The sequence below is a fragment of the Camelus bactrianus genome, chromosome 18, assembly GCF_048773025.1.
Source record: "Camelus bactrianus isolate YW-2024 breed Bactrian camel chromosome 18, ASM4877302v1, whole genome shotgun sequence".
NCBI lineage: Eukaryota > Metazoa > Chordata > Mammalia > Artiodactyla > Camelidae > Camelus > Camelus bactrianus.
Window position 1 is genome coordinate 969,663 of NC_133556.1, and position 59,332 is coordinate 1,028,994.

The following is a 59,332-nucleotide window of genomic DNA, read 5'->3' on the forward strand; positions in this document are numbered from 1 at the left end:
ATTTATTCATTTTTTTCCCATCAGTTTGGACTCATGGCTTCTTTCTTTATTCAGCAGAATATCTTCCTTTACTATTGTTATTTATGTGATGCTCAGATTTCCTAGATTTAATCAGTAGGGGCCCCATCAAGCTGGTTCCTGTCTTCTCTTGACATGACTCCATCATTCTTTAAACACTTCCTCGCTTCCCCTACATCTTACTTTTCAGAGTCACTAAATGTTGAGGTTTGTTACACAAGAATAAATAACTGCTACAGATGGCTGGGCAGGAGGGTGGAGAAGAAGAGTGAAGGATGGAGAAGGGTTGAGGGGGGAGGAGTGTCAGTGAGTGAAGAGTGGAACCCACCGCCTAAAAGGGGAAGACCAGCATGGGGAGGACAGATGGGTGGAGGGACACGGGGATGGGCAGACAGCCAGGGGGTGAGTTTGGGTGGAGGCATCAAGAAATGCCCCCTCTGCATCAGACTCCCGGCAGCCTCCCCAGCCTGCCCCATCAAGGCTTCCCCTGCTAGTGCTGGGCAGACCCTCTTTTCAGACCTTCCAGTGGGAGCTGGACTGCCAGCTGCCACAGACAGCAGGGTTCTAGGAAGCAGTGGGAAGGCAGCCATCAAACCAGGGCCAGATTCCAGCAAAGACTGCCCAGTGCCTGCCTTCCTCTGGGGTCCTCCAGCCGACTCTCATGCAGTGTGAATGCATGACCATTGTGGGGAATGGGGCACTTCTAGCAGGAGCCACCATTCTGTGAGCTGTGCCAACCTCTGACCCAGCCACTGCTCTAAGGATTTGACCCTAAGTGTGCAGAAATGCAGACCCCAGGTTGACCCTTTAGGAGGACCAGTGTCCAGCAACCTGCACTGGTCAGTGCAGCCATGAGGCATCCAGACAACACACTTCTCAGAAGCTGCTGTGAAAAGACCAACCAAAAGGACCCTTCTGTGGTGAAACTGCACAATCATGGCTCAGGGAAAGAAGCTGTCCGTGCACCAGGACGTAGGAAGTGACCACATCTCTCTAAAAGTAGAAAAAGTCTGGAAAGAAATACGCCCAGTGGTCTCCATGGTTACAGGGGAGGGCCGGCAGCGCAAGGCATCCTCTCTGTGTGGTTCATTTTTGTGATTATGTGAGTGTCCCAGAAAAAAAGTTTCCACCGGGGACTGAAGAAGAGTCTGCTTACCCAGGGCGGGGAGGCTGTCATGGGATCCTCCCACAGAGGCCACCTAGGTCCCAGTCTCCCTTTCTGTCCCAGGACGGGACAGGCACAGTCCAGCCTGGCATTTGCAGCGTTGGCCCTTCCTTGGAATGTGTTCTCCATTTTCTTTCTCACTGGACAACCTCTTCTTCCTTCAAAACCCAGCCTCCCAGCTTCATCCCTTCCTCCGTGAAGCCCTCCGGGGTTCCCCTTCCAGGGCAGGCCGTGTCCACTCTCCTGCCAGTGCCCTCCCCTGGGCCACCTGTGCACCAGTGTGGCTGTGCTCAAGGGGAGTGCCCCCCAGGGACCATGCAAGGCCCTTGCAGAACAAAGCTGGCCTGCCTGACCATTCTGGATGAGCCCCAGATGCTGGGGTCGGGGTCCTGGAGGCTGGAAGTTGAGGGGTAGGTGGACATATCTTTCCCTTGTGGGTCCCGGGGCACAGCAGCCCAGGGTCTCAGATGCTCAGATGCATGGGCCTCATTGGAGGACTGTCCCCCACAACGCTGCCCGTCCACCCAGCCAGTTGGCCACGCCTGGTCCAAGACAGAGGAGGAGGCTGCAGAGGGGTGAGGAGGGGCCGCTAAGGCAGCCCACCCAGAGCTCTGAGTCCATGGGCCCCAGCGCAGGCCCAGAAATATGCATCCCTCAGGCTCCCCAAAGACGCAGGTGTCTCCAGACCTCCCCAAGGCCCCCGGCATCAGCTTCCTGCGGAAACACCACAGGTCGGGCGGCTAAACCAGACACCACTCCCACGGTCCTGGAGGCTGGAAGTCCAAGGTCAGGCGTCAGGGGGCAGCACTCCCACAGAGGCCCTAAGGGAGGGTCCCTCCTGCCTCTTCCAGCTCCTAGCGGTCCCTGGCTCCTGGGCTGGCGGCCACGTCCTCTGTCTCTGCCGCCAGCTCCCCGGGCCTTCTCTCTCTGTGTGTCTCTTTTCTCCCGGTGGGTTTTGGGCCCACCCTAATCCAGGATAAGCTCACGTTGAGATCCTTACCTGAATTACATCCTCAAGGACTGTACTTCCCAAGGTCCATCCTGAGGGTCCGGGTGGACGTGTTTGGGGGCCTCCCTTTAGCCCACGGCAGCTGCATACCGAGGATCCCAGTCTGTATGACCTGCCGCTCCCCCTCCCACTCCGTCCCAGCACCTGCCTCTGGTCTCAGGGCCTCGGCTTGTGCTATTTCTGCGCCAGGAACCCCCACCCTTGCCCCCAGAACCACGGCCTTGCCCCCACTGGGTCTGCCTTGCCCTTGGACACCTCCTTAGGAACGCTCGCCCCACCCCCAGGTCCTGTCGCTTACCTGTTTGCTCCTCCCATCCGGCCTGCCTCCCCCTGCCTGACACGCGCCCCCGCAGCTCCCGGGCTGTGTGTCTCCTGCTGGCTCAGAGCCGCAGGCTCCGCTCAGTCAGCGTGGCGGGACGTGCGGACATGCAGTGTGTAAGGCCCTGGGGCCAAGGGATACGGCGGAGGAGAAGCGTAATGATCACGTTCAGCCTGGAGGGATGCGTCTGGGCAGGCAAGCCCAGGCCTCTGGGCTCCACAGTCCCAGGTCGCCTTTGCTGTGACCCAGGGCCTCCACAAGAACCCTGGCCTCGGCCCTGACCTGCTGACTGCGTGTGGGGGCCGCACCTCTGATGGGCCCCCAGGCTCTGCAGAGGGAAGCTGCGGATGCCAGGGGCTGAGTGGCCAGCAGGTGGGGGACAGAGGTGAGAGGGGCCTGCCCAGGCCCCGAGGGGGGAAGGGTGAGGTGGGCGGGCTGCCGCAGCGTGCGGTTTAACGGCCTCTGGGCCAGGAAGCAGCTGCTCCCGTCTGCAGGCCTGAGCTCCAGAGCTGGGCTCCAACCTGCGTCACGTCTCCTGGGTTTAGGCCTCCTCGGCTGGGTCAGGGTCCCTGGCCCAGCCAGGCCTGGCCCTTCCCAGCACTCCCAGTGTGGGGAGCATGAGATGAGGTACCCTGGGGAGCGACCACAGGGGGCTGGGGGCCAGTGGGTTCCCAACTACCTTGTCTGCTAAATTTAGAAGCCGCCTCATTCGCGCGGCAGCCCCACCAGCCCGGTGCCTGACTAGGCTTCAGCGCTGAGTCAGGGGCCGGGGGCACTCGGATGACCACGTCCCAGGCAGGGGCAGCTGGGAGCCCACTGACATGCAAGTGGAGGAATAACAAACAAACATTCCCAGACAGAGCGTTTGACGCTGGAAGCCACCCATGGGATGCCGCCGTGGTGAGGCCTGCGCAGGGCTGGGTGACGATGACTCCTCGCCCAGGGCCTGCAGCCATCTCCTGAGAGCGGACGTCCGAGACCCTGGCCAGCGAGCGGAACCACCAGGGAGGCTGCCTTTGGCCGGAGGTGGGGAAGCACTTTCCAACAATTGTCCGAAAATAGAACGGGCCAGCTCCCGAGGAAATGAGCCCCTGTCACAGGAAGGGAGCAAGTGGGAGCAGGGAGCCTGCTGAGCAGGGAGGGGCTCCAGGCCTCCCACCCCTAGAGGCTCCGAGCCCTCAGTTTCTCCCTCTCACACCCCGAAGGCTTGAGGGGTGGGGCAGAGAGGGCAGGCCCTGGCGCAGGCCTGGCCCCAGCGTGCTGCCTGGGGGAGGGGCTCACTTCCTCCCTGGACCCAAGTGTGCCAGCAGAGATCAGATGGGGTGGGAGCCGACGTGGTCCCATCTCGGCCCCAGGGCCCCTCTCCGTTCAGTTCGGGTCGAAGGCCGGTCACACTCCGCCGTCGCTGGGCTCAGCAGCCCCCACCCTGAGCACCTAGGCCCCCGGGACCAGGCTGGGGAGCCCAGAGCCCACCTCTGGTGGAAAAGCAGGAAGGCGGAAACACAGTCCTCCTTGTGACACGCTGTGGTTTCCACGCCTTCGAGAGGCTGCCGGGGGCAGGAGGCTCGTGTCAACCCCGGAGAGCCAGGCGGAGAGAAGCTGGGTGCCCCGGACCCCTCTGCCTGGCCCGCCTCTGTGGCATCCTGGGGTTCCAGGGAACATAGTTGGAGAACCAGGGCAAGGGGCCATGGACTAAGGCATAGGGAGCCCCAGGCCCAGCTCCACCTCCCCGCCACCCAGCACCTCGGCAGACTCCAAGGTCTCCCAGGAATGGCTGAGGCTGGGTTTCCTTGTTAAGGAGGCTAGTGGCAGCCCCAGGGGCACCAGGGACCAGTTGGCATGGTAGGGGGAGGAGGGCTGAGGTCAAGGGCTGGTGGGGCAGGGGTCACAGCCGACATCAGGGGGACTGTGATGGGGCCTGGGTGGGGAGGGTCTCTTCGCCAGGCACAGTGCTTCCTCTGGGGGCAACAGACCAAGACCCTCCATCTTTCTCCCCTCCTAGGGCTAAGTGGGGTGGGAAGGGGTGAGGACACCGAAATAGTGCCCCCTGCACCTCCCTGCCTGTCCTGGGCAGCCCTGATGCCACCTCTTCCGTCTCGCTGTCCCTACACACCATCAAAATCCCCCCACACTGTCGGGGGATCCACGAGGTTTTGTTTCATGTTTCAGCTGGTTCAAGTTCCCTGCAAAGACCACGTATTAGGTTTAAAATTAGAGACACACCCTCATGCACTTTTTTTCCTTCCTTTTCTTTTCTTCCTTAATGGAGGTACCAGGGATTGAACCGAGGACTTTGTGCATGCTAAGCACGTGCTCCACCTCTGAGCTCTACCCACCCTCACACACTTTTCTTAAAAGAAAATACGTGTAAATAAATGTCCCAGAGATTCTAACCCGCACCCTAGCCGCACTTTTTCCAGTCAATGCTTTTCTTCAGTTAGTACCCTCACGAATGCACAGTATGTCATGGGTTCGAAATTTTGGCTCAGAAATTAGGGTTGGGGCAGATTTTCCCAGGTTGGGATGGATGTTCCCAGGCTGAGGAAAGGCCGGGGGAGGGAGAGGAGGGCCCAGCCCCCAGGTACTCAGATCACTGATCATTCACAGCCTGGATTTATTCACAAGGAGGCTTGGTCGGGCGGACTGGGCTCAGCTGGGCGGTTCTTGGGGGCGAGGGTGGGGCAGGGAGGGCAGGTGCAGATGGAGCTGGGGGCTGGGCGGGGGGCATCTGCATGGCCCGCTGTGCTCAGTGCTGCGTGGGCTGGGCCCTCGGCAGGGACACCGGGACATGGCACGAGCTCCCTCACGGCATGGCCCCAGGTGCCCAGGTCAGGAGCCGCAGGGACAGAGCTGGGCTGGAGCCGCACTGCTGCTCCACACGACACGGTGAGAGGGATTCATGCACCGCTGTGCTGGACACCAGCAACTAACACAGCATAGTTAATCAACTACACATCAATTAAAACACTTACAAGTTTTTTAAATAAAAAAATAAAGCAGGGTTTGGTCCTCTGTGCTTGGCTCTCCGTGGCCGGCAGTCCGTCCGGGGTTCCTGGCACAGAGCTCCCAGAGCCCTTGGCGCTTTCTGACGGATAGCGGTGTCTTGTTATTCCTAAGAAGCCTCTTTATTATTATTTTTTTTACTTTGTTTTTTAACTGTTTTTTTAAAAGGAGGTACTGGGATCGAACCCAGGACCCCATGCGTGCTAAGCGCGGGCTCTTCCCCTGAGCAATACCCTCCCCCAACAACAAGCCCCTTTTGACCACACCTGAGTTTACGCTAACAGGTGACTCAGGGCAGCAGCTGGGGCCCAGACAGCTCCAGGCTGAGGGGCCGGGTCACCAGAGGAACCAACCATACGATGAGAGACTGCACCCCACCCACCCACTCAGGGCTCCGAGGGGGGGGCACCTGGAGACTGAGCCCAATCTTCAGTGGCCAGTGACTGAATCTCAAGTGCCTGCGTAGTGACTCTGATGAAAAGTCTCGAGGGACAGGTTCTGAGAGCTTCCGGGCTGGTGAGCACGTCCATGTGGGGAGAGGGCATGATGCTCTGCAGCCCCCTCCCCTCCTCTGCCGACACCTCACCCTCAGCCTCCCTTCCGTCAGGCGGTTCTGGAGCTGCGGCCTCTACGATGCAACCGTCCTCCGGGGGACGATGCCTTCCCGAGTTCTGCGCTTTGCTCTGTCATGGTGGCTTGTTGAACCTGCGGTAGGGGTCACGGGAACCCCCCAACTTGTAGTCAGCCAGTAGAAGTGTGGTTAGCCTGGGGACCTGGGACTTGGAGAGAGCCTGGGGGGCGACCTCGGGGGCCGAAGCCCTCACCTGTGCGCTGGCTCTGGGAGCTAGGGGCAGAACTGGTTGAATCGCAGGACACCCAGCTGGGGCCGGAGACCCGGAGGACTGGTTGGCATTTGGAAAAACCAAACAGTTCGTCTCGTGGCCTAACCCTGGCCGCACGGAATGTCTCTTCCTCTGCCCTCTGTTGGCCTAGGCTGTCACCAATGCCTGGCCAGGTTACACACCCTGCTTATTGGTGGAAGGCCTTGTCCCCGCCGTCTCTGGAAACACAGCGCACCACCATCGTGAAACCAGGCTATGGCAATTGGCCTGCTGCCAATCACAGCGTCCGGGAATCAGCTCTGCCTGCCAGTTGGCGGACACGTGGGTTGTCTCGGTTTGGGGAGATTACAAATAAGGCCAGAATGAATACCTCCGCACAGGCCTTTCACTTGAACCCAGTTTCACTGCATGCAGACACCCCAGCGCTGTCTTGGTGCTGGGTCCTCCTTAGCTTGGAGGTGACAGAGCTAACCTGCGGGTTCTTCAGAGGAGTGTAACGGGCACAGCTGAGGGCCTCACCTGGCATCTGGGGCAGAAAAAGACTCAAAACGTGCAGTGACTGATACCCCTGCTGCTGCGGGGGCGGGGGCGGACACGGCCGCCACACGGCGGCTTGAACTTCCCTGGGCCATGTCTGAGCCACAGCACCATTCGCGTTTCTTACGGGGTAATTCTTTGCTGCAGGGCCGTCCTGGGTGCTGGGGGGTCGTCCTGGGTGCTGCGGGGCATTTAGTGGCATCCTTGGCCTTCATCCTCCAGATGCCACTAGCAAGGCTGAGGGGAGGGACCATTCAAAGTTTATTCTTCAACAGACAGACAGCATCAGCGGGTTGAACCGCAGGGGTTTCTCGCAGATCACACACACACTCAAGAGGCGTCATCAGCTTAACAAGGGAGAAAGCCTCTGTGACAAAACCCACATCGCAGCGTAAACAGGTACCAGTACTGTGTTCACTACACTTCCAGAGGGAAAGACACAACTCGGGAAAAAAATTTTCTTCTTTTTGTTTGGATCTGAAAGTCAAGTGTAATTACCAAGAGACAGACTGCTGACAACGGTCCTAATCCCGCCCAAGCCGTGACAACCAAGAACGCAAAAGTGTCTCCAGTCTTCTTGCCGAGTGTCCCCGGGGTGAGAACCACTGCCGGCAGGGTCTCCAAGTCCCGCAGGCACAGATGGCGGGTTTATTTGCAGAATGAAGGCCTGTTTCCTGGGGTGGAGGGGGGTACGCAGCATGTGGCTATCCTGCCCCAGGGGCACGTGGCAAGGTGTCCAGGGTGCAAAGGACGTCTCAGAGCTGTGGTCACCGCTGGCCCTCTCCTTTGTCATTCACAGGTTTGGGTCACAGGCCGTCAGACACAGGGATGAGAGAGCTCAGTGAGACGCCGGTGGCCATGAGCAAGCGGGTTTGCCACTACCTGGGCCTCAAGTGCCCCCCGCCCCGGAACACGGGGCCCAGCTCTCCTGTTGTGTCTGTGTGCCCTGCGGGTGCAGTGCTGGGTTGGGGCAGTGGCTGCAGGCCTGGACGCAGCGAGGACAGCCCACGTGCCCTCCCCAGCTGGTCCGCCGGCAGCTGATGGGTTGCAAGTATCAGCAGGGACCTCCCCTGGGGGGCGCTGTGCAGAGGGCACGGCTGTTGCCCAGTGAACACGGAGAGGCAGTCGGGCTGGGGACTGGGGGTGAAGGAACCTTGACAGAATTGTTTTCAAGTTGTGAATGGAAACCGGCCTTGTTACTTAATAACACATGCATATATAAGCATCGTAATCATCATCACGGGAGTCTCTCACTTGGGGACACTGCATTTTACAGTGAGCTCCCTCAGTTGGGTCCTGAGTCAACCCTACGCCCAGTTTAGGGACATGGAGCCAGACTCAGGGATGGCCGCAAAGCCAGCGGATGGCAGGGGAGCATCTGGAAGCTGAACTCCTGCTTTCTACCTCTCCAGGGCCTCTCTGCCCCACCCCCCGCCCCCCCAGCCAGATGTGAGACACAAGGAGCCCTGTCCCCTGCGCTGGAGGAGGAAAGGACTGTTTCAAGACTGAGAGTTTCCAGACTTGCTTTTCCCCCAGCTGAGCTGACCGCCTCCTTCACCCCGGAAACCCTGTGGGGACAGAGGCTCCCAGCCACTCCCCATAGCCCCCTGCACGACCTTCACTGCTTCCTGGTGGAGGACCAGCCTGTATGGGTGGGGGCAGTGGCTGGGGGCCTCTGTCTGCTTGTCTCCCTCCAGCTCTGGGGTGGACCACGCACACTCCCAGGAGGGCCCTTGGCCCTGAGAAGCTTTCCTGAGGGACTGCTCCAGCCCAGCCGGGCCCTGAGAGCAGGTGCGCCAGCGACAGTCTCAGGGGCCGAGGCTTGGGCCTGGCCCTGCACAGCCAGGCATGCACCACCTTGGACAAGCGTCCCTCCTCCCCGACCCTTCACGTCCCTCATCTCAAAGGGCAGTCGTGGCCGACGCGGACGCGGGAAGGGCAGTGCTCAACTCTGCTGGCTGTGCTAAGATGCATGAGTCATTTGCTCTCAGGTCAGCAAACACCCACCCTGCAAAGGCTGCCCCCTTACAGGGCGTGGGTGCCAGTCCCAGCCCTTCAGCTCCCAGAGAGCCCCACTTGGCTGCCATGGTGGGGGGCGCACAGCAGGATGTCCTCATGGTCCAGCTCATCCCAGGTCCCACCCCTACTTCTGGGGTCAGGGGCCCTGGGGGCAGTTGTGAGGATGCGTAGGGGTAGTGACGGCTGGGGCCCCCTTCAGGGAGAACACTGCCCCTTCCCTGCAGAGTGACTGCTCTCAGGGGCATCAGTGTCCCTCCCTTTCCCTGGACCTTGGCCAGAGCCACCTGAGTCTGCCCTCTGGCATTCCTTTCCTCCGACTGGCAGGAAGGAGGGAGGGGCAGGGTGGACCCTCCAAGGGGGAGGGGGGACCCAGGCTCCTCCCCAAGAACCAGCCTTGCCCAGCTGGGCAATAGGGCAGGTCCTGTTCACCCCAGGCTGGCAGCCCCGATGGTCACAAGCCTCTTCCCAGGGCAAAGAGGAGCAGTTTATCTGGGGAACCAGCGCTGCCTCTGTCATAAAGCCGTCAAAAAAGGACCATTTATCAAGGCCAACCAGGAACCCGGCGCTGTGCGAAGGTCTTCGTGGCCATTTAGAGAGTGAACTGTCACGAGAGTCCTGTGAGGTCAGCAGAGTCTCCTCCACTTTATTTCATTTTTAATTTGATTTTATAGTCTTGAATAGCTAATACATTACAAGGGCTGACGGGTGAAACGGCATAAAGAGTTTGACGGGGAAATCTCGTGTCTGGTCCCGCCCCATCCACCCCTGACCACCAAAGGCACCCCTTTCTTTAGCTTCCTGTATCCTCTCCACCTTCCTCCTGCTGGTACAAACACAAACACAGCCGCCTGCCCTCTGCGGACACCAACATCTGAGGCTGCTCGAGTCCCTTACATAAAACAGCAGTGTTTGCATGTCACCTGTACAACGTACTTTAAATCATCGCTAGACTATTTATAATACATACTAACCTGTAATTGCCATGCAAATCATTGCTGATACGTTGCAAACTCAAGTTTTGCTTTTTTGGAATTTTCCGGAATTTTTTTCCCCAACTGTTTTCAACCTGAGGTTGGTTAAATCTGAGGACATGGAACCTAAAGATGCACACGGCTGCCTCTGTAACATATTTATCTCCCTCACTCCCTAACCCTGAGGTCGCACATCATACCCCAGGCTTGTATCTTGATTTTTCGTTTACAACAGACTCCGAAGTCTTCCAGATCAGGACACGGGGATCTTCCACACTCCCTTTTCATGGCTGTGTGGTACTCTGTCAAACAGGCGATCCACAGTTTATTTAGTTGTTCCCTTAATTATGACATCTTGGTGGTTCCCTTTCTTCTGTTGTTATAGCCGATGACACAAGAATGAGCTTGGCACCCCCAACTTCACACGTGGCCAGGCGCATCTGTGGCACAGATTTCTAGAAGCGGGATGGCTGGGTCTGAGGATAAGCAAAATCCAAGTTAAGTACAGAAGGAGCCTCCAGGTGCCCCTCCTGCACCCCCACCAGCCGTGCGCTCTACAGCCTGTCCTCCGAGTCTGGCCATCAGACTGAGTGGTGGTTTTGGATTTTGGCGTGTGAAGTGGTGTTGCAGCGCCATCTTAATGTGCGTTTTCTCCTGTGATGGAGGTGTTTTCCTGCGTTTGTCATTGAGTGTCTTTTTCTGCACTCTCTGCTACTTTCTAATTGGCTTTTCCTTTTCCATTTCTAGGAGCCCTCTGTATGTTAGAAAAATAGTCCTAATGTGTACTTCATGTTCTCTGCGTACAGTGATTTTTGCCTTAAATTGCTTTTATGTGTCTGGATTTTTAATCATGCCTAGAAAAACCTTTTCCCACTCCAAAGTTTTAAAGGACGTTACGCAAGTATTCTTCAACATTTAAATGTTTTCTAATATTATTTTTTTTTTATTGTGGGAATCTATACATAACATGATATTCACCATTTTAACCATTTTCAGTGTTTCAGTTCAGGGGCATTAAGTACATTCACGTTGTTGTGGGCCAAGGCCATCCCTTTCCAGATCTTCATCATCATTTCATGGTTTCTTTTTAAAAATGTTAAATCTTTGATCCATTTGATGTGTACAGTACTGGGGTGCCGTCCAGATAAACCGTGGGCCCAACATGGTCTTTTTTCTAAATGGTTCTCACGTTGTCTCAGTATCACTGATTAAAAAGCCCACTTTGAGGGAAGAGGATGCGGCCAGCGGCGCGCACGCAGCCCTCGGTTCAAGCCCCAGCGCCTCTGTCCAGATAGATAGATAGATAGATAGATAGATAGATAGATAGATAGATAAACAAACCGACCAACCTAATCACTTCCCCCCATGGAAGCCCATCTTCATCCTATTTTGTCAAGCTCATTTAAAAACTTTTATTTTTTATTTGGGGGGAGGTAATTAGATTCATTATTGTCATTTTAATGGAGGTCCTGGGGCTTGAACCCAGGACCTTGTGCGTGCTAATCATGCACTCTACCCCTACGCTGTAATCTCCCCTTCAAGCCCATTTTAAAGCTGAGGAAACTAAGGCTCAGAGAGGTGAAATGACATGAACCCTCGCAAGGTCCTGCTTTCATGGAGTTAATGAGGGTATTTAGACAACACTCTTAAAGGTAACTGGAGGTTAATCTGAAGAGCCTGCAGTCAAGCTGGGGACACGAGGACACTGAGGAGAAAGGAAGTTATCCTGACCACTGTGCTGTCCTGCTGAGAGGGCCACAGACTGGCAGCAGGACCTCTGCATTTGAGGACAGAGGGTGTTGGCTTAGAGAAAGGGGAAGCACCTTTCAAACCCCGGCCAGGAGCCCACTCTGAAAACATCCTGGAGAGAAGGGCCGCTGCTGCTGCTGCTCATTGTTTACTGGCAGCTGTTCCCGCTGCAGCGTCAGCAGGCAGCCCCGTCCCTGGTTGTCCCACAGGGCGAGGGCTCCCAAGAAGAGCAGGGTTGCTCAGGAGGAAGCCCACGTCCATTGGAGCCAGAAGCTACGCGGAGCCACGTTGGGGTGCCAGCTGCAAACAGAAGACCGGCAAACTCCTCTGTACTTTCTCCCATTTGGTTCCCAGGATACACCCCCCAGGGTGCCCGAGACCTGTGAACACCCCTGGGCAGGTGCAGCTGTGCCCATGGGAGGCCTGCGTCTCTCCCAGACCCTCCACGAGTTTCCCCTGCTGTATATTCAGACGTGCAGCCTCCTTGAGGCAGAGCATCATGTCTGAGAGGCATCCAGGCACCATCAAAGGGCTTGGCCTCCCATCCAAGTGCCAGGGAGCGTGGAGTGGGCCAGGCCGTGTGCCTGGACAGGTCACCTCTCCAGCTCTGTTCTCCATCTGTGCCCGGAGGAGGCTCTGCTCTCCTGGGCCAGCCCTGACCAGTGTCCTGGGCCTGCCTCTGCTGGGCCTGTTTCCCAAAGGCAGCCATCCGCTGGGCCTTAGGCTGGCCTTAGGTCCATTCCCCAGCAGGAGCCCCTCAACAGTCAGGCTGTGGGTTGAAGCCATTTGTCACTGTTTTAGATTGTTGCCTTTCTAGTAGAAGAGAAATGGTTCTCTTTACCCATTTCTTGGCCAAAAAGACCCGGGAAATCAAGAGACAGATAGGGGTGTCTGTCAGGAGGGGACGCCAGGCGCCCTTTCCTCATTTGTGGGGCGGGCCTACCCAGCAGACAGGGAAGTGTATGTGCCCCTGACACATCGCCTCTCGTGATACAACCACGCGGTCCTCCCCAGACGGGGGCTCCGGCTGGGACGGCGGGGTCTCCGAGGGCTCTGGTGAGTCTGAGAATACGAATACGGGGTCCAGGCAGGAGCCCGGAGAGGGCCGGCTCAAAGGGGAAGTGGGGGTGCTCCGTCTCGGTTCGACGTATGGGGACGACTGCCGCCACGCGGCGCCCATCACACCTGAGGTCCAGGGTGCAGCCTGCTAGCCCGGCACAGGTGGGCGCGGGGGCGGAGCCTCGGGGGCGGGGCGGGGCGGGGCCGGTGGTGGGCGGGGCGGTGCGCGGCGGCGGGTGGGCGGGGCGGTGCGCGCGGTGGGCGGGGCGGCGTGACGCGCGCCGACGCCGATCCCGGAAGCGGTGTCAGATGCTGGGGAGCCGGGCGGGCGCGCTGGCGGCGGGCGGCGGGGGGGACTTGTTGTTCTTCGCGAAGTCGGAGCCCGAGCGCGCGGCGGAGGCGGCGGCCGAAGGGGAGTGCGAGAGTGAGTGCGAGCGCGAGGAGAGCGCGTGCCCGTGAGGAGCCGCCGCGCGCCCGCGCCCCCCGCGCGACGCCAGGTGAGGAGCGGCCCGGCGGGGCGGGGCCGGGGGCCGGGGGCCGGGGGCCGGGGGGCCGGGCAGGGGCCGCCCGCCGCTGAGTCACGGCCGCCTCGGACCCGCGGCGAAGTTGGGCCGGCCCGCGGGACCCCGGCCCGGCCCGCGCACCTGCCGTCAGGTGTCCCTCCCCGAGCGCGCCGCGCGGGCTGGGGGCCTTCCTTCTGGAGCGGGGGAGCGCAGCCGCGACCCCCGCCCGGCGTCGGGAGGGCCGAGGGTCGGGTCGGGTGGGGAGTGCGGGCGTTCGGGCGGGCCCGGCGCCCCTGCCCGGCCCGCCCCACCTGTCCTGCCTTTAGGCTCCGGAGATGCGCTCCGGGGTGGAAGCCGGTGCGAAGCGGAGGGCCACGTGCAGGGGAGCGCGTGGCGGCGCAGGCCCACTCGGCCTCGCTCACCTGGGCGCTTCCCGGCTGGGCCGCGCGGTCCCACCCCGGCAGCCCTCAGGCCGGGCCCCACGCCGCCCGCGCCCAGGTCCCAGGCGCTCCGAGGGTGCGGAGGGCGAGGAGGAGAGGCCGCGCCGACCCGCTCACTTTCTGAGCAGCTGACCTGCCAGGGTTCCCCGGAGGGAGGCCTCGGTATGGAAGCTTGGGGTGGGGAGGGGACGGCGACCGCGTCACTTCCCGAACCCAGGGTCCGCGTCTCATCTTTCTGGTGTGTGAGTCGGGGGGGGTGGTCTCCATCCTTTCCAACCCCACTTGCGGGTTCTGCTGGGCTTCTGCCGAGTTGAGGAAACAGACGGTTTGTCAGTCTGCCTGCTTCCACACACCTCGGGAACCCGGGAGGGCATGGGACGTGTTGGGCTCTGGCCAGGGTCTGCCTTAGAAAAGCAGATCGCCTTGCCCTCCGCCTCCGCCTCCGCGTCCGTGTCCGTCTCCGTGTCCGTAGTAGTGTTCTCACTCAGCACGTGTGGTGGAGGCCTTCTCAGAGCAGCACTTGCCCCGTTCTGCCTGTGGGCCTGGAGCAGCTCGGTGTTGGGTAGCTGGAAGTTCCCTGCTCTGTCTGGTGTTAATGATTACGCTCTGTTTACCTCCCACACAGCCCTTGTAGCCAAGGCAGAAACGGGATCTTCCACCACCAATTCATTCAGCAATTGATCAGCACTCAGCCCCTCTTGCCACGCCCCTGGCCTGGGGGAGCTCTCAGCCCTTGGGTGCCCACAGCAGCATGTTGTGGCCTATCAGTGGGCGCCCTCAGCCTGGCTCGGCGGCCTGTCTGCCTCCCCTCCCCTTGGTCGGCAACGATGAGATCTGGCTGTCACAGCAGTGGCTGCACAGGTATCTTGGTGAAGGACAGCTGTGTTCTGGCTCTGGAGCCCAGTCTCCAAGTCTCATGTTTTCGGCGGGATGGCACTTCTTAAAAAGCAATGGTCTAAGCAGGTGGGAGGGTCTGGGCAGCGGAAAGTGGGCTGTGCAGTGGGTGGGGCGCACCTGCCACCTGTTGCACTGTGGATAGTTGACACCGTTCTGAGAACTTCCCTCCCTGGGGGCAGCAGGGATGTTTTAGTTAAGCTCCGTAGAGGGTGTCTGCTTTTATAACTTAAAGCTGGACCTCTGGTTACTCCAAAATAAATCATTTATTAACTCAGAAACACAAAGCGAGGCTCTTCCCTGGAGTGCTGGGGCAGAGCTGGACTTGAAGGGACAGGTTCCAAGTCCAGCGTCACTCCCTTTCGAGGTGGTTGCTAAAAATGGGAGCTGAATCGAGGCTACTTGGGGAAGTCAGCTCCGGGCTCGCGGCGTTCCAGCCCTTTCTCCAGCGCCCAGGCGGAGGCTGCCCCGAGTACGGTCCTTTTCCAGCCCTTCGTTGTCCGCGCGCGGCATGCTTTCACTCTCGGGCTCTGCCGCGGCCGGAGAGTTTGTTTACAGCCCGGGCAGCCTGGAGTTCCTGCCTGTGTCCGGGCTGTTCCCGAGTCTAAAGGTTTCTGGAGTGGACTTTCTGGATTTAGGGTCCAGTCCACATGGGAAATAGAGACCCGGCCAGTGGGGAGCGTCCTCTGGTAGCTGCGCCTCGGAGCAGTAAACAGTGACTCACCCTCCCCTCTGCTCCCCGCCCCCCTGTGCTCTGCTAATGGGAGCTGCATTGCTCCGGTGTTTACTTTTGCTTTTTATAAGTCATGGACTCGTCATGTTTCCTCTTTCTTACCGTTTCAGGAAATTGAAAGTGTCATCTTAAAATCCTAGGATTTTAGAGCAGGTAGAAATGAACCTCACAGTCTAGGCTCACGTGCACACACACCCCATTTTACAGGAGGAAACTGAGCCCTGAGCTCCTCACCTGCCTGTGGGGCGGGGTCCAGGTCCAGGCGCTGGCCCAGCGCCCCACCGGCTTTTCTGTGCTGTCTTGGGGCCTTAGGCTGGGGGGCCGAGAGGAGTTGGGAGACCTCTGCAGGCACAGTGCTGATACATCTGCGTATGCAGTCAGGAGTTGGGGGGAGCAGGCGTAGGTAAGAAAGGCCCCTGCTCCCCATCGAGTGAGGGAGACAGGAAGGCCAGGGCCACGTCTTGGGTTCTGCCCTTGTGTGCTCAGGAGGGCGCCCCCGGCCCGCCACAGGGCGGGCATATGGGGGGCTTTCCGGTGAAGCAAGGGGGGGAGAGGAGAGCAGGGGATAGCGGGAGAAGGGTGAGGGTGCCTGACCCAGGTGGGGGGACTTGCGGAAGCTTGGAGTAGAGGCCTGGCCTGGCAACAGGTGGCCAGGAGAGTGGGGGGCTCCCTCTGCTTGCTTGGCGGAGGGGGCTGCGTTTGAGGGACAGAGATGCGGGGGGCCTGGCCGAGGTGGTGCTGTGGGGCTGGGGCACCTGCAGGGGACTCAGGCTGAGGTGGCACGTGGGCGCGGAGGGAGAGGCCAGGCGGGAGGGCCGTCAGCCAAGCTAGGGGCACGGGAGGCGGGCAGGTGTGGGGAGGGCGCATCTCTGGGGCCCCTGCTGGACGTGGAGGTGGGGCTGGTTGGAGCCCCAGAATGCACAGAACCCTGAGGAGGACCCCCAGGGGCGGAGCGAGAGGAGCAGAGGGCCAGCCCGAAGCTGGGTGGTAGGACCCAAGGGTGGCCAGGGTGTGGCGGGGGTGGGGTGGGGTGGCGTTCAGCCTGCTGTCAGCTTGGCAGCTGCCTGAGTCACCTCTGGACGTAGCCAGGATGACACAGCTTCCTCAGACTGCAAGTGCAAGGTGACCAGACGTCCTCCCAGCCGGGCAGACAGTCATGCCTTGCCGGAGGGTGGCCAGCCAGGGCCGGCCTGCAGGCTGGGTGAGGGCTGGGCTGGCGGGGTGTCCCCCAGTGTAGGGGAGCTGGGGCGGGCTGTCAGTGCCTGGTCGGGAGGTGGGCGGGGCTGTGGGAGCACTCCTGGTTCTGGGACCTGCCTTCGGCTTGTCGACGTGTGCTTGTTTGTCGGACAGGCGCCTGCTGTGCGGCCAGCCAGAGGGGCACTTGCCTTTGGGTCCCTGGCCCTGGGTCCCTGGTGAGAGGCCCTAGAGCAGAGGCAGCTGCATCGTGGTGGCTCTGGCTTTGGGGTTTGCTGCTCTGCTGCAGCAGTGGGAACCTGCACCTCCAGGCTGGACCCCTGCCCTTCGTCCTCCCCCCCCCCAACCCCGATCTGATGTTCTCGAGGCCTGGGAATGGGAGGGACGCTCTGTTCACCTTCACTGGGCTGAGAGGGGCCGGCGGGGAGAAGCGGCTGCCCCACCCCACACCCGCCCCTCCAGGCATCGGAGGCAGCATCTCCTGCTCAGGCTCAGGGCTAGGCTAGCAGGCAAGAGCCTGAAGCTTGAAAGCCTTCTTTGCTCCTGGGTAACTTAAACCTGGCACTGTTTGGGTTGGATCATTACTCCGTCAGCCACCTGGTTCCTTGATGGAGAAAACGTCCCACGGGCCCTGAACCCTGGCCCAGCCCAGCGAGGGCCAGAGCATGCCGGGCCGGCCAGGGCAGTGAGCTGGCCCCGAGCTGGGTCGCAGCAGCCGCTGAGCACCAGGTGCTTGTGAGGGTGGGAAGGTGAAAAGTGAGCGGAGGGGTCCGTGGTCCCAGCTCCCCTGCCTGCTGGAGGGCAGTCCAGTCCTGTTGGGCCAGGGCTCCCTGCCCTGGCCCTTACGGGTGCGGCAGAGGGTGGGGGATGCCCTGGCTCCCAAACTCACACCAAACTCTGCGGTTGTGGGAGCTGCCTCTGTCTGGGCTGCCACGGTGTCCTTTTCTTAGAGAGGAAGTGATCTTCCGTGTTCACCTTGCTCAGCTGTACGTCAGAATGAAGTTCCTGGTTTGGGGTTGGAAACCAGCATCTCCAGTTGGGAAGACGGTCGTTCCAGATTGGAGGTGCTGGTGTCCAGCTCGCCGAGCAGCAGCTCCTTCCGGGCAGGGAGCGGGGCGAGCGGGAGGGCAGCCCTGCCACCCGGGCTGGCAGGCCACCAGGCCCCTTGGGTCACTTCACCCAGACAAACCTGTGGGCGCAGGCCCCCTGCACGTGGTGCTTCCAGGCTCTGATGGTCGACGGCCGGGACAGGATGCCCGGGTGTCCTCGCGTGAAGCTGCTGGGAAGGGGTGTGGGGCTGACCAGTCACTGGTGCAGCAGAGCCGGATCGGGGAGGGTGCACCCAGGTGGGAGGGGAAGCTGGCTGCCCGGGGCGCCCCAGCCTGGCCTGACCCTGACGGTGCCAGGCTGGCGTCTGACCCCAGCTGGGTTTCGGCCGAGCCTTAGAGAGCTGTCCTCCCGACGTGAGCGCTGCTGGCCTGGGATTGCCTAACGCCCTGTGGTTTACAGACTCTTTGGGGCAGTCGTTTCAAAATCGGTTGTTCTGCAGACTCTCCTTCACACCTAGAAACTATTCTCTCAACGTCTTTCCGAAATCAAATCGTCATTTGTCTGAAGTTTGGGGTGACTTGAGGTCAAGCCTGCGTGCATTCCGGGTATTTCGGGTGGAAGTAAGTAGCGGGGCCGCCCCGTCTGCATCCTGAGCTCACGGCAGCCGGGCTCTCCGCCCCGGCCCGCGGGCGACTTTCCAGTAGAGCAGGCCCCTGAGGGGGGCGGCTGCTGAGGTCTGATCGCCTGCAGCAGGGTGTCTGTAGATGAGCAGGGCCTGGGGACAGTGTCTGCTTCTGCCTGGGACCTGCCCACCTTCCCTCGGGCTCTCTGGTTCCGTGGAGAGAGTGCCGGGGTCCCAAGCCCTGGGGGTTGAGAGTGGAGCCCCCACCCGGGCCGGAGTCTCGCCTGGGGCCACCTTCTCTGCCCAGCCGAGGCCCTCTAGGGGCTGACAGCAGTGGCGCCCTTGTTCCCATTCCCTGTTTCTCAGGAGAGAAGAGAAGCCCCACACAGAGGGGGTCTGCCTGGTCATTCCCAGCCTGATCTCGAGACGCTACTGCCGCTCAGCCCGGCTCTGCGGTTACGGCACTCTAGCTTTCAGTGCTGGAACTACCCGCTGGGACGGAAGGTCTGAGATCTCAGGAGACGCTCCCTGAGGTCAGGCCCAGGTGGACCTGGTTGGGCTGCTCTTTCCTGTCTCCCCCAGACTCCTGGCCCGTGGTCCTGGGCCCCAGGAGCCCAGGTGGGGGACATGGCCAGAGGGTCTGCCCAGGCGACTTTGACCTGGTGGATGAGGACCCCTGATCCTCCTGGGGCCTGCGCTGAGGGCAGGGGCCCGGGCCTGCGGAGGGCTGAGGCCCAGTCCTGTGTGCAGCCTGGCGCCTGGGCGCCCCACCACGCCACGCCAGGGCGGGCTCATCCCCAGGGGAGGTGTCCCTGCCCTGAACGTGCCCCGGGCCCTGGCAGGCCGGCGCATCCATCACTGAGGGTCTGCTGGAGTCAGTGGAGGCCCCTCCTTTGCCCTCTGGTTCCCATCGGGTGGGGGCTGGTCCACTGGGTGGGCGGGGCCTCGGTCTGTGGGAATGTGAGCCCAGCTCTGTAAACAGCTGGTGACTCACCGCGCAGCTATGCCCTGGCTGCTGGGAGTGATAGCAGCCCCTCCTCGCTCGACGACGTGGAGAAGTTTCTCATGGCCCTCCCTCCCGGTGGCTTCTCCAGCCCAGCTTTGACCTCCACGTCGGGGTTGGGCCAGGCCTGGAGGGCACTCGTTTGGGCTCCCCCGATGCTAGGGGTCAAGCCATGGTGAGGAAGCATCTCTTACCTCCCTGTAGGGTGGCCCCTGGCTGCTGCGCGCCTGTTCCAGGCATATGTGTGACTACGCAAGGGGTGGGGAGGCCTGGGTCTCCTGGAGGCTGTCCAGCCCCACTGCCGCCCTGTGCTCCCACACCAGCGCCCGGGAGGGAGAGCGGCTGTGTTGCCAAGAGGGCTGGGGGTCCACAGGCCTGGGTGCTGGTACCCTCAGAATTTGCAGCCTTCGGTGGAGAAGGGTGGGCGGGCTGTGGGTGAGGGTCCTGGGGCTGCAGGTGAAGACCGCCCCCCACCCGGATCTCCAACACCCCTGAGTTGGAGGCTTTGCCATGGCTCCGTCTCTGGCCTGAGACCCTTCCTTGGGTATGTTTCTCTGCTCAGTTCACCCCGTCTGGCATTTGGAACGTGGTGAGCAGGCCTCGGTCTGTACGCCAGCCACACAATGCACCCGGGAGTCTGAGGCCCGTTCTCCTCTGTCCCTTCCTTGGCTGCGGGCACAGGGGCCTGCTCACTGCCCCACAGCCTGCTGTCTGCCCAGCCTGCCCGAAGCCATTGTTGCTGTGGGCTTCTCTGTTTCCATGACGACCATCAGGGGTTGGCTACTTCCCAAGGTCGCCATGGCAACTATCAGAGGGGAATCATGCTTGGGATGCTTTGGCTGGCTTTTTCGTGAATGATTAGAATGTGTGACACAATGCAGACGTGAAAATGAGAAGGGCGGGCGGCGGGGGCTGGCGGGTGGCGGGGACAGCTCCCGCCAGACTGGTCGGTGAGCTCCAGAGGCTGCGGCTCCCACCTCCCGTGTCCTGGGCGGGCTGGCTGGCTGGCGCAGGGATCCCCCGCCCACCCTCTGGGCCTCAGGTCATGGCTGTGGGGCAGCTGAGGAGGAGGCAGTGATGTCACAGCTGCAGTGCCCTTGGCCGAGGTAGGTCCGCTGGGGAGGGTGGGGCCTGGCCAGGGTGGGTGCTGGGCTCCCCCGCCTGTCATCGAGGTGAGCTCAGCAAGGCAGGGGCTCCCCAACGGGCACTTTCCTGTCTGGGAGCCAGGTGGGCCCAGAGTGATGGGGTCTGGCCAGGGCAGGTGCTGTCCCTGGGGCCAGCGGCACCCGGGGGCTAGGTGTGGCCACTCTCGGGAGGGGGCTGTGCCCTGGAACGTGGCATCCTGTCCCTCACAGGTGCACACGTCTGAGCTCAGGGTGAGAGTCAGAACAGGAAGCAACAGCTGCTCGTGCCCAGTGCCAGCCCAGGGCGCTGGTCCTTGGGGCCTGGCCTGGCGGGCGGAGGACAGCCGTGTGGCTGCTGGGCACCAGACCAGGGTGACCAGGCCGCTCCGCCGGCCGATGCTGGAGTCCAGGGTGTGGCCGGGCATCCCCTGGGCCCCCTTGGCAAAGACTCAGGCCCAGCCAGGTGCCCTAGCTTTCGGGGTGCTGGCTACACAACGTGGCACGGGGAGGTGAGCCTCCTCGGAGCATCTCTGCGGGGGGAACGTCCCTGTCTTGGGTCACTTGTGACAGCAGCTTGCCCTGTACCCAGCCAGGACCTAACCAGGCTTGTTTCTGTGCTTTGTAATTTCTAGTCACCATTTCCAAGCCGTTCTGTCCAGGTGACTGTGCCCAGGTTATGACGACTAATCCCAAAGCGAACAAGGCGTTGAAGGTAAGCGGGGTGGGGCGGGCACACCGCCCTGGAGGGACCCCTTCCGGCCCAGGCGCCCTTGCCCCGGAGCCGCCCTCAGAGTGTGAGGAAGGAAGCTTGTCACCAGGAGTGGGAAGGGGGCTGCTGGCTGGAGGAGGTGTCTCTAGGAGAAGTGGTGACAGAGCCAGGGGCTGTGGCCTCTGGAGATGCTCTGATGTCCAGAGGGTGGGGTGGGGGGACGCATGCCGGCCAGGCTGTGCTCATCACCCTGGCTCCCAGGTGTGGGCATTGTGGCCTCTGGTCCCGCAGAGCCCTGGTGGGGTGCACGTGGGCAGGGCGCTCCAGTTCCCGGGGCCTGGCTCTGTCAGTCCGCGGCACAGGCTGCCTCCCTGGGCCCTTAGCTCCTGGGGCTGGTGCGTGTCCTTGGACTGGCCATGTCACAGAGCAGAGCTGGGGCTGGCTGCAGTTGGGGCTCTCTCAGTGCATTTGTGGGCTCTGCACCTTTAAGCGCCTTCCAAGGCCCCTGGCTGGACCCTGACAGGTCCGAGGGGCATGGGGGCATGGGCTGCCGTCAGCCCCACGTCACGCACCGGGCTCTGGAGAGTTGCAGAGAGCAGGTTGAGCAACCAGGTCATGGCCAGGTGTAGCCAGTGGCCCCTTGGGGAACGCCGCGCTGCACCATGCGTGGTGGCGGTGGACCCCACAGCGACTGCCTGTCCCCTGGTGGCGGAGTGCAAGCCAGCCTGGACTGCAGGAGGCAGCCAGGCTCCTGACCCAGCGCTGTGGCCCCGCAGGTCAAGAAGGAGGCGGGCGAGAACGCCCCGGTGCTCAGCGACGATGAGCTGGTGTCCATGTCGGTGCGGGAGCTGAACCAGCACCTGCGGGGCCTCACCAAGGAGGAGGTGGTGCGCCTGAAGCAGCGCCGGCGCACACTCAAGAACCGCGGCTACGCCGCCAGCTGCCGCATCAAGCGCGTGACACAGAAGGAGGAGCTGGAGCGGCAGCGCGTGGAGCTGCAGCAGGAGGTGGAGAAGCTGGCGCGCGAGAACAGCAGCATGAGGCTGGAGCTGGACGCCCTGCGCTCCAAGTACGAGGCCCTGCAGACCTTCGCCCGCACAGTGGCCCGCGGCCCCGTCACACCCACCAAGGTGGCCACCACCAGCGTCATCACCATCGTCAAGTCTGCCGAGCTCTCCTCCACCTCCGCGCCCTTCTCCGCCGCCTCCTAGTGTCCGGGCGGGGGGCCGTGGGGAGCACAGCCGTGACGCCCACGTCGGGACGAGGACCCTTGTAGGGCGCCGGCTGTGGCCGGATGGAGGGTGGGTTCCCGAGAACCCGTGTGCTGTGCGCCTTCCGCCCACACCTGCGCACCCCCCCCCCGCCTTCCTCTGGGCCCTCAGTGCTCTCTCGACTGTCCTCAGGGCTCTGTCTTGTGCTGGGGGTGTCGGGATGTGTGGAGGGAGGGTCCTCCAAAGGTTCCTAGCCCGGACGGCAGGGTCTCTGTCCTCCACTCCTCCCAAGAGCAGCCTGTCAACACATCGGTGCGTCCGTCCACCCTGCACGGCCCCCTAGGCAGGGCAGGACCCCCTCACTGTCCTGACCGCACTCTGGTGTCCCGGAAGGAACCGTGCTGCCCAGATGCACCGTGACCCTGCTGCAGCCTCAGCCAGGGACCCATGCTTAGTGAGCGGGTGGAGGAGGGGCTGTGCACTGGCGAGCACATGCGTGCCTGTACACTCGTGTTCATGTGAGCGTGCATGCGCGCACGCCCACCGCCCGCCAGCACACCAACAGTAACGGGAGTCTTGGGGAGCAGCTAGTTACAGGCGGTTGGTTGGGCCGTGGGTACGTGTGCAGAGTTGGAGTTGCACAAGCCTTGGGTTTTCCCTCCATCAGGAGACCTGGGGAGGCTGAGCCCCGGGAGGGAGAGGCGGGAGGGGGGCATGTTCTGTGTGTGGGTGCGAAGTCGGCGGCAGCCTCAGCAGGCTGGGAGCCGGGCAGTGCCCGCCGCCCGTGGTTCCCGCTGCTGGAGGAGACGGGAGAGCTGGGGAGGCGTGGAGTCAGGACAAGGAAGGTTGATGGTGATGCAGGCAGTGGGCACTGGGCTGGGAAGGCGGCAGGGACCAGCCTCCGGGAGCACTTGGATGGTCTGTGGGCAGAGGACGCGGGCACTCTGCAACCCTGGTGCTTAATCATCGCCTGGAGCCTTCACCTGCTCTTTCTGGCGCTCAGAGCCACTGAGGACCTCGGAGGCCCTGCGGGGGGCCCCCTTCCAAGAGCTGCCCTCGGGCCTCCGTGTGGCCAGGCATAGGCCCCCTTCCCGCCCCTCCTGGGAAGGTGCTGGGTGCCAGCAGGGGTCCCGGCTCCCGGGTGGGCTGTGAGCCCCGATCCCCTCCACAGGCTCACAGCCTTGGGCTCCAGCTCCCGGTTTCCTCTCGACATGCCCCCCACCGTCCAGGAAGACCCCCAGCCGGCTGCAGAGTCCCTGGGCAGGGTGTCATCCGCCCGGTGTGCCAGAGGAGTGGGGAAGACACAGGGCCCCAAGGGCTGCAGAAAGTGTTTGCGGCCTTGCTGGCCACCCTCTGTGCCCTGAGGGCAGGCATGGGGTCTGGGCGCCAGTCCTTCCAGCCAAGGGTGAAAGTGTAGAAAAGCTGTTGATGCCAGAGCCACGGTAGGTAATCCACATTGGATATCAGTAAGGACCATGGGAATATTTAAAAGAGAGAAAAGTATATATATATATAAAATTATATACACATTTTGTCGTACAGATTTCGTACCTTCTCTTCCTGTTTGATACTGTGGGTCTCAAGCAGAGCAGAGCTGCCGTGGGGTGTGGCCGGGGCGGGGCCATCGCCCTGCGCCGCCGCCGGCTTCTCACCCAAGTCGGCCGCTCCCGCCCACCGCTTCCCTCGGGCCTCACCCCCTGCCGAGGGGCCTGCCGGGCGCCCCCCAGTTCTCTGTGCGCCCCATCCCACGGCCCCGCTGCCCCTTCCCCGGACCGGGCCAGGCCAGGGAGACCAGCGCAGTCCCTCCCCCTCCTCCCCCTTCCCTCCCCTCCCCCTCCTCCTCCCCCCAGAGCGTTGAAATGTCATTGTCACAGTTTTAATATATGGATTTCTTATTTAAGAAAACAGGCTGATTTCCCGTCCCCCGCCCTTCAGGCCCGCTGGCGCTTCCTGGCGGCAGGGCCCCGCGTGCAAGCTGAGCACCGGTTTTCCGCGCCTCTGGCCACCTCAGCAGTTTCATTTCAATATTTATTTTTGTGCAGCTTTTATCATGATATAAATTATTGAGAAGAGACCCTACGTCGTGGCCCCTGTTTGTGCGACGCGTGGCCCGCGCCTGCCCCCCCCCCCCGGCCACACCTAATTTATTGCATCTCTGCTGTGACGCTTTTGTGCCTTTGCAATAAAGAGTTTTCTGGTTTCAGATCCATCTCGCTGTGTGGTTGGTGCTTCAGGCCAAGACCTCCCCACCACCCAGGGGGCCATTGGGTGTGCTGGGCCCCACATGCCCCCCATGTCCCAGACTCCTCAGCCTCCCCTGGGGGCCAGGGGTGGCATCTGGTGCTGCTTGGGAGCGGGTCACGGGGTCGGACAGGTGCTGGGACGTCTGGAGCCTGCGTGTCAGGACGGCCCCGGCTGGGCGGGGGGCAGACAGGTGGAGGTAGGCCCGCTCCCTTCCTGGATGGGGGTGGGGTTCCCAAGGCCCCCACCTGCCCTGGTCAGAGCCCCCGTCAGCAGACACAGCCCCCTGTCCCTGGGTGGCTTTGCTGGCTGGGCTCTAAGGGGAGCTTGCAGAGGTTGGGAGAGACAGGCCCTGCCTGGGGCAGGGGGCAGAGCAACTGAGCAGACTGCCCCTGAAAGCCAGGCCTTGCCCAGCCTGGTCCTGCCGGGGTCAGTGGGGGGGGTGTGTGTGTGTGTGTGTGTGTCCTCGGGGTGCTGCCCGCTCCCTACCACGCTGATCCTCTGGGACAGACAGGTCGGCTGGTGCTTGGCCCTGGCCTCTGAAGGAGGGTCAGGTGAGTTCCTGACCACTGGCAGCCTGCGCCCCACCTCTGCCTGAGCCCACCGGAGCAGCCCCTCGTAGCCGGGGAGGTGCTGCTGTGCTGGCCCCCGTGCGGCCTTCGGCCGGCCCTTTCCCTCTCCAAGCCTCGAACTCCCCTCCAGGTGTGGGGACACGTGCACTCAGCATGTTGGACTCTGTAGCCCCGAGTTTCTCAGCGTCTTCCCCCAGCTGAGCCAGGCCCCGCAGCAGCTGTGGGGGCTCCCCAGCCCCAGCCTGGCACTCCTCGGGGGCCCCCAAGCAACAGCGCAGAGACCAGAGCCGGCCACAAGCAACTTGTGGGTCTGAGCTGGGAGGCACAGGCCCCGGCCTGGCGCTGGGCTCCTGGGACACGGTGAAGGGTCCCTGCCTGCTCTCTAGGCTGCCACCCTTTGGTGTGTATTTCTGGGGCCATTTCACAGATGAGAATACCGAGGCCAGGACAAGCCAGGCGACCTTCCTTGGCCACTCCTCGCCCCACACGGTGCAGCCTGGAATCTGTGTGCCTGATTGTCATCAGAGATGGTGAGATGTCCCTCCATCCCCCCAACCTCGCCCTCGGCAGGGCCAGGCCCGTGAGGCTAGCAGCCCCCTGACCTGCTCCAAGGCTCTGTCCCACCCGTGGGTGGCAGGAGCACCGGCCTTCTCTTACTTTGTTACATCAGAAAAGTCTGGCTGCAGGGAGTGAGGCTGGTGGGGCAGGGCTAGCTGGAGAGCTGGCCCCCTCTTGCTGGTTCTGTGACCTCGAGCACGTAGCTCTGCCTCCCTGGGCCGCAGCCACCTCCCCCGGGCTGCCGTGAGGATTGCATGTGCGATTCCTGGCCCAGCCCTTGGCACACGGTGGGTGCCCCTCAAAGTGCCAGGTGGCAGGACTGCCCCCAGCAGCCAGGAGCCCATGCTGTGTCTGCGTCTCCAGAAGGGGGCCCTGGTCCCCTTACCCTCTGGGAACACAGTTCTGGGCAACTCAGGCCCCAAATGGGGGGCCTCTCCAGACAAGGGCCTTCGGGGCAGCACTGCCCCCCTCACTCACAGTGTAGCCTGGCACCTTGCCTCTGCCCTGCAACCTCCAGAAAACCCTCCTTGGTTGGCCCGTCCCCGGGGAGCCTCACGGCCGCTCCCACATCAACTGAGACGTGGGGGGCCTGGCCATGGGAGCCTCGTGGGGACAGGCTGGGCGGACCTCTGCCAGCCACAGAGGGCACGATAAGGCAACCGGGGACTTTCCAGCGGGCAGCGGGGAGGAGGCTGGCCTATCTTATCAGGCAGCTGGCTGGGCCCTGGGAGAGGCTGCTGGCCTTGAGTCCCGTGTCCCCCGGCCCAGGGAGCAAGGGGGAGGGGGTGACCCGACTCTGGCCTGGATTGTCAGGCAGTTCCCACCCTGATGAGTCTCTCCGAGACCTTCGACACTTTTCTCTCTTTCCCTGGTGATGTGGGAGCTGGCGGCCTAGAGGCGCGGGAGGCTTGCGGCTCAGTGGTGCCCCAGGCCTTCCTGCCACAGTGCTGCCCACCCCCCCCACGCCTGCCTGCTGAGCCTCAGGCACCTGGGCCGCTGCCCACCACCCTGCACCTTCCCCTGGCTCCCACCCCACCCTACTGAGCACCCCAGACACACTGGACAGACCTGCAACCCGCAGCTGCCTCTTCACCCCTGCTGCCCCCTCCCCACGTGGTGGCCCCTGACATCCAGGGCCCGCCCTCACTCCCTGCTGCTGCTGTCCCCTCTCCTGCGTCCCAGACTCCCTCAGCTCTCTGGCACCGGGCGAGAGGTCTGGGGAGGCAGGCTCCAGGTACGAGCCCCACCTTGGCCTCGTCAATCCAGTGCGGGCAGGGCTGGCACGAGGCCCCTAACACTGAGGAAGCCGAGGGCCCGGCTCTGGTGGCCGTGCAGGGAGGGCTGTTCCGCCTCACGTCTCCCAGCTCGAGGTCTGCCTGCTCGGAGCTGCGGCCCCGGGGTGGGCGGGGACCCTGCCCCTACACCCAGGCTTAGCACAGTGGGCTCACCGCCTCCCTCATTCAGCGGAGCCGACCCTGCAGGGACATAGGCCCCAGGAGTCACTAGAAAAACCTAGACTCTTTATGTATAAATGAGCGTGATTCACTGGACGCCAGGCGCCCTCCAGGAGCGGCCCCAGCATCTCCCAGACCCACATCAGGCACAGCCCCCCAGTGGGGGCCGCTGACATGGCGGGCTGGCCTCGGCCCTCCCTCCGTGGGGCCACAGCGAGGCTCGTAGTCACCCCACCTACGCAGCCCGCGTGGTGCCCTCCTGCCTGCAAGGCCTGCAGCTCTAGGGCCTTCGGGGCTGGCCTGCCCCGCTCTCCCTGACCGTCCTCCCACAGCTGCCTGGCTGGGGATCTGTCCATCCAGGGAAGCCACGCTGGCTCCCTGCCCCATGGGGCCTGATGGTCAGCTGAGCCCAGCAGGTCCCAGGGCTTGTCAGACAGGCTCAGGTGCCCTCTTCCGGGGCCGTGGGCCCACCAGGTGATGGTGTGGCACCTGGGTGCCTGGCAGGGCCACCAAGCGACCCGCTGCACTGTCCAGAGGTAGGCTGGGATGTGGGCTCCGTGGGTCTGGCAGGATGTGCCCAGGAGAGGCCTGACCTTTGGCAAGATGGTTCGTGGGTGAGGGGCCCTGTCCTTTCCTGGGTTGGTGACCCCGAGGCACCCCCTACAGCTCCTCCTCGGGGATCAGCATCCTCTTCTCTATGTTGCGGCTCTTCCTGCCCCCGCTGCCGGAGCCACTGTCCACGCTGGGGTGGGTGCTGGGTGAGGGGTCCCTGCCCTGGCCGGGCCCCCGGGCCTCATGCGTGGCCTGCTGCGTGTACTGCTGGTAGGCGGGTGAGAAGTTGTGGATGGCGTCCTGCACGATGTCCTGCGGGCTCATGGTCTCCTTGAGGCCACTGGAGATGCTTTGCATGGGTGCCGTGGGGGCTGGGGGCAGGCAGCGTGTGGGCCAGGGCAGTGGTGCTCCTGGGGCCCCGCCGTCTCTCCACCGCACAGCCAGCCCCGGGGACCTGGCCTTGCTCCCCACCAACCTCAGGGCTGCCCAGGGCCGGGGCTCCTGCATCTCCAGGTCCTGGCCTCAGCCAGCAGAGGGTGAGTCCCAGGGACCCCGTCTCAGCCCAGCTTCTCCACCCCAGCCCAGCCCCCCTGCCAGGGTTTGCAGAGGAGAAGATGCCCTGGCTGGCTCCCATCTTCTCTCTGCCCTGGGGTGAACCCTTCACCAGCCACACCCGGCTCAGGCCAGCCCTCCCCAAACAGGCCATCCATGAGGGCCGCCAGCACGAGCCAGCATCTGGCCTCTCCCACCAGGGGCCTGGGCACTGGGGTGTGGTAGATGGGGTACCCCAGGCTCAGGTGGCACCAAGCCCCTATCACCAAGGGACCGTGGGGCCCAAACCCCGGTCTGGCCCATCTCACTCAGAGCTCAGACCACCTGCCCGCTGGCCCCTGCGGCCGGCCTGCCTGGTCTCTTTCCCTGGGCCACATGCAGGTGAGGCACCCGTCTGGAGCCGCGGTCCTCCTGTGGGGCTGTCTCCCTGCCATCAAGTTGATGTCTCCAGGGACTGTGTGCAGGATGGAGGACAGAGGACGGCGGGGCTGGACCTGCCCCACCTCAGGCCCACACCCGCACTGTCCCCGGGGCTGGCAGGGCCCAGCATACCTGGAAAGTTCTCTTTCTTCTCCGAGTACACCTGGCAGGTGAAGGCATAGCGCAGGGCGATGGAGGCAAAGAGCATCTCGATGCAGATGATGAAGTTCTGGTAGCCAGCAGCCAGCGTGCCGGCCCCCACCCTGGCCCCATCGATGACCTGGACCTCAGGGATGACCCCACACCTCTCCAGGATGGCCAGCAGCATCCCTGGGGGATGATGACAGCCACTCGGACACCCGCCCGGACGGGAGTCCGGACCAGAGCTGACCCCAGCCAAGAGTTCCCGCCGAGGCCAGCCTCATGGGCTTGGCGGGGGTCTGCAGGGCCTGGGGTTCAGAGGGGACGGGCGCCTTCAGGGCTGGGGCCCTGGCACAGCAGATACCCAAGAACTCCCCAAGTGCCTGTCTGGACCTCTCCCTGGCCCCACCCCGTCACTGTCCTCTGAAAAGTGGGGGCTGGGGCAGGGCTCCATCGCCCCGCTGCATGTTCTCTCCCCCGACGCCAGGCCAGACCTGCTGGCTGGGGAACCCGCCACTTCCCCTGCACCCAGCCTCCCGCGGAGCCGGCTGCTGTAGCCAGGGAACAGCGGGGCCCGAGGGCACCCAGAGAACCAGTGGTGGAGGTGGGGTGTGGGGTGTGGACCAGCCGTCTGGGCTCTAGCCCCCGCCTCAGCAGCCCCACCCACCCTGCCAGAAAGAGAGGAAGATGACGGCCTTGATGGTGAGGAACTTGAGGACAGGCTCGAAGGGCCGCAGGAGCTCCTTGGTGGCGAAGTAGAAAAGGAACAGGGCGTAGAGGGCCAGGCTGACGGAAGCGTTGTAGATGAGTGTGACGTACAGGTAGCCGCTGTGGACGCTGGGGGCCAGAGCAGGCGCCTGGGGTTAGGGCGGGCCCCGCACCCCCTTGTCCCCTCCCCGCCCATACCTGCTGGGCCATCGGCCTGTGCCCCCTTCCTGGGCACCAGCAGCTGTCACCCGAGGGGGACAGGGGCGGCTGAGGAGCTTGAGGGGCGCCAGCAGGGGGCCTCCAGGGATCCCGTGTTGAGTCAGTAAGGACACGAGGTTGTTTTCCCTGCAAAGCCTCCCCTGCCGGCCTCCTGTCTCCAGATTCAGCCCCTTTTCAGGCAGGAGCCCGGCTGCGCCCTCCTCCTGCCCACGGACCCATGTGGACCCACAGTCATGTGTGGGTGCCCGCATGCGCCTGTGACCGTATGAGTGCGCATGTGTGTGCACACACGTGCAGCCGTGAGCATGTGTGTGCACACGCACATGAGTGTGTTCCCGCTGAGAGCCCACGGTACACACAGGTGCATGTATGTGAGCATGCGTGTGGGGGGTGTGGACCCAGCACAGGGCACGTCCCAGGGCAGAGCTAGGCTCCCTTGGCCAGAGTGCCCTTACATCCAAACCCAGCCCTGCGGGCCGTGCAGCCCTGGGCCCTCAGGGCACACGTGTGACAAGGGGACCACCCTTCTGGGTCTGTTTGCCACGGCCTCACCCTAGCGTTTCCCGAAAAGATGGGGAAGGGAAGGAACTTGGCCCTGCTGAGTCCTGCCCACCTTCCATGAACCCCTAGGCCGGCCCGGCCACCCCCTCCCTGCCTGCACAGCAGCCCGGCCTTACTTGAAGTCCCCATCGTGGTATTTGCCAAACGCCTGCAGGATGATGGTGACCAAGGCCATGGCCGGCTTCACGACGCAGAACTGCAGCGTGGCCTGGGGTGGGGAGGGGCGTGAGGGGCAGGGGCGGAGCCGATGAGCCCGGGAACGGAGGCGGGGCCGCTGGGCGGGGAGGCTGCTCGCTCCGCGGGAGGCTGGGCGGGCGGGCCTCACCTGCTTGCAGAAGCGCAGAAACCCGATGGAGTAGGACACGCCCCGAAGGCAGCAGGTGCCGTAGACGAAGCTGGGCCTGGGGTGTGGAAGTCCCTGAGCCTGTCCCCAAGGACACGCCCCCAGGCTGGCCCGGCTGCCCCACCCTGGGCGTCGAGGGGCCGCTGGGGGCCGCTTACTGGATGGGCTGCCCCCGAAGCTCAGCCATGATGACGCTCTCACCCCCCAGGTACTGGAAACAGAGGCTCAGGAAGCTGTAAATGACAAAGGCTGCAGAGCAGAGGGGAGGGGGTGGCAGTGAGCCGGGGGTCCACGAGGGCGCCCGGCCTGCGTGACGCCCTCCCCCGCCCCCGACCACACAGACCTCCTTGGCGCCGATTTCCCGGAGGACAAGCTGGGTTTCAGGCCACATGCCGGGACCCTCTCCTCCCAAGGGCTCCCAGCTGGGGTCTGGGACCAGGTGCCATCCCCGGTGTGGGCGGGGCCTGCACCAGCCACGATGGTTCTGATCGCCCCCACCCCTTTGCTGGCCGGTTTTCCCCGCCCGGGGCTCTGGGCAAGCCCAGCAGCAGCCCCTACACCCTCCTTGGGAGCCCGGGGGTCTAGTATTCCATGCCTGCGAGCCCCTCCTTGGCAGGCAGCCCCTCCCCTCGGGGCATCACTGACCTAGACTCAGGCCAGGAGGATGGGGTGCCCTGGGGAGCCCCTCGCTCGGCCCAGCCTCGGGCCTCTCCAGGACCCACTCAGGACCTAGGTGCTCACCTTCGTAGCAGTCCCGCACGGAGTCAAAGTAGACGTAGTGCTGGTGGCCCCCCAGCAGCAGGAGGCTGAGCCAGGAGTCGAAGGCGTAGATGGGGACGATGAAGAGCAGGCGGACGATGTAGCGCTGCTCGTTGGGGACCGTGTAGGAGCGCAGGTGCAGGTAGATCTGGGCGCGGAACACGGCAGGCTTGGCGGGCAGACGGCAGCCCGCCCCGTGAGCCTCCCTGCACCCGGTCCAGCTGGTCCTCTGCTGCGGGAGCAGGCGCTCGCCCCCGCGCTCACTCACTCACTGTCCCCTCGCTCACTCGTCCCCTCATCTGCCTCGCTCACTGTCCCCTCGCTCACTCGTCCCCTTGTCCACCTCGCTCACTGTTCATTTGACGAGAATGTCCCAGCCATGACCCCGCCTGGGGGAAAGCAGTTTGTCACTCGGACGTGGGGGCGGTGAGAGGGCTGACACGGTCTGACCCCTTTGTCCCGTGGATGTGGATGGCTTCATTCACAAACAAAGATGGGATGTTCACCACAGGGACACCCCGGAGACCAGCAGTGGGCCGGGCGGTGACTGCGACACAGGCTGCCCCACCGCCAGTGACCGTGGCGTCCCAGACGCCAACGTGGGGAAGTGCTCCGATGGAATTCCTCACATCGGGATGACAAACGGGGTGGGACCCCCGGTGTGAAAAAGCAGGTCAAAATGGAGGCAAAGACATCCCTGACTCATCCCTGACTCATCCCTGGAAACAGGAAAAGATGGCTGCCCATCACCTTCATCTGTCAACCTTCCTGGACCTTCCCTACTTCCTACGAGGACATGAACGAACAGTGACAGGGTCTTTGAGAGGAAGAGGCCCAGGGAGCCAGGCAAACAGGCGGCTGTGGTCCCAAGCACCTCTGGAAGGCTTCCTGGAGGAGGTGCCATGAGCAGAGGTGGAGAAAGGGCAGGCTGTGTGCAGAGGCACAGCACAGGGAGTGGCGGAGCAGGCTGGGTCAGAAGCCTGCTCCTTATCAGCCCCTCCCTCCCCAGCTGGTGTGGCAGGAAGTGCACGGCCTAAGCAGTAACGGGGGGGGGGGGGGGGGGGGGGCGACTTCTGCTCCTGGTGCTGCACTGCCTGGCTAGGTGGCCTTGGCAAGCTGCTGTCCTATCTGGCCTCAGTTCCCTATCTTTAAGTGAGGGGCTGAGTCCCTCTCTGCTTGGGTTCTGAATGGGTGGAGAGTGTGGGACTCCTCAGGCCATGGAGATCCTGGCTGGGGGTGGGGTGGGGGGCAGGGTAGAAGCGAGGTAGGGCCTGGGACCTGCACCCACAGGGTCTCCGTCAGCCCTGACCGAGCTGTGGGGCCCTAGGACCCTGGGATACAGACACATGCACACAGCTGGTCCCCATAATTACAGACACTCAGGGCTGGACAGAAGGGAAGCCGAGGCCCAGACTGTGGCTAGGACTGGGACCTCCTGGAGCCAGGACTCCGGGTGCCTGTGCCCCTCGCTGCCTCTTGTCCTATAAATCACAGCCTCTGCCAGACCTAAGTCATTCTGCCACCAGGGAGCAAGGCATGGCCTCTGTGCAAATGCAGACACACCACCTACCTGTCCAGTCTACCTGTCCGCATGCTCCAGGACAGCTTGGTAAGACTTAGGGCAAATATTGCCTCCTCCAGGAAGTCCTCCTTGATGATCCCAACAGGAAGGGACTGCCTCCTCCCACTGCTCTAGCTGCACCTTATTCAGCCTGGGCCACCCTAATACACTTGTCTCCACCTTATATTCTGGATATCTGAGGCCACACCTGGACTCAGGCCACATGGTGGGCAGCTCTCACTGAGAGAGGCATCCGCCCCCACCGCCCAGCCTTGGATGCCTCTAGCCACCCACTTCCCCACCAGCCAGGCTCCTGACCGCCCCCGCCCCAGGCTCACCCCGCCAATCCACTCCCAACACCAGGGACTGCTGAGCTGTCCTGCAGGGCAGGCCTGCCCCCTGTTCCTCGACAACAGCCCCCCCTGGCTCCCTATCACTCTGGGCTGAACGCCAGACTCCTGCACAATGATCTAGGTCCCATTTATGGGTCCCGAGTGCCTCCAGTCCAGGTGGCCCTCCCTCCCAGCCTTGCTCATGCCTCTCCAGGTGCTCCCTGGGCCAGCCTGCTGTCTGAGAGTCTCAGGACCCTATGCCCAGCCCTGTGTTCAGGCACCACTTCTGGCTGCCTGCTCTGGGGCTCCCTGGTCATCTGGGGGGCTACTTGTCTCCTCTGCTTCCCCTGGGGCCCTGTCCACTCCAGCCAAGCTCTGACCTTATTCCTGGCTCCTGGCTACTGGCTGCTGGCTCACTCCCTACAGAGCCAGGTCCCAGCCCTCACCAGCTTCCCAGAAATCTGCACCTCTTGGAGGGAGGGACCTTTCCCCTCCCAGTTACGTGAGCCTGGAAAGTCCCCCGGCCTCTCCTAGCCTCAGTCTTCTTGTCTGTCAAACGGGACAATCTGCTGACCTCAGCGAACAGGCTGAGGGGCTGACAAAATGCCCCGCCTGTGCCCGACTAGAGCTCTTCCCTCTGCCTGGCAGAGACTGCCCACCTTCAGTCCCGGCCCCCACTCCCCTGCCCCTGCGCCTGGTGTGGTACAGCCTCTGCAAGCCCCTGGGCACTGTTCCTCCGGCCAACCTGGTCTCTGAGGTCTGCCCTGAGGCCATCACCTGCGGTCCCACCACCCGAGCTGGGCCAGCCGGGCCGGGCTGAGCTGTGGCTCCCAGAGAGCAGGGCCCCAGGGAGGTGCAGAGGGGAGGGTTTACCTGGTGGCAGGTGAGCAGCAAGGCGGTCCACACGAAGATGCCTGAGATGCCGCGGGCCAGCGGGGTGGTGAGGAAGAGCTGTGAGGCAGCCTGGGAGCCGTTCCCCATGTGGTCCATCTGCTGCCCGGGGGGTATGGCTCGGGGGAGGCTGAGCTGCGGCCAGGTTGCCAACACCAGCGGGGTTCCCGCGGGCCCTGAGGCATTAGTCATCTGCAGAAGCAGGGAAGACAGAGACAGGGAGGACTGAGGGCAAAGGTACACCCAGGCGCTGGAAGCAGCCCCAGTGCCAGCAACGGGGAGGGAGCTAGGGGGAGGGGGCTGAGCTGAGCCGGCCGTGCTGGGTTTCGGTCACCGTCCCTTCTGTGGGAGTCCCGGTCTGGCCCTCCAGCCCACTCTCCCTGACTCTGGGCAGCCCTCCAGGTGCAAGAACCCAACTGTGAGGCCCGGGCCCGGGGCTCGGTCACCTGGGCAAGGACACCGGCTGCCTGACTGTGACCTAGGCTGGTCCCTATCTCTGGCATCTTGGGCTGTTGGGGAGCCCTCATGTAGGGACCAAAGACATCTGAGAAAGTCGGGGAGCCCACGCTGCCCTGCCTGCTCGGGGTGGAGTCTGGGAAGCCAGCCAGGCTGGCAAGGTCCACAGCAGCGGGGGAGGTGGGGGAGGGCAGCCCGGCACACACCGGACCTGTCTGACCGACCGTCGGGGCGCCCAGCTCGGCCGGGCCCTGGGCCACCCCAGCCCGCTCGCTCGCCCTGGGTGCCTGGTCTTCAGCTGCGTGCCAACCTGCTGGGGCACTGGGCACCTCCCTCCTCCCACACTCAAGGCCTCCACCACTCCCTGCAGACTTGGTCACAGGGCCCAGCACCTACCTCTCAGGCAGGAAGCTCCCGGGTAGGCCCTGGGAGGCCCGGCCTCCAGAGAAGCCTAGCTGGTCATTGGCGTGGCCACGTGGGCCCCACTGTTGGCCCCAGTGGGGGGTGGGGCCAGGCTACTTTCTGTGCCAGGCCTGGGGAGGGATGGCCACCATCTCTCCTCCCCTGTGGCCCACCTGAGTGCTTGGCCGCAGGGAGGGGCGGAGGCCGAGGGGGAGGAGCGGAGGGCTGCCCCTCCCCCGTCGACACTGGATCCCTCCCCTGGCTGTGTGCTTGGCAGCAGCTGGCTCCCAGGAACCTGCTGGCCACTGGGTGCCCTCACCGGCCTGCACCAGAAGGCCAGGCAGCAGCGGCCTGGCCCCGAGGCAGGTGGGAGGGGTCTGCAGTGGGCCAGAGTGGGCTGTGCCTCCATAGGGGGCACAGGTTCCATTTAGGGTGCTGGAAAGTTCTGGAAGGAGACAGAGGTGGCAGTTGCACAACATTGTGTGGGTATTAAATGACACTTACAAATGAATACCTCCACTAGGAGAGTGTCACCACCATTTAAAAAGCCCCAGTCCCCAAGAGCTGCACTGGAAACATTTCTGTCTTTTTGCCGGGGGTGTGGGTGAGTGACAGGCCACTGGTCCTGCTTCGGGGCTCAGCTCACCTGCCCCATGGTCAGCCCTCTGCCAATTTTTTCTTCTTCAAATTAAATGCATTTAATTACAATGCTAGCCCACATTCACACTATGGACAATCTCTCCGCAGTCCCAGATGCAACTGCTTCCCTACCTTGCAGTGGTGACCCTCGGCCTGCGGCCACCGCAGAGGTCAGCTCAGGTGGCCAAGGCCCTGGGAAGGGGCTCGCCCGCCAGGGCTCCTGGAGGGGGCGGGGGAGTGGGGGCCTCGGCCGGCTCTTGGCTCCACTCCCTACACAAACGGGCATGTGCTGCTGTGGCCACCAGGACGCAGTGCCTGCCCTGCACCCGTCAGGGGCCCACACATACCCTGTCCTTCCTGACGCCCAACTCTCCCCGTGGCCCTAAGTCACAGGGTCAAGACCCCTTTTAGGGGTGGGAGTTGGGAGCTCAGAGGGGCTCATCCATGTTTCCAGGGTCCCCCAGGGGTCCAGGGGGAGGCTGTCTATGGGGACACCCACCCTGATCCCCCTCCTCTCCGTCCACAGCTGGGGAGTCCCTCAGACATGCCCTGAAGTCGTGATCCTGACTCACATAAAGCCCCGGGGCCCTGTCCCCAACTTCCTGCTGCCCTGTACGGCCTCCTCCAAGCTCTGCCAGGAGCCCTCTGTGCCGACTCTCCCCCTTGTCCCGCCCTCTCGGATGTCACCTCCCCTCTCCCATCACTGCTTCAAATCCCCCAGGACCATCGGGAACCTGGTGCCTTGCCCATCCCAGCCCCGGGGCGAAGGGAGCGAGCGTGCACGTGGGCGTCCACTCGGCCCGGCAGGTGCGGCCAATGTGCTCTAAACTGTCTCCAGCCAACGCGAGTTCCTACGAGCCCTGTGCTCCCCCCAAGCCCCACCTGCCCACAGCACCAGAGCCCAGCCGGTGCCGAGACCTGCAGGTGTGGGCCCAGATCCTCCTGGCCCCCTCTCCTCTCTGGCTTCCTGACCGGGTCGCTCCAGAGGCAGCCTCGGTACTCAGCTGTCCATCCGGCCCATGGTCTCAGCCACCCTGGCAGGCCCCCTCCCCTCTCTGGGCCCCTGCTTTCGCGTCTGTAAAGGTGAGTTTGGGGCCTCCAGCCCTCCCCAGGGTATGGCATGCAGGGCCCTGCCGTCCCCAGGGGTCTGGGACAACCCGCACTTGCCTTGTCTGGAGCTCAGGGGAAGGCTCCCGGCCGCAGGGCCCTCCCAGGGCCCAGACCCCGCAGCAGGCCACATATCAGGCGTGGCCCGTGAGCAAGCAGGGCGCCGTGGGTGGGCAAGGTGCTGCTTCTCCAGGGCAGAGGGAGGGGGCTGGGCCGTGCCGAACCCGTGCCCAATGGACAAAGGGTCCTGGGTCTGGGGACACAAGGGCCCCAGCACTCCAGTCCTGGGAAGGGCCAGGGAGACACTGACCCCTTGGCCACCCATGGGACTCTCTGGCCCAGTGAGGCCCCACCCCTGGTGGCTGCTGTCACACTCAGGAGAGGCGGCCAGGCTGACCAGGCCTGATTTCCCTTCCTGGGGCTGGACGCTGACCAAGCCTGTCACAGGACAGACCTGCCCACCTGGATGCAGGCAGCTGAGGCCTTTGACCACTGTTTTCTGGCCAGGTGTCAGGGCTCCTGGCAGCTCCTGGTCAGACTGTGGGGTGGCCAAGAATCCACAGGCCAGTCCCAGACCTCAACGCCCCCATCCCAACACTTCCCTTTCACCCCAGTGACCTAATGCCCGGGGCTCTTGGCCTCGGGGCGGCATGATCCTCCTTGAAGGCTCCCCTGCTGTGCCAGGCCTGCCACCTGGGGACACGGGGCTGCTCTCCCACAGGGGACAGACTCTCCCTTTCCTCCTTCCCCTCCCCAGGCCCTTTCAGCAGCTGAGAGCTGCCCACTTTGGGCTGGCAGAGACAGGGCTGGGGGACAGGGTGGTAGGTGTGTCCTGACACCTCAGTGCCCCAGGCCGGCCCACCAGCATCCTTTGGCTCTACCCCTGGGGCCCTCACCTGCTGGTGCCCAGGGAGTGGGGGACAGGATCTGCCCCTGGGTGGCTGCGGTGGCCCATACGATGGCCACTAACTCAACTCTACCCACTGCGGCCTGAGCTGGGATGACTAGACAGGCCCCCTCCCACCCTACCCTTCAGGCTGTGGATGGTGACTCCCGGCCTGGAACCCACCAGCCTGGGGACCCTGAGCTGCCCCTTCCCTTCCTCTGGGCCTCGGGGGGCAGGCGATGGCAGTACCCTTCCACTCTGGTTTGGAGAGTCCTTGCACGGGGGCAGGAGGGAACGTTCTGCCTCCTGGAGGCCGAGGTGCCGGCTCCCCACTAGGCCAGGACCCTGGGCCCCAAAGCCGGGAGGAGCAGGGCCCTGGGTCAGACACGTGGGTTGGGCCCCTGGCCTGGCCCCTCACCGAGTCTGTGACTTTGGACAAACCGTGGGCCTGAGTCTCAGTTTCCACCGGGGACTGAGCAGCCGTGGGCAACAGGTCCACGCTGGTCGGAGTGGGGACTCGGTGGGCAAGGGGGGTGCCCGTTCTTCTCAAAGGTGGCTGCGGGCTGCTGCAGCCGGGCCGCTCGGCCGGGGGCCCCGCCAGCCGGGGCACGTGGTGGGCCTCCTCAGCTTCGGGGCTGCAGGGCTGCCCAGCCCGGTCCTGCCGCCCGGCAGAACCACACGGGGCTCGGGGACTTGGCTCCTTTCCTCCCGTCCTCTGCCCTCCTCATGCCAGGCCGAGTCCCTCCCCCAGGCCTGCCGCCTCAGTCCCCACGGAGGGCGTGTCTGAACCTGCCCGTAGCCCCAGAGCGAGCTGCCAGCCCCGCGTGCGTGCCCTGCGGGGCCCCCTTCCGTGCGGAGCTGGGGCAGGGGTGCTGACCGGGGCCTGGCCCGGCCAGGCTGGCCTGAGACCCTTTTTGGTCAGCAGGTGGCATCCTGGGGCCTGGGAGGGGATATAGACTGGGGTAGAGGTGGTGGGGGCGGGGGCGGGCAAAGCGGCTGCGAGTCCCAGAGTTTCAAGGTGTGGGCGCTTTTCTCCAGGAGTGCGGGGGCCGCAGGCTGGACACCGCGCCTCTCCTGTGGGCGCTCACACATGTACACGCATGTACACTCGCACGTGCACACGTAGCTCACCTCCCTGGCAGCTCCCTCAGCCGTCTTGCCAGGCCCCTCGGGCAGGTCTGAGAGCGGTGGCCAGGGGTGTCCGGCCCCGCGGCGGGGCCTTCAGCCCTCTGCGGTCCCTCCTGACAGTGGCCAGGGCCGGCCCCAGGTACGATTGCTCCTGGGGAGACGCTGGCCTCTGCCGAGACCCAGGAGACTCCTCCCTGCCGCCCGCCCCACCCGCCCTGCCAGGCCAGCCCAACCTGCATGGTAGCCCAGCCACACCCTCCCCGTGCCCTGTCCAGATTAGGGGACCAGCCATCCCTCCATGTGCCACCCAGCTGGTGGCGAGTCTCCAACATCTGCGTGTGGCCCAGGTGTGGCTCTGGGTGGCTCCTCCCTGGCCACCTGTGTGGGTGGGAGGCTGAGGCACTTTGTACGTGCAGTGAGATCAAACAGGGTGTTATGGGGTCTGCCACCTGTCCCCCTCTGTTCACGCTGCTCTGTTTCCCTGTGGCCCCTTCTTCCCTTGACTGTCCTGCATCGGGGAGCCCCACCCTGTGCCGTTAACGGGGCTACCACGTGCACAGGGCCTTCCCTGGGCCGAGGAGCACAGCCCTCGGGTGGTGGGACAGGGAGGAGCTCTGGTCACTAGGAGGCTGAAGGGTGTGGGCCCCTAGCCAGGAGGTGGGGGTGCGGTGGCCTGAGTCCCGGCTTGTTCCACCTGCACGGCCTTGAGCCTCAGTCTTCCTGTCTGTGAAGGGGGCTCAAGGATCTGTGTGCCCTGGGTAGTGTAGCGCTGGTGGCTGCATGGAGAGGGCATGTCCTGCGTGCCGGCCAGGGGCCTGTGACAACCTGCTTGAGGGCTGGTGTCTCTGGGTTTCCTTTGCTTGGAAACCTCCCCTCCCTGACTGTTTCCTCCAGCCTCTCTCTCCACTCCTTCCCCTCCCCCACTTCCAGCAGCCACAGTTCTCCCAGTGCCCCCCACACCCACTCCGTCCCGCAGGGACACTGGACCCTCTGCGCCTTCTCCAGGCCCAGACATGGGTGGTGGCCATTATCAGCCATCTTGTCAGTGAGCAATTCTCCGCCCACTAGACCCTCCCCTCTTTGCCACGCGATGGGAGTCGTGGTTCTGCACAGCCCTCCTTGGGGGGCTCTAGAGAGGTTTGCTGAAGAGACACAGAGTCCGTGAGAGAAACTGGCAGCCTCTGCCTGCCGTGCGCTCCTGCCTCTGCCCTGGGCCTTCCAGGGGCCCACCCGAGAGCACGTCCTCCTGAAAGCAGCCTCGCCTCCCCAGGGCTCCGGAGCCTCCCACCTTCTCACAATCCTTCTGGAATTCACGAGTCCTCCGCCCCACCCTTCGTGCCACACAAGACGGGCTGGTCCTCTGTGTTCAGCCGTGGGCAGGACACCTGAACGATACGGGCCTCCCTGCGATCACTTTCCACATCGCCCATCTGGCCCTCATTCTCGTCGCTTACCCGGTGCCCCTCCTGATTTCCAGCTCTACTCCAGTTCGCTCAGCTGGGCCCTCCTGCACGCCACTGTCCTGTCCCACGGGCTCCTCGCCATCACTGATCCGGGGCTCTGTCCGTCCCTGGACTGGCTCCTCAGACTGAAATCCAAGAGCAGCCGCCCTCCTGGCCTCTCCTGACCTCCAAGGGGACCCGCTCACCCGAGTCTGAGCCTGAGCCGCAGGCCCATGTCCCCTCAGGAAGAGAGAGTGAGAGGGAGGGGCACCTGGGGTCCTCTGCTGGTGGCCCAGCAGTGTCGGGCAACTACATGGCGCTGGCGCAAGGGCACGGCCTTGCAGAAGGGCGCCTCCTCTCCCAGCCCGTGCGTTCACTGTTTACATTCTGCTGTAAGTTGCTGCAAGTTGTAATTACAGTTTGATCGCCGGGTAAGCACCACATGCAGCCTTTCCATCTAAAGGAATAACAATTTCCACAAGGGTGACAGCCCTGCCCGCGGGAGCTGCGGCTTGCAGACCTCTCTGTCGGAGCGAGCAGCTCTCCTCCTGAATTACAGCGGCTGGGAGCCCAGCGCCCCTTTGCACACAGGTCGTGTGTCTTGATTTACACAGCAGAGCAGAGTGTGTGGCACTAGATGAAATGATGGAAGCCTTATTCTCAGTCTGTATTTTTAATAGCTACCAGGCAGCTTCTGGAAGCTGTAAACATGGACTCGGGAAGGCGCTGGGGACCTTGGTGTCAATTATACATCAGTTGCTCCACCCCGCCCAGGCGGGCAGCCTTGGGACAGTGCAAATAACAGGGGCACAGCTGCGTTTACGTCCGAGGGCTGCCACTGGTCACCGGGGGCTGAGGGACTTGCCTTGCCCTCCTGAGCCTCAATTTTCTCCACTGCCTGCCCGCCTCTTAAGAGAGGCCACAAGGACCCCATCAGGTGGCTCACAGGAGGCCCCAGCCCCGAGGCTGGATCAGAGCCAGACAGAAGCACAGAGGTCAGTCTGCCCTCAGTGTCCACAAGGAAGACGCCAGGTTCTCAGCGCAGAGGCCCAGGCCAGGAGACGGGTGAGGGGTGAACCTCACGGCCCCCAGGCCCTCTGCCTCAGTGGTAGCTGTGACCTGGTGCCTGTCTCATCACCTGACATGTAGGCGACCAGGGCAGTGGCCTCACGGGTGGACGTGAGGATGAACAGTACCACGAGCGGGTGAAGGGCTGAGCGCAAAGCCAGCACATGAGCAGGCGGCGGGAGCCAGTCCTGTTGTCACACGTCTAGAGCCCAAATCAGAAAACCAAATCTGCACATCTGAGCTGGTCTCCCGTCCCGGCTCTGGGTAACCTGCTGGTCACGTTTCCGCAGACCACACACCTGACCTTTAGATGACAAGAGTGCTGGTTACAGGCTGGTGGTGAGCAACGGGACTTCTGCCTGCCTGTGCCCTCCAGTGTGCTCTGACGGGGTGCACAGCGCTCCAGAACTGGCTCCTCCCTGACCACCACCTCACACCCCCCCATCTCCTTTAACTGGCAGTGCCTGGGTCCCCACACCTGCCACAGCACACGTCACCTCTGGGGTCCTCACGTGTGGGACAGACCTTCTCCCTCTTCTCTGCTCAGTCAGCTCCTTTCTGGCCTTTAAAATGTGTGTCTGTGGCTGCAGAGCCATTGGACTGTGGTACAAATCTGTCTGAGGGGCAGGGAGGGGTGGACAAAGCTGCCTGGAGTCCTTGAGCTGGACTTGACTGCAAAGGAGACCTGTGTCTCCCAGGATGGGCCTGCCTCAGTTTCCCCAGTGGGAGCTGGGGATTCTTGGTCACTCGGACTCCTCGCTTGGCATCAGCACCCACTCCGGGAAGTCTGGCAGACCCCACGTGTGACTCCCCAGCCCTCCTGACGCTGAGGCCACCGGCCACCCTGCGGCTGGTCCTCGCCCGTGGGTTTACCCGACCGACCGTCTCTGGACCAGACGTGTGCTGACAGTGACCCCCACCCCCACCCCAGGGAGGAGCCAGGCCGTCTGCAGAGGGGACGAGCCCCTGAAGACAGCTTTCCCCTGCCCCAGCTTCTGCAAACTCACCCTCTAAATTCTTCATAGATTGGACCAGCAGCCTGGTCTTTCCCACTGACCTGTCCTCGACAGCGGTTTCTAAATTCAGACAGGATTTCAGAGGCTACTGGTTCTCAGAGAAACCAACACAACGACCCATACCTGATCCCATACACACGCAGGCCCACCCGGCTTCTCTCTGTGAGAACCTGGACAAGGCGCCCGAGATTCCCCAGGGCCGTCTTGGGACCACCCGTCTCAGGGGTCCTGGCTGGCCTCTGCTCCCAGACCCCCGTCCTGGGTCCACCTGTCTCGGGGTCCTGGCTGGCCTCTGCTCCCAAACCCCGGGTCCTGCCTGGACTGTCCTGTCGTCCCTATTTCCTCACGAGACTAAGAGTCAGATGGCACAAGGGCTGACCCTTCGGTCTCTGGTATGACCAGCAACACGGGCGGGTCACTGCATCTGGAGGGATAGGGGAGCCCCTGTCACAGGCCTGGGCGCCTGGAGGCTGACCTCTGTGGTGCCCATGATGTCCTGAAGCCAAGCCATGCCCCGTGCCTCTGCCCACCCTTGGGAGCATTTCCAAAAGGCAACCCCAGCCTGACTTGAAACCCTTCACCAGCTCCACGCCAAGCTCAGATCAAGTCCCAAGGTCTCAACTCAGCAGTGACCTCGCCATGTCCCCCATCCCCGGGCTTCACATCCAACCAGCCCCCAACACCCTGGGGGCTGACCTTCGCAGCCCTGGCCCCCACCATGCTTCTCCTGGCTTTGCTGAAACACCCTGTTCCCCGTTAGGACTCCCCTCCTCCCGAGCCTTCCCTGGGCAGTGAGGCGCCACCGACTCTGCCCCACCGAGCCCTCTCCTGGCTGACCCACCTGTGGGGTGATGCGTGGCTGCCCCCAGCTTTTAGGGATGGGGGTCTGAAGGCTAGGGTGTGTGCCCTGCTTCATCGCACAGCACAACAGCAGGCAAAGCTCGTGGAGAGGAAGCGCGCAGCCGCCCGGCCCCGAGCACACCGAGCCGCCGCGGGAAGAGGAGCCGCGAGAGGGCATGCACACAGCCAGCTCCTGGGAGCGCCTCACCGTGTGAGCTTCAGACTGAGTTTTCGCCAGACAGGCTTTCCGCCCACCCACGGGGCACTAAGGTGAGCTTGCACTGCGTGACCTTCCCAGCATTAAGACGGGCTGTGAAGGATTTGGGGATATGCACTTGTTCTTAATAAAAAATTATTTTTCTCCAACAACTGATTTGCACATGGAAGGCCATGACTCATGATCAATTCTCAAATACGGGCAACTGTTTGGACCCGCGGAGAACCGTTCACAACCTCCCCTGGACGTGTCCACGGCCTCCTCCCTCCGAGGATGACACGAGCAACCAAAGTCTGCATATTTCTTCCAGCTTCCAGGGGTAAAGCCCAAGAAGGTGCCTCCTTCTGACTGAAGGAGGGTCCTCACATCCTCGAGAGGGGCGCTTCCTCTTGGCCCGGCCGGGCAGCAGCCGTGGCCACTCCAGGTCACCACACCTGGCACGTCTGTATCACCTCCTGCAAGGCCCTCACCCCCTCCACGCTCTTGTCCTTCACCGCCATGGCAAGGAGGACTGCTCTGTTTCCAGCTGCTTGAGACACGAACGCCACCAGGTTCTTGGCAAAGACGTGGATGAGAGGCTGGTGAAGGGAAGGGGAGAAGACCGTTTTAACTGCGGGAAATCTGTTCTCTTCTCAATGCCTTCGCTAAGGACCCCTCAGGAACCCAGACTGGCTTCCCACACCACCACTAAATTTCAGGGCCAGAGTGATTCAGGGTTAACGTGACTCTCCTAACACGCCAGTCATAAACACACTGCTAGGAGCATCATTAAATTTGTTTCCTTTGTGCTTGCTGGGTACTCTCTCTACTCTGGAAGGACCCACGAATGAGTCTGTGGAGGGAAGCTCTGTCAAACAGCACAGATGATCTTTCTAGAACGGAGCACAGACAACCACTCATTACCATAATGTATTGTGACAGGGTCAAACTGAGGGGAAGGTCTACATTACAAAATCAATACCTCCGCTTGTCTGCTGACAAAACGTTGATGGGGTGTGAGAACCATCCACCAAGGGCAGGCGGATGCCCTCAGATGCAGAGGCCTCAGAAAACCCTGTTGCAGGCTGGGGGTGGGGGGGCTGCCTGCCTGCCTGCCTGCCAGATGCTCTACGGCCATACTGACAAATTATAGTCACAGAAGTGCGTTTTCCGCCACCACAGGGAGCCCTACACTTTACCTCGTCCGGCCCGAGGAGGACTTTAGTGGTGAGCACAGGCTTGCTGATGTCACTGGTCACGTTGCTGGGTTCCAGGGAGACCAGGGTCCCCATTTTCCCGAACTGGGTCACCACCACCAGGATGTGGCTGCTGAAGGCCGTGCAGACCACCTGGGTTGGTACCCCACACACCACTTCAGTCTTCTGTTTTGATACCACCAATGGTTTGCCTTCCATGGCTGGGTCTGTTCAATGGTAACTTTAGTTTATGTTTAAAAGAAGGGGGGGGGGGAGTAAATCATCAATTTCAGATAGGCCTTGGAGCTCCAGAATATGTACCACTTGGGATTAAAACAGAGTAAGAGGTGGGGGGCGGACCGCTCAGTGGTAGAGCGCATGCTTAGCATGCATGAGGTCCTGGGTTCAATCCCCAGCACCTCCACTTTAAAAAAAACTGTAGGCGCATTTAAAAGCCTGTCTCTGTTCATCCATACAGGTTTCACTCGCCTGGAACTTTCTGGATTCGTTGACTAGACACACACGTATACACAGACAGGCCGGGCAGAGGCGGGATGTCAAACACGCTTTTGTCTCTAGAGGTAGGTTGGGACTCTCCTCTCCCACGCGCTCGGGGCCCTCGCCGTCTGCACCGCGGTGACCCCACAGCCTCCTGAGGGCTCCCAGCGGAGCCGCGGGTGGGGAAGGAGGCGCCGCAGGTGCAGGGACCCGGGCCGGTGGCCGCGCCCCCGCCGCCCCTCCGGTCCACCCACTGAGGTTTCATTTTCCTTGTCTGGGGAAACCACCGGTCCCGCAGGAGAAGCAGCACCCCCACCACGGCGCGGGGCAGAGGGCGGCTGGCGCTGGACGGGGCCCACGGGGACGCCCACCCTCCCGGCCCGGCTCCGACCACGCCGCCCACCTACCCACCTACCCACCTACCCACCCACCTACCCACCTACCCACCTACCCACCATACCTCCCGCGCTCACCGCCCCGCGCCGCGCCGCGCCCGGAAGTGACGCACCTGGGAGGCCGGCGCGGGCCCGCCCCCGACAGGCCCCGCCCCACCCTCGAAGGCCAGGCCTCTCACTCGCTCCGCTGCTTCCGCCGGAAGTGCGGCCCTCAGGGCTTCCGGTCCCGCCGGGGGCTTCCGGGCGCTGAGCCGCGGCTTTCCGAGTTCCGGGGCAGCGCTGGCCGGGCGCTGTGTCTCGGGGAAGGGGCGGCAGCCCTGACGCGCGGGCCTCGGCCCCTCGGCCCCAGACCTTCGGTAGAGGCCTCTGGCTTCCGCGGAAGGGGGCCCTCGGGCTCTCCTCGTGGGGACCCTCAGAAGTGGGGTCTCGCCCCCGGGCCGTGGGTTCCAGGACCCTCGGAAAGGGGAGCTGAGAGAGGAAAGCGGGCTGCACGGCAGTTAAAGCGCTGAAGACGGATGAGGCCGTCGGGGTGGAAGGGCTCGCCCCGAGCGCCGCGCCGGCCGTGGGGACTGCAGCCTCGGAGCGGCGGGGGGCCGGGGGCGGGGCGGCCCTAAGAGGAGGCGTCCGGGGCGGGCGTTCCTGCCGAGCCCACCCGGCAGCAGTCGCGCTGAGCGCCGGCGGGGTGGCCCCGGGTTAGACAGCCAGGTTGCCCCGCACGGAGGATGGGGCTCCTTGCCAACATGAACATGCGGACGCCGCACAGCCGTGCAGCGGCGGGGGGTCTAGGACGGAGTCCCGGCGGGCGCCCGCCGCCTGGCCGTGACAGGCCTTGGGGCCCTCTGGGTGGGCCCGGGGGCCTCTGCCCTCGGAAGTCCGCCTGGGGTATCCTCCCGCGTCCGAGGGAATAAGCAGAGCTAACATTGTTGGCACTGGGTGTGTGCCAGGCGCTGGTCTAAGTGCTTTATATATAGTAACTCGTTTACTCTCAACAACCCCATTAAGTAGAGGCATTATTGTCCCCGTTTTACAGTCGGGATGTTCAGGTTCAGAGAACCCACCCCAGGTCACGAAGCTGGCAAGGGCTGGATCTGGGCTTCAGACCTTTGCCCTCAGTTACTGGTCCTGTGACCCGCATGCCCAGGTCAAGGGAAGGAGGAGGGACCAGTGCTGTCTGGTTCCTCCCAGGGATTCTGTGAGCCCCCCACTGCGTGTCTTCCCGTTGTCCAAGCTGGAGGTTGTGTCGGCAGGCTGGGGGAGGCTGGTGCTGATCCTGCCGTTAACTGAGCCTTGAGACGCTTCCTTAGGGAATTAACGCTCCTTCAAAGCCGCAGTCAGAAGCCTTTCTGTCCAGTTTCCGGACAGGCCTGTCAAGGCACGTTCCCCCCCTCGCCTGGTCTGGCCCCATCACTTACCCCCCAGGAAGCTTAGGCATCTCTCATATCTTTGCTGCCTCTGCTCACAGTTCTAATGACTCTTTGTAACCCAAGTCAAGTCAAACGAAGCGTGCTCCCTCCAAAATGATTTCTGGGGGCCTAAAAGAAGAGGCATGTATACAAAACACGATCAAAACTGCCGTAAAAATCACGGGGAAACTTGTTTTTGAGCTTTCTTGCAGCCAGTTCACGGAGGGAAGGATCATGAGTTTCACGGCTCTCATACTCAAAAGGGGGAAACATACCAATTTCTCAGGAGAGTCTAAGGTTTTGTTGGTTCTAAATTTAAACACACACCTACCCACCCACACCCCAAAAGCAAATTGACAATGTATTACCACATGAAACCTTTACAAGTTTCATTTACTTGTATTCACCTTTCGTGCACTCTCTCTGTAGGCAAATAGACACAAGAAATCTGACCCCCCCCCCCAAAATCCCCTAACCCTGAAATATACTTGTCACCTTTATACAAGAGTAAAAGAGATGTTGGAGGACAAACTGGATGGTGTTTTGATGACACTGTGGCTGTCTTTTGATCTGGATTTTTGGTGAAGACTGAGCACAGGAAACAGGAGGTGGGAGGGTGAGGTGGCGGCAGTCCTGGGAGGGAGCTTCCTGGTGGCCCAGGGGTGTGTGGGCGGGAGTTACACACTTAGAACAGCGGAGAGAGAGCTCACTGCCTGCCACTGACTGTTCTCCAGGGCAAGGCAGTACCTGAACTGGAAAGGAAGATCCCCTAAGTGAATTCACTAACAGTGGGAATCAAATAGGAATAATATCAATAGTGGCGCAGAGGAGTTTGAGAATTTATCCTGAAAAAAAAGGGGGGAGGGGGATATTTGCATTCGTCTTGTCCTCAAGGAAATTTAGGTTATGAATGCAATTATAATTAATTTGTCGAACCAACAAAAGAGTAACCAAGTGTTGCTTCGGCGGGGTCATAGTTTTCCCAACAGATTGTACAATACCTCTACCCGTTGTCCACGTCGTGTGTGATTTCCTCAGCTCTGACAGGGAGGATCAGCTGCACGAAGGCCTGTGCAAGGACACTGTCCCTCTCCCCAAGAATGTCTCTCTGTCCTTTGATATTCAAATCACCTCTTGTCGAAGTACCGCCCTGCCTGTCGTTAGCCTCCTCAGCTTCCTGTCCCCAGTCGCCTGCGGTTCTGGTACATCGGGAGGGACGTTAGAGTGAAGCCCAGCTGTATGAATAGTCACTTCGTTAGTGAAACTCTTTGTGTTATGGCAGTGTCTGTTTAGCTCTGCAGGCTCCCAGGTAATCGGCATGCCACCCATCAGGACCTCCCAGGCATCACGGTCTGGGAGTGGGTAGGGCTTGGGGCCTCAGAATCAACCGCGGCCATCCTCACTAACTTTGTGCCTTTGGGCAATTCACCCTGTGGCCTCAGTTTCTCAGCCTGAAAATGGGGGTGACAGCTGGGCTGCCTTGTAGGGCTGAGCGAGGTGGTCTGTGTGCAGCAATTCACCGGAACTTTCTGAATTTAGCCATTGAACTTCATTATTAACCCACAGTTCTGTCATCCTTCAGTAAATGAAATCCGCTGGTAGACACTGAATGCGAACCAGCCGTCGGGACTCACGTTGGCGGTTCTGGTTGTCTTTGCCCTTGGCCTGTGTGGCCTGACGGCCCTGGGCCTTGCGGGAGGCTCTCTCCAAGTTGTCAGGAGGAGACTCCCAGGGTCTGCCTGAGTCCTGTAGTCTCAACGTCCCTCTGAGTTTTTGTGAGACGTGCTAATGTGTGGAACCTTTTTTTTTTTTTTTTTTTTTTTTGCATGAACGGTAAACACTCACTTTTCTTGGTGGGTCTTTTAAGAAGAGCTGGTAGGAGACAGTTGGAGATTCCATTTGTGATGCAGGCCTGAGACAGCTGTCAGATACAGGTATTTTATTACATTTAGATTATAGATATTTTGGAGTGAGTGAGGGAAGCTGTTTCGTTAGGATGTTTTCCAGTGTAGGTGACAGACAGCCACGTGAAACCATCTTATGACCCCAAAGGGGAACGGACGGGCAGATCTGAAAGGATGCGGAGATGCACACAATTTCTTTCTGCACCTCCAAGCTCTGCAGTCGCCTTAGCTCAGCCTCGGAGGGGCTCTCCCCGCGCTAAAATCACCAGCCTCTGCGCCTCCGCCCCTCTCCGTTCCCCACGTCCCCAGTGAAAGTCCCAGGGCTGAATCGCCTGGGATCAGCCTGGCTCACATGCCTGCCCCCGAACCAATTGCTGTTTGAAAGACACGTTAATGTAAACGCGACTTCCCGTGCATCTGAGAGCTTAAAAACCTCTAAATAGCGTCTGTCCCCGAAGAAATCATAAGTGGAAATGACAAGCCATTTAGAACTGCCCTCCCCCGGAGACCACTCACCTACTTTCTGTTTCTGTGGCTTTGCTGTTCTGGACATTTCCTGGGAAGGGCCTCTGCCTCTGTGGCCCTGTGTCTGTCTTCCCTCAGCGGTCGAGGTCCTCTGTCCCAGCCTGTGTCAGGGCTCCTCCGCTTCCTCGATTCTTCCTTCCTTGATAACCCAGAGGATTAAATGACATCACGTTTGCAAAAGGGCCTCGTTTAGGGCCTGACACACACAGGGCGTTTAGGAAAGTTCCCTTCCCTTCCTGAGTCGTCGGATTCCACCGGCGATGCCACGTGCACGGGTATCAGCGGCTCCCACCTCTCCGCGCGCCAGGCTGCTTCTGCGAGGACGGAGAGACGAGGCTGGGTGATGTAACCCCACCCCTCACTCCCCATGATGGGCCCTGGGTCCAGTAAGGGTCCAAGCAGCCTCTGATGGACGTGGAGGCTGGGCGGTCCTGATGCCGCCGTCCCGTCTCTGGGGAAGGGCTGCGGGGGCGCAGGCCGGCTCTCCTGTCACAGGATGTAAAGGCACAAGTGGAGGCAGCGGGGCCCAGCTCAGCGCCCGGACCAGCTTCCCAGCTGTCTGCAGCCCTGTAGCTCTGCGGGCCCTGGTTTCTACGCCAGCCTCGTCCCTGCCCTTCTTTGCCCCCGGCACCGGGTGACTTTCTCCTGCAGCGTGGCTGCGGGCCGTGCCTCTGCCTGTGTGGCGAGGCGTCCTGGCTCAGCGGTCTCCAAGACGCTTGAACAAAGAGCAACACAGAAATACAGACAGTTCGAGCCGGGGGCTCCATGACACACAGGTGGCCTCTCGTAGCACCAAGTTATCTAAGATGGTGAATGGTTCTTTTTTTTTCTTCCTTTTTTCCCCCTTTTTTTTTTTTTTTTTACAAACTAGGATTCTCCAAGTTGAGGGAGGGAACAGAACATAAAGAGTAAAGGCAACCCCGTGAACATCGCGTATATTTCACGACGAAAGCAGCACCCTGGGACTGTGAAATTGAGGTTTTTCCTGACGGAAATTAATGGATACTGTTAAAACTGAGTCCAGCCTGTAAGGATCCAGGGAGCAGCCCAGCCGGAAAGGAATAACTCCTCTTCCCAGGGAGCATTTAGAGGTCAATCCTGAGACGCCCGCGGCACAGGGGCAGAGGCATAGACCCCGTTCTCCCGCGCGGGCCGGCGAGGGCTGTGGTCCCGGGCCGCCCGAGCTTCGGCGTGCTGTGTCAACGGGTAGTTTTATTTAGCGTCTCACAGTAAACAGAAAGGAAATCCTGTGTTTTCAGAGCTAATTCCATCAGGGCACAGAATTGAGAGTTTAGCTGGTCACTTTGTTTTCTGCCGAACTTAGTCAAGCTCAGATATTCCAAAGTGTAACAGAGCGAGGCTTTCTGTCCTCATTAGAAATATTGAAAGCTGCCTCGGACTCACGTCGTGCACTGTTTGTTCAGTTCTTTAATAAGTGAAACCTTAATCCACATACAATTTCGGAGAGCCGTTCTCTCAATATTTTAACAAGTTATTTCCCCTGGTAAGAAGCCGTCTGGTCCCCGGGTGGAGCCGGACGACACCGCCTTCCAGTCTCTGCCGAGGCTGGGTGTTGCCTGTGTTCTTGTCCCTTGCGGGGAGAGGACAGGGGACCAGCGTGCTGTGCTGCGGGTCCCGGGGCCTCGGGGGACGTTTGTTGAATTGGGTCACATTCAAGCCCGCGTGTAAAGCGGTGGGTCCAGGGTGTGGGAGGGGTGGGGACGGGGCAGGATGAAGCGGAAGGAAGCGCAAGCCCTGCCCTGGGGCCCTGGCGCCAGCTCGCTGATGACCTCAGACAGTTCCCCTCTCTGGTCCTCTGTTTCCTTGTCTGTGAAATGGGCAAATTGGCCAGGTGGCCTCCAGGTGCCTCTGATCCCTGGGATGGGGGCAGGGCCGCAGAGAGAGAGGTGGCCAGGGGACACCCGGGGTCGGAGCTGGGCTGGTCTGAGCAGGGAGGGGGTGGAGTGGCTGGGATGCTGATCACAGGGCCGCACACCTGTCTGCGCTCTCAGAGCTGTGCCGTGAGCGAACCCTGAGCTACGTACCCCGAAGAGGGGAAGTAAGTAACTCAAGCAAACAAGAACGGACAGAAATGGTAGAGAGACTCCCCCCCAGCCTAAACAAACCAGGCTCTCGGTTTAAATGAAGGCCCATCACACCTCTTAGGGTGGCTAATATGTACACGTGTGTATGTGTCCAGGTCTGTGCACACACACCCCAAACAGGAAGTGTTGGCTGGATGTGGAGCACCTGGAACCCTTGTGCACTGTTCACGGGAATGTAAAATTGTGCAGCTGCTGTACAAAACAGTGCGGCGGGTCCTCAAAAAATGAAACATAGAATTACTATCCTGCCCAGGTCCCGTCACCTCAACACCTCAGTGCACACGGGTCTGTTTCCACTGCCTGGGCCTGCGCTGTGTCGGTGGGGGCTTTCCCTGTGGAAGTTCTAAAGTCACTCATCCATCCATTTGTGTGTGCATCCATCCGTTCCTCCACCCACCCATCCATCTGCATGTCCATCCGTCCATCCATCCATCCAACCATCCATCCATCCATCCTTCTTCTCCCATCCACGTGTCCATCTGTCCATCCACCCATCCACCCACCCACGTGTCCATCTGTCCATCCATCCATCCTTCCCGCCTTCCTTCCTTCCATCCATCCATCCATCCATCCACCCATCCACCCACCCATCCATCCACATGTCCATCCGTCCGTCCATCCATCCATCCATCCTTCTGCTCATCCATTCTCCATCCACGTGCCCATCCACATATCCATCCATCTATCCTTCCATTCTTACACCCATCACTCAATGAACCTTTGCTGCTAGGAGCTAGTCTGAGTGGCCTCCCAGATGCCCACCGGTTTACTGCTGAGATGAGACCGATGATGAGTATGTAACTGCAGGTCCAGCAGAGCCAGGTAAAAACAGGAACCCCCCCCCCCCCCCAGCAAGTGGAGCAGGCAAGACCTTCGGAGGAGGTTGGAGGGAAGGAGGAGGTACTCCTCTAGGAAAACAGCTTCTAAAAATGAAGACAGTGGTTCATAAGCAACGAGGTCCTGGTTACACAGGACCTCCTGCCTGGCGAAAAAGGCTGGTCACGACCCTGCGTCACAGAGGTGGCCCTGAAGGGGTGGTGGGGCTGAAGAATTAGGTGGGACGCTCAGTTTCCACGCTCATGCGTTTGTGCACTGTGTGCGTTTTCAGCACACTTCAGAGAAGAAAAGGGGGAGTGGGCCGGGTACTCACGGCCGTCGTAGCCGGGGTCTTGCACCTCGCAGAGGCAGCCACAGCCGCCAGGAGAATCCAGCAGGGGAATCTGAGTGGGCGGGCTGGCAGGGCTGAGCTGCTCAGCGGCCCCAGGGAGAGCTGGGCGGGGAGTGCCTGTGTTACCAGGGAACACCTCTGGGGGGCAGCAGAGGCCACAGAACGGTCTCAGCACGCGGAACAGGGACAGGGCTGAATCCAGTGTGCGCCGCCGAGGAACCGAGGAGCCCTGTCTTCCTCCTCCTCCTCCTCCTCCTCGTCCCCGCTGGGAAGAGGGCCTCCTCCTTCCCTCCAGCCCTTCCCACCCCCATCCGCCCTTGGGCAGGGCTGGCCTCCAGCTGCCATGCAGAGACCCTGCATCTTCCCTGGAGCCCAGGAGCCAGTTCTTTCCTCTTCCTCTCTGTCTCCTCCCCCCTCCCTCCCCCCACCCCGCCCCTCCCCCTTTCTCCCTCCCGCCTCTCGTCTCCCCACCTCTCCCCCCCCACGCCCCACCCCACCCTGCCCCTCCCCCCGCCCCACCCCTCCCCCTCTCTCTCCCCACCCCGTCACACTTTCTTATCTGGGTGTCTCCCTCTCTCCATCCAGTCATCTAATGAAGAGTTCTTTGTCCTTCAAAGGTGTCAACATCTGTAATTTATGTCCCAGGCACTAGGGAAACTTGAGGGCCATAGCAAGAAGTCCAGGTCCAACCTGCAGTCCCCTGCGGAGACCGTCAGGCACTCACAGGTAACAGGATTATAAATCAGACTGCAACGTGAGCTTTCAAAGTCAGGACTAGGAAATATAAGTTGGACTAGACTGTCGGCCATAATAAAACACAAAGTGAGTACATGCTGGTCTCTCTGTCCTCCATAGTCACTATTATTGGGCCTCAGGGTTAGCTTTGAGCTTCCTGGTAGCCACAGATAAAAGGGAAACAAGATCAGGCACCCAGGTACCTACCTCATTGTCCATGGTCAGAAGCACAAGGCTGTCCAGACTCCTGCAGGGATGGCCGTTCCCTCCTGGGGCTTTCTTCAGGGGCCTGCTGGGTGTCAGGGCGATGCCTGGGCACTCTCACTGCCCCTCGCTGGGCTGTAGCCCCAGGGTCACTCAGACAGGACTGGAGGATTTGGGTCACGGGGAGCAGGGACCCAGTCCCACTCAGGGCTAAGCCTTGAGGAGCTGAGGGCCTCGACAGTCTCTGGGGAAACTGCAGGGCTCTTGCCAGGCTCGGTTTTAGTTTTTGTAACTTGAAAAAGTAGAGGCATGATTTGCATATGGCTGATGCACTGGGTGCGCGGTTCTGGGATTTGACCAACGTGTGTGATCGTGTAACCATGACCGCAGTGCCACCATCCCCTGGTTCCCTCCGGTTGGCCCAGAGCCTGTGACCCCTGGGCTGTGCCCTGTCCCTGTGGTTTTGCCTTTTGCAGGATGTCATCTGAATGGAACCCCACGGGAGGGGCTGGCAGGGCTGTGGGGAGGGTGAGCTGTGTGTGCGTGCGTGCGTGCGTGTGTGTGTAAGTGTGCGTGCGTGTCTGTGCGGGCACACGGATGTCTGTGTGTGGGGTGTGCCTGCGTGGAGGCCGTGGGCCCAAGGGCTTGATGCTTCCCTGCGCGGGGCTCTCCCGTGTCGGGCCCCTCCTCGTGTGCTGGTGGGCACTGCCTCTGCTGCCTGACTTCGCGCTGCCGCCAGGGATGATCTCCCTTATGGGTTTTTTGAGGGGGCAGGTAATTAGGTTAACTTATCAATTAATTAACTACTGGGGGGCCCGGGGATTGAACCCAGGACCCGGGGCAGGCTAAGCGCACGCTCCACCCCTGAGCTCGCCCCGCCCACCATGAGCTCCCTTGGGAGTTAACAGCCGAAGCTCCTCTGCTGACAATTAGCCCTTCCCGCCTTGTTTCCGGGTGGTTTGTCACCCCCGCCCCCCTGGGGTCACGGCCCCCTCACCCCTGGGCACTGCTGAGAGTGCCACCTGGGAGCGAGGCTCGGAGCGGGGACCCGGCGGGCGGCGCACCTGGAGGTTCTGCTGCCCCTGGAGTGCGGACCCCCGGGCCGGACGCGGGCGGGTGGGCCGGGCCCCCAGTCCTCCGTCCCGGCTCCGGGCACAAGGCCGTCGGCTGTCCTGGCGACGCACAGAAATCAGGCCTGCCTGGGGGGGCGGGTGCAGTGGGGGCTTTTTAATTCACTGCGGTTACGGTTCTGCGTGGCTGTCCTGCGCAGGCAGTCAGCCGCCCCTGGCAGCCCCTGATGTCCCAGCCACGGACTCTGCGGAACATTCCAGCACCTCTGCCAGCTGGGGGAGCCCAGGCCCGAGGCTGTCTCTGCTCTGAAGCAGCAGAGACAGCTCCCCCACAATGTGCTGTGGAGGTGGCCGTGTGGCGACAGTGAGGGGGACACAGGCCTCGCAGAGCGCAGCTGGGGCCACGGGCTGGCCGGCGGCCTCTCCGCTGATTATTACAGTTGTCAAAACGCTGGGCCTTTGAGGGGCTTCTCTGTCCACCCCTTGTCTGGTGGTGGGGGGGGGACTCTGGCACCCTGGGACAGGTCTAGGGGCAGGGAACTCACTCCAGGACCAGGCCTGGCAGAGCAGGCCCCTCCCCGGTCACCTGGGCCCGGGTCCAGGTGTGCGGGCGGTGGTGCCTCGGGGTGCAGTGGTGGGGGGTCTGCTGGTCTCCTTGGAGATCAGTCTTGGCTCCATCACCAGGAGGCAGCTGTCCACAGCCTCCCGCATCTTCTCTCCTGCACACGGAGGGCGTCCCTGAGCCCCTGCCTGTCCCCGGCTGTGCCCCTCCCGCCGTGCGTCTGGCTTCCCTCTGCAGCACCCCGGGGCCGTGGCCCCTGAGAGCCTGCACTCCGGGAGCAGAGCGGCCTGAAACCAGGGAAAAGAACACTGGGGGATTTGGCTTAAACTCATTAAACCCCACGAGCCCTCCTGCCGCGTGATCGCAGCCCGCACCCGGCCTTCTAATCTCGTTCGGGCCTCGGGGTAATTTGTTTAGCTGTGCTGATCAGTTGAAGGTTGATTCAATTGGACTTGGGTTATTTATTTGTGCCCGGATTTGCTAAGTGTCATTGGAGGTACGTGAGGTCTTCATTATGGCAGCGAGATGGCTTCATTAGGGTGGTGGCCACTCCTGCCCCACCCTCCCCCTCCGCCCTTCTCCAGGCCCCTGGGTCCCCTCCCTCCTAGGGAGGGCATGGTTGCCAGGGGAGCAGGGGTATGGCTCAATCGCCCCGTTCCCCAGTGCAGCTGGCTTGGGGGTGGACACTACGCCAAGGGGCTGAAGATCTGACGGCCTGCAAAATCTGCTCATCAAATTACCAGTCCCTGGTGAGCGTGGGTGACCTGCTGTCCTGTGCTCACCCCCCGGGGAGGACCCCAAAGGCCTCCACCTCCCTAAGCCTTGGTTTTCTCATCCGCAAACTGGGAACACTGGTCTTCCCTCCTGCCGCCTCCCGGGGGTGGGCTCATGGGGTGAGCCCTCCCGCCCCCACGACTTGTGCATGTGGACACTGAGGTCGCAGGGAGGGCAGATGGGGTCAGCGCTGGGCCCTCTCTTTGGGCAGCTGGGAGTGAATGATGGATGGCCCTGCGGTGCCGCCCAGGATAAGCGGACCTGGCAGTTTGCCGCTTCCTGCCCTGAGGTCGGACGCCTGGCTGGTTCCGCTTCAGAGTCCTGGGTCATCCTCGCCTGTCCCACGGCCTCGACCCTCCAGGTGGGAGGCCCCATCCCTGCCACGTGTGACGAGGTCACCCTCAGGGCTGCTCTCTGGTCCGTGCCTTCCAGCCGGCAGGCTCTCTGGCACCGAGCAGGCGAGCTGGAGGGACGGGAGAGTACTGCATGGAGCTGGAGGGTCCAGGCTAGGCATCAAGAGAGACAAGTGAGGGGTGGGGTGCCCCCCAAGGGGTCTGGGCTCTGGAGGTGGCCCAGAGGGCTGGAGTGCTGAGAGCCGGGGCAGAAGAAAGTTTGGTAACCATTCACCAGCTGTGACATAGGCACCCAGGGCAGGGCGGAGAGAGGGGGACCGGCAGGGGGCAGAAGGTCCAGCGGCAAAGACCCCGCCCATGTTCCCTGCCCGGGAGCACCCCAGAACTGGCGGGCTTCCCCTTCCACCCCGTCCAGGAGAGGAGCCAGAGCCAGAGCCCGGTCGGCCCCCTCAGCGGGTACCCTCTGCTCTCAGAGCCCAATGGGCCTCTGTGGCTCCAGCTGATCCCTTAGCTGAACCAGGAAGGATCTGATTCCCGTAGAGGGGAAGCGATGTGTCTGAGGTCACTCAGTGCATGGGGCAGTGCAGGGACCAAGGTCCAGGGCCACGAGAGGAAGACACTGGGAATGACCCAGGAGCCAAGCTCCCCACTCCCCAGACTCCAACCCGTTAACGCCTCAGAGCAACCCAATCACCCCTTCTCACGTGGGAGGCCGTGGAGGCTCAGAGAGTTTAAGTGACTTGTCCGAGGCCTCACAGCTGCTCCATTGCAGAACTGACTGCAGATCCATCTGCTTCTGCCCCCAGCCCTGTCCTTCCCTGTGCAAGACAGGAGTCAGGGCCATTCCGGGGAAGGCTCAGGGGTCCCCCTAAGCTGACCCCGGGAGGAGGAATGCTGTCACTGGGAGGAGCTCTTGGGAACTCCAGTGGTGGGGCCAGGGGAGGAGCAGTCACCAGGGGCGTCTTTGCGCCTGTCACCCTGTGGATGGCGGCAGCTCCCTGCACTGGGTGGCCCTGGGAGCCACTGTGGTGCATCCTCAGAGCCACCCCCCAAGGTATTGGGGGTGTTTCTACACCAACTCCATCAGGCACTGCTGAACATCTTGTCCTGGACCGTCTCCTCCCATCCCTGGGATGTCTTGTGGTCCTTACGCCACAGGTGGAGAAACTGAGGCTCAGAGAGTCTTGATGGGGTCAGTGCCCAAGTGCCCACACCAGGAAGCCTTCCGTGCTGGGTCCAGCCCCTCATAGGGTTCCTGAGTTGCCCTGGGTTCCCACTGTCATTGCCTCGATGACCTGACGTGTCCCTCCAGGCTGAGAGCCCCCAGGGCAGGATGCACTGAATGCCCCCAGCTCCCAGCAAGCCCTGGGCAGCGGGAGAGGGTGTGTCAGGCCGCATAACAAGCCACACACTGACCGTTTCATTACAGTTCCTGGTTTGTGGGTCGAGAATCTGGGCTGGGCTCAGCTGGATGGTTCTTCTGCCCCACGAGGTGTTGACAAGAGGTTGCGTGGGGCACTCAGCTGGGGGATGGGCTGGTCTGGAGGGTCCCAGACAGCTTTACTCACCTACCTGGTGCCTCAGCAGGGACGGCTAGAAGGCTGGGCTCAGCCAGGACTGTCACTGGGGTTCCCACCTGTGGCCTCTCCAGGGTAGTGGACTGCATACATGACAGGCCAGGGCTCCCAGACCCAGTGTCCCAAAAGGCAGGAGGTGGAGGCGGGCCCGGAAGCCAGCACCACAGTGCCCACCCCCTGCTCTCTCTATCTGTTAATTCATGTGCATGCTAATAAAATGCACATCGCACAATAGTTACATTCGACCATTTGCGTCAATCCAGCGTCACTGAATTCACTTACAACGTTGTGTGACCATCGTCATCTATACCGGAAACGTCTTCATCGCCTGCAGCAAAACCCTGTCCCCGTTAAGCACGCACCCTCTTGCTTTCTGTCTATGAATCTGACCCCTCTGGGGACCTCACATGAACGGAGCCCTACAGTAGTGTCCTCTGTGTGTGACTGACTTCGCTGAGCACCATGTCCTCAAGGTCCATCCACGCTGTAGCAGGTGTCAGAGTTTCCTTCCTCTTTATGGCTGAATTGTATCCCACTGTGTGGATGGACCCCACTTCAGTGTCCATTCATCCTTTGGTGGTCACTGGGGGGTCGTTCCACCTTCTGGTGGCAGTGAGTAATGCTGCTATGACCACGGGTGTACAAGACTCTGTCTGAGCCCCTTACACCCTTGATAAGCAGTCCCGGAGCCTGGAGCCCAGGGCAGGGGGCACAGGAAGAGGGCAAGAACTTGCAGCATCTTTAGTCCACCATGCCGTGCGGTGTAGAGAGAGGTCTGCTGGAAACCTCGGGCCACAAAGCAAATCAGGAGGCAGCTGCAGATCAGATGGCGGAGGAAAGGGGAGATGGGGCCCCAGTGTCTGGGGATGTAGGAGAAGCTGGACTGGGTCTGGGAGGACGGGTGGAGGCTTCTGGAGGGGTGGGGCCTGAGGTCCTCAGCCTGGCGGAGGTGTGAGCCTGGGCTCCACTGCCCAGGAGCTGTGTGACCTGAACCATCAAACGTCCTCCCTTGGAAGATGGGAGCAGATAACTGGCCACCCTTGCAGGATGCTGAGGGGATTCAGTGGGGAACTTTGTGCAAACCTCTAGCCTGGTTCATAGTCAACCGGGAGGTCACGGGTGTTGAGAAGGACGAGAGACTCTCCTCTGCCATCCCCAGGTCACACCTGCTGGGCTGGGGAGAGTGGGGGCGGGCTTCCCAGAAGGCCATGCCGGTGCAGGGCCAGGGCTTGGCGTTTGGTGAGTCTGAGTCAGACCTCTTGGGGAGGCCGGCCGCATTGTCACTGTTGGGAGCTCTGGGGTGAGCTGGGGGCTGACTGGGTGGTTCCCACTGCTCTAGCAGGGCCCACCCACCTGCGGCAGCGTCCCGGAGCCGCCCTCTTGAGGCAGGCCCAGGGTGCTGCCCTCCGAAGCCATGACCGGGGCAGGAACGTCTAGGGGCAGCCTTCCAGGGGGGCCCCTCAGGTCAGCCTTGGGAACGTGTGCCATCACTCTCGCTACAGTCCAGCGGTCGAAGCGCGCCCTGGGCTAGGCCCAGACCTAAGGGAGGGAAAGCACACTGCCTCCTGGGCAGGGAGAACCGCTGTGGCCAGGTCTGCAGGCTGGTGCCCCAGAGGCCCAGCCAGCGGTGTGCAGCAGGCTGGGC

General features: G+C 62.0%; 3 protein-coding genes and 1 long non-coding RNA gene across 17 annotated transcripts; 1 reads left to right on the forward strand and 3 right to left on the reverse strand.

The window, feature by feature from the left end:
• Positions 1 to 12,983: 12,983 nt before the first annotated feature.
• On the forward strand, positions 12,984 to 24,377 carry MAFK (MAF bZIP transcription factor K). Of its 4 annotated transcripts, none has more exons than XM_074345516.1 (3): positions 12,984 to 13,188; positions 20,887 to 20,966; positions 21,740 to 24,377. In XM_074345516.1, the coding sequence occupies exons 2-3, from the start codon at positions 20,931 to 20,933 to the stop codon at positions 22,172 to 22,174; spliced, it is 471 nt and encodes a 156-aa protein (XP_074201617.1). In that variant the 5' UTR covers positions 12,984 to 13,188; positions 20,887 to 20,930; the 3' UTR covers positions 22,175 to 24,377. The 4 variants fall into 4 exon arrangements, with proteins under 4 accessions (XP_074201617.1, XP_045360365.1, XP_010964729.1 ...); XM_045504409.2 differs by lacking the exon at positions 12,984 to 13,188 and adding an exon at positions 16,532 to 19,305; XM_010966427.3 differs by lacking the exon at positions 12,984 to 13,188 and adding an exon at positions 19,313 to 20,236.
• A 2,667-nt stretch (positions 24,378 to 27,044) lies between these two features.
• TMEM184A (transmembrane protein 184A) lies at positions 27,045 to 43,213 on the reverse strand. Of its 8 annotated transcripts, XM_045504426.2 has the most exons (9): positions 43,024 to 43,213; positions 34,021 to 34,230; positions 31,237 to 31,402; positions 30,654 to 30,744; positions 30,478 to 30,553; positions 30,269 to 30,360; positions 29,332 to 29,501; positions 28,656 to 28,853; positions 27,045 to 27,922 (listed from the first exon to the last, which is right to left on the reverse strand). In XM_045504426.2, exons 1-9 carry the CDS (start codon positions 43,198 to 43,200, stop codon positions 27,660 to 27,662), a joined length of 1,443 nt encoding a protein of 480 aa, XP_045360382.2. In that variant the 5' UTR covers positions 43,201 to 43,213; the 3' UTR covers positions 27,045 to 27,659. The 8 variants fall into 8 exon arrangements, with proteins under 8 accessions (XP_045360382.2, XP_045360370.2, XP_074201616.1 ...); XM_045504414.2 differs by having other exon boundaries at positions 30,269 to 30,553; XM_074345515.1 differs by lacking the exon at positions 43,024 to 43,213 and adding an exon at positions 38,660 to 38,822 and having other exon boundaries at positions 30,269 to 30,553.
• A 143-nt stretch (positions 43,214 to 43,356) lies between these two features.
• PSMG3 (proteasome assembly chaperone 3) lies at positions 43,357 to 45,467 on the reverse strand. Of its 3 annotated transcripts, none has more exons than XM_074345518.1 (3): positions 45,373 to 45,467; positions 44,418 to 44,641; positions 43,357 to 43,817 (listed from the first exon to the last, which is right to left on the reverse strand). In XM_074345518.1, exons 2-3 carry the CDS (start codon positions 44,631 to 44,633, stop codon positions 43,665 to 43,667), a joined length of 369 nt encoding a protein of 122 aa, XP_074201619.1. In that variant the 5' UTR covers positions 44,634 to 44,641; positions 45,373 to 45,467; the 3' UTR covers positions 43,357 to 43,664. The 3 variants fall into 3 exon arrangements, with proteins under 3 accessions (XP_074201619.1, XP_074201620.1, XP_074201621.1); XM_074345519.1 differs by having other exon boundaries at positions 44,418 to 44,655; positions 45,373 to 45,449; XM_074345520.1 differs by having other exon boundaries at positions 44,418 to 44,655; positions 45,386 to 45,421.
• A 774-nt stretch (positions 45,468 to 46,241) lies between these two features.
• On the reverse strand, positions 46,242 to 51,756 carry LOC123611964 (uncharacterized). Of its 2 annotated transcripts, none has more exons than XR_012500222.1 (3): positions 49,135 to 51,756; positions 47,712 to 48,780; positions 46,242 to 46,839 (listed from the first exon to the last, which is right to left on the reverse strand). It is a non-coding gene; the product is annotated as an uncharacterized LOC123611964 (long non-coding RNA). The 2 variants fall into 2 exon arrangements; XR_012500221.1 differs by having other exon boundaries at positions 49,131 to 51,756.
• Between the last annotated feature and the right edge of the window lie 7,576 nt (positions 51,757 to 59,332).

Coding starts and splice junctions, on each gene's coding strand:
- MAFK (XM_074345516.1), top strand. CDS start 20,931: ATGACGACTAATCCCAAAGCGAACAAGGCGTTGAAG. Junction 20,967..21,739: donor AAGCGAACAAGGCGTTGAAG/GTAAGCGGGGTG, acceptor GTGGCCCCGCAG/GTCAAGAAGGAGGCGGGCGA.
- TMEM184A (XM_045504414.2), bottom strand. CDS start 43,200: ATGCCCTCTCGCGGCTCCTCTTCCCGCGGCGGCTCGGTGTGCTCGGGG. Junction 31,403..34,020: donor TGCTGCTCACCTGCCACCAG/GTAAACCCTCCC, acceptor TTCCGCGCCCAG/ATCTACCTGCACCTGCGCTC. Junction 29,502..30,268: donor TACCACGATGGGGACTTCAA/GTAAGGCCGGGC, acceptor TCTGGCCCCCAG/CGTCCACAGCGGCTACCTGT.
- PSMG3 (XM_074345518.1), bottom strand. CDS start 44,633: ATGGAAGGCAAACCATTGGTGGTATCAAAACAGAAGACTGAAGTGGTG. Junction 43,818..44,417: donor TCCTCCTCGGGCCGGACGAG/GTAAAGTGTAGG, acceptor TCCCTTCACCAG/CCTCTCATCCACGTCTTTGC.